General features: G+C 36.7%; 1 long non-coding RNA gene across 1 annotated transcript; it reads left to right on the top strand.

Annotated features, from left to right (window-relative positions):
- The first annotated feature begins 32420 nt into the window (after positions 1–32420).
- LOC108498204 lies at positions 32421–44517 on the top strand. Its single transcript, XR_001875108.1, has 6 exons — positions 32421–32533; positions 33059–33239; positions 37905–38072; positions 39885–39962; positions 42714–42835; positions 44362–44517. It is a non-coding gene; the product is annotated as an uncharacterized LOC108498204 (long non-coding RNA).
- Positions 44518–72089: the final 27572 nt, after the last annotated feature.

The following is a 72089-nucleotide window of genomic DNA, read 5'->3' as shown; positions in this document are numbered from 1 at the left end:
ATTCTTTGATATCTTTTATGTTGCAGTGCTTGAAATATTATATTACCCACTTTTCCACAAGGTAAAGAATATTATTCAAATTGCAATATATAATAAAATGTGATCATTTTAAGTTTGTTATAATTTTGCCTGGCAAGCTATAACTGGTATTTAGTGGTAAAATTGGAAACTGATTTTAGAATCACTCCACAAATGGTTCTAAAACAACTATGCTTATTTCTGTCTCTTACAAGGAACATTATGAATATGCTTACCCACAGGAACATATATAGCATCATAAAGGGAGAAGCAGAATTAGAAAAAAAAAAAATCACAAAAAACCCAAAAACTATCCCCTTACATTTTCTCTGTGGAAGCATTCACAGAATAAGAATTAGATAGACATATTTAGCCCTTAAACTGCTTTTTAAGAACTTAAAGCTATCAAAAACATGTCTATTTGTAAGTACAGCCCTTTATGTGAATAAGGGTCTGAAGTGATGACATTTTTACAGGCTTACAAGTATGTGCTAGCTCAAGGGGAAACCTATTCAAGACCTCCACTTAGCTATTTCTCTGCATATTTCTCCCGTTGACACCTTTTTCAGCAGCAGTCTCATCTCAGGACTTCTTACTGGGCTCCAACTCGAGTATAATCTGGGAGCAAAAAGTGCTGTCCTAAGCATTCACTCTAAGCACCTTAACTGGCACATCATGAGACCAGCAAATACGCAAATATAAGAAGAATGAGTTGAGTTCTGTTCGTTGTTCTAAATTAATACAATTTTCATCATATTCATTAACTAGATTATAAGATATTCAGGCTGAAATCAAAATGGCTCTTACAGGAGATATGGGGATATAAGTCAGTGACAAATTGAATATGAGTCAGCCATGAGCCCTGGGATCTAAAAGGGCCAGCTGTGCTCTGGGGGACATCTAGCAAAACATCACCAGTTGTTTGAGGAGAGTGACTGTCCTGCTCTACTCTGCAATGGTATGGTCTCATTTCAAGTACTGTGTGCAATTTTGGGCATCACAGTATAGGAAGGATATAAAACTATTAGAGTGTGTTTAAAGGTAGGTGACCAAGATGGTGAAAGGCCTAGAGGGTAAGACTTATGAAGAGCAGCTGAGGTCACTTAGTTTATTCAGCTTAGAGAAGAGAAGGCTGAGTGGATACCTTGTAGCAGTCTACAGCTTCCTCACAAGTGGAAGTGAAGGTACTGATCTCCTCTCTCTCGATGAGTGACAGGACTTGAGCAAATGGAATGAAGCTGCATCAGGGAAAGTTCAGATTGGACATTAGGAAAAGTTTCTTCACTGAAAGGGTGGTTGGGCACAGCAATAGGCTCCCAAGAGAAGTAGATATGACACTAAACCTGTCAAAGTTCAGGGAGCATCTGAATGATGCTCCTGGTCATATGGTTTTGTTTTAGATAGTTCTGTGAGGAACAGGGAATTGGAAGTGATGATCACTATAGATATTCTATAACCTGAGATATTCTATGATTCTAAATAATTTCACTTTGAGAAATGGTTAAATATTTTCAGGGAAAATGAGAAAGCAGATTTATCAATTGCAGCTGAAACTATTTTTTGAAGCTTGGCATTCATGGAAGTTTCAATAAGCTAAATAATTTTAGAGGTGGGATTTTTCCAGTAATGTGTGAGCACTTCATAGGGTGTTGCTCAATAAGCAGGCTTTTGTGAAACCCATTTTTAATCATGTAAGATTCATAATTTGTAAAATTTTTAGAATTATATTCAGAGCTGTTACCTGTAATGAAAGGCTTAGCTTTTAGGAAAATTCTTTGCAGAGCTGCTACAGAGCTTGTCCAGATCTCTCTGGGAACAAGTTCCCTCTGGTCTGCTCCACAGCTGCAGTTATGGTGCTCGTGCAAATGATTCCACCCACTCATGATGTTTTCTAAGTATAATATCCATTAAAAAGGATATATTTCTTTTTTTCTATGATTTTCTTAAGTTTTATCTGACTTCCCTTTAAATTTCAGTAGTTTATTAGGCCTATTAATAATGAATTACACATCAAATGATGTCTTTCATTATTAGTCCTTTTAATGCATTAAAATATTATACAGATCATATATCACAAACACCTGGAATGTACATCCTCAGTATTTTCTAAACAAGTTTTAGAATAATGTATGATCACAGAATCTTCAGAGGGGAAAGGCAAAGGCAAATGAGAAAAGCACAAATATAAAAATGACTCTTAAGAACTTTGCATGTAAGGTGTTTGAAAGTGGATATTGCTATTTTCACTACACAGAAATTTCTCAGATATTCAGGATAGGAAAAAATATAAACATTTCAAATAGATTATGTAATCAAAGGTCAGATTTACTTCTGCATTCTGGATGCTTTGTGTTGCCCCAGTGACACAAAGCAGTCACAAACTCACCTTTAGTAGCTATTTCAAAGATGTTTATAGATGATTTGCAGAATGCTCCCAGCATTCATTTTAGCTGCAAAAATTCTTGAGCAACTACTTTTGACATGGCAGTCACCATTAAGTAATTAATATGAATCAGCAGCTGCAATGCAATATGAAATTGCACATGCCTACATTCTCATAATTGATGGTTAAATAACTGCAGTAACTCAGCCACCATGGTACAAACTGTGTTGAATGTGATATTTTTTTTGTGGTGAGCATGAATAGAACTGCTATAGCATCTCAAAGAATTCTTCTGTTTCTGCTTTTTCTTTTATGTGGTAAACACAATGAGCTTTGTGACTGAGTACTTATTTGGAAAACTGAACCTGTCAGATAATCTCTGAGCTGTTTTGCTTGTTTTAATATGTATTTTAATATTGAAATAATAAACTGCAATGTTTCAAATATCTTCCTTTACTGGAAACCAAACCAAACCAAAAAACTTTAATTAGGATGAGTTAATTCCAGTGTCAAGAATGGTGGCAGATAACAAGCTGAGGAAACAGGTAAATAATATGCCATCCAGGACAGAGAAATATGGGTTTTCATTCTCCATAAGAAAAGAAAAATGGAAACCTGAAACAATGCCATTCTGTTTACTACCAAATAGAAAATATTCATTAAAGTAACATGAAAGTCTTATAATTCCAAATTTACAAGGTGTGTGAGACTTAAATCTGACATACTGTTTCAACTCTGCCATTAGTTCATTTTTCTCCATTTATACATGGGCTAAATGAAGCATCTAGCCCAGCTGTGAATTTCATCAGTATTTCTGTTCAGGGACTGAACAATCTTAATTTTATTTAACCTTATTTTTTATTGGATTGACCACAGCCACAGCAGAGAATTGCACTTGCTATTTAACAGAACTTTGAAAGAAGAGTGTTCCTTAACTTACACCCAATTTAAAAATCCAGTCAATAATTCAGACTGGCCAATAGACAAACCAATTGCCTGCAGCTATTGCAGTCATGATTGAACAGGAAAAGCAAGATCCTTGCTTTGAATAACTGCTATCACTGTTTCTAGCAAGTCTGTTACATATGGAATGCATTTTGAAAATTTAATAAACCGTCATCCTTCATGTGTAGCTTGACACTTCTAAATTATGGACTCAGAGACTTAAGGCTTGAAAAAGGAAAGGTGAGGTCTGCAAGCCAAATAAGGTTAATGTAGACAATGCATGTATTCACTCAAATATACATAAAGTGTTTGCAGTAGACTGCCTCTGCATTCTGAAGTAAACAATACTTTTAAACCTGTCTGTTCACTCCAATCATTCAAAAAAGCAAACACCCAAAAGCCTAATAATAAAAAGCAATAGAAATATATAACATCAAAACTTAAGATGCTTACAAATACGGAATGAGAGCCAGTACACTTAATCTGAGACCAAAGAGTTTTTCAAAGATCTTCTTGGTTACTTTTTACTTATTTGGGTAACTGAGGTGGAAGACATCCAGATCTAGGTGTTTACATGTAATGTAGCTCCCATTGGAGCCAACAGAGCAGGCACAGAGATCCAGCTGATGAGTCAGAAGATTTCTGGCAGGATGAACTAAATTTCTCCAAGTAAGTCACATGAATCAAGCAACACTGTTATCTTTCAATTTTTTTCCTTTCTTTCCGGACCTCATGCCAAAATTATGCACCTAAATTACCCTCTCAGACTTCTAAAACATTTAAATGACTTTTTTTTCATATATCATCTCCAGATAAAATGTCATCTTGTTTCAGGGCTCACTTTCCAACATGAAGTATTTCCTTTTGCCTTTTTGAAAGATTATGCTTATCTCACTGGAGAGCTGTTTTAGCCAGCTGGTGTGTGTTTTTATGTCAGTGGGTGAAATTTTTATCTCTCTGAAGGCATCTAGGTTTTTTGCATGTCACAAGCAGAAAGCATAATAGTCAAGTGCTTTGGACTAGTTTACCTATAAGCTTTAAGTTCTTGGTCATATCATGGACTCTGTGGCTCACAGCAAGAAATTCTTGTTTTACTGCAGAAAAGTATGAATGAATGTATAAGCAATGTGCACAATTAGAGTGTCAGCAATGAAGGGAGGGAGTGAGGTGATTAGATAATACTGGTGAACTTGTACCCAAACCAGGATTAGATTTATCCTCATAAATTTAGTCATGTAAGTAAAATGTTTATGACAGGAGTGTCATCATTCCATGCTATGTGGGCATTCAGTGAGGAGAAGCTGACAACTCTCAGAGAGGATTTTGTCCGCTAAAGACTGTCTTACAAGGCTGATCTTTCTCTTCAGATGTGATGCAAGGCTGACAAATCTTCTAACACTGGCATGTCAGTTTACTGCCTAAACTGTTTGTGGTATGAATACCGGTTCTTCCCAGCACTAGGCTCTTTTTTTAAAAATATGTTTCATTAAAAATATTCTCTTTTGTCCACTATTTCTGCATACTTACTCCTGTTTATGTAATTACATTTTGAACACACTGAAGACAAGGCTCAAAATTCTCAGGAATTCATCAGGACCAAAGTTTTGAATTTTATTAACAACATTAAAGCATATTCTGAAGGGTAGTAACATATCATGCCAATAATTTATTCATTGTGATTATGTGATACAGCTTTTTCCACTGATTGCTTAAAATGAATTTGCATAGAAAGAAGAAAATTCTTAAAATATATATAGATGTGTCCCAAATAGAAAATTTCACCTTGGGAGTTTCTACATTTCTGAGCCATAAAAAATAGCTGCTGGTTAATTCTGTCCTTCTGGCATGACTCAGTAATAGAGTAATGATGTGCTTGAGATATCATTAAAAGTCTGAGCAATAGTTCTAGAAGTTATTCTCCTATTTAAATAACCTGGAAAAAGAAGCCTTGAAAATCCTTATTTCTTTTTGTACCTCATTTATAATCTTCTGTAGAAATAGTATCGGAAAAATAAACTGTACCATTTTTTTAATTTTAAAGTAAAGAATTTCACAATATTCAAGAAGTCTTGGGCCATACTGTATACATCACTATTTTGAATCAGAACTGGTATGTCATGACAACATGCCATGAAGTGTGCTTTCTATGAGAATTATACTTCAAAATGGAAAACTAATGGGAAAACAGTTTTGAAATTTCTCCACAAGAAATATGAAAAAATAAGAGTTCTAGAAAGACATCTACAGATGTTTTTATTTTGCATATTTTAAATTTATAGTTTTCTGTAGAACTCTGAGTAAGAAATAATCCCTGGCTTAATGTATTAAGAAATTAAATATAATACAAAAAAATGTATCATCCATTATCTAAAGAACAGGATAGATTCTCTGTTTTATAACTATAAAGAGAAATACTAAAAATTAGATGCACTTTTTGCACGTTTTTACATATCTTCCCACCTTAAGAGGAGTCACAGTCACTATTTGGAATTGGACAAAACAAGGGAAAACCAGTATTTTACCTTTTTATGTTAATTCATTCAGAGGCAAATGGTTTCATCTTCTTTCCCTAAAGAGATACATGAAAGAATGTCACTTTATTCATCAGGTTCTTTGTCAAATCTGGCTGTTAAGCACTAAAAGTCTGTAGTAACCTGAGACCTAGCAGAAAAATGACAACACAGAGTCGAAGAAGACTGCACTATTTTGTTTTCAATATTAGTTCTCTTATTAATTTAAATTATGTAAACATAAGAAAGAACATGAAAAAATAAATAATTATTTTAATGTCAAACATAGAAAGACTAAAAGTCTTTTTCCTTGCTTTTGGGAGGAGAGGATACAATTATACAATTATACAATTGTAGACAACCAATTTTAGCAATGAAAAACACGTTTCTCACAGTGTGAGAGCTGCTATAAAATTGAAATATAGGTTTCAAATGGATTCTAAGTTTAACCTAAGAATTTCACCTATCCTCATTCCTTGAGTGGCCACCAAATATTTTTGATTCTTTCAGATATTGATTCCCTCTCGCCTTCACTGTTTGGAATTAAAATAAATGTGAAAATGTGAGTCTTGGGAAAAAGTAACAGCTGAACACTTCCAGAATATTAGTAGCATTTGTTCAGACTTCACTGAATATAAGATGAGCTCAAGCTGTCATGCTCTGCAGTAGGTTTAGTACCCACAAGACTCTCAGTGTTGTTTGATTTTACTGCAGTTAATAATCAGGGAATTTATTCTAACATTCTTGAGGTTTTGGGTTGTTTGGGGGGTTTCATTCTTTGGGGATTTTTTGTTTGCTTTGTGGGGTTTTTTCCCCTCAAGTATGTACATTAGTTTTGCTCTGAGGTGGGTGGAAAAAAAATAAGAAAGTTTAATACTGCTTAGGTGAAAGTGCATTAGAAGGCAATAGTCAGACATAAAAAATGCAATGAAAGTCTAACCTGAATTACAAGTATATTACTCACTGTTCCCTGGTAATAAATAGTAAATTCCTGAATCTGTCCAGTTTGTAGTGGGCCCAGATTTCTGTTATCAACTTTGCCTTCAGTTCGTCTGACATTTGATCCTCTTTTGAATGAACATCATAACACAAATTTTTGCTTACTCAGTGTCTCTGACTACCCTTAGGACTAAATGGGTTTTGATCACAAAAGAGGAAGCAACCAGTATCTCAAAAGTTAAGCAATGTCCCAGCCCTCCTAGCCAAGTCTGGTAAACCTTATAAATATTATCAGGCTCTTCCTGCCTACTCAGCTCATCATGCCTAAATTGCAGTACAGTCTGGAGGTTTTAGAGCTCATTCCAAGCCATAGTGTCATAACAAAGACACCCGTAGGGTTCTCCACTTGGCAGAATAACTAACTTAGAAGAGGAAAAAGTCTTTGAATATAATTTTCTGCTGTAGCCTCAAGCTACCTGCCAACCTGATAGTTGGTTTCTATGCTCTCTAAGTGAGCAGTTGTGCTACAAATAAAAGTTGAACTATTGATTGATCTGCAAGTAATATTCCACTCCCACTTTTTGTACTTTTGTGATTGAATAAAAATGCAGCTGTATAAGACCATAGGTCACTGAAAATATTTTCATTCCAATAGCACAAGTATGATATTTTCAGAGTTACAGATAAATATCTGCTGTAATATCTACTAAATATCTACATAATCAGATATTTAAATACCTGAATCCATAGCGTAGCTGGACAGATCTCTCATTAAATACAGTATTTACCAAGATATTTTATGAAACATTATTCTCTTTGGTGTCAATGGCATATCAAAACCTTTGAAAAACTATTTACAACCATGCAATTAACCCTAAAGAAATGTTATGGGACAAAGGGGTAAAAAGAAAAAAGCATAGCTTTATTAAGTGATTATGACTAATGCAGGCTCATTACAAATGTGTTCAAGCAACTGAATAGTATAAACATCAAAAAATGATGAGATCCTCGTTAAGTGAATACCAATCACTTTTGGAAAGACTAGTTTTTATAGTAAAAAGTATGCTATTTCACAGTCTAGATGAAAGCTTTTTAAAAGGCTCATTATGCACACTGTGTTGTTGACCTTTGTTCTGATGACTGTCTAACCATTTACATTAGTTAATATATTCTTACATTTGCCTTAGTGGTAATTACGATAAACTAATTATGTTCACTAAGTAACTACTGTTTATTTTCTGATGAGTTTTTTATTGTTGCAGTAGAAGCTCAACATTAAGGAAAGATGAAAATTAAGTAAGATTTAGGCTAAATACAAGGAATCAAAAGAAACTGGCCACAATTGTATAACTCTAGATAGTAGAAGGCTACAGTACCGTACCACATTTTAAATACAAGGAAACTCAACAGTCTGACTTTCAGGTTTGCTTCTGATCTATTAAATTTTTAACAGACAACAGACCTTAAAGATTCTTAACACCTTTCAACATCACTCTGCTTTTACTTGGGTGCCCAGATAAAGATTAAGGAATGCAACTTCAGGCATCCTGCCGTGCCAATTTTCGCTTCTGTCCTTTTTGCTCTCTCCTGTTATGCCTAATGCCAGCAAAAACCTGGAGGAAATATAACAATTTAATAAAGATAAACTACAGAAAAAAGAAATTGCTCAGAATTCCAGCTGGGTTTTCCACTTTGCTGGTAATTATCATAAGTGCCTCCCCACAACTGGAAATTAGAAGAGAAACTGCTGTTATTGTCACTTCCCTGCTCTCTATGTTGCTTTTTTTATCCACAGTAGCCCCATAAACAAGTTATCCAAAACCAACAAGCTGTGAGGTTCAGCTATTGTGCACGCATTTCAAAAGCACTTTGAACACAACAGTACCCACGCTCTCCTTTTCCTCTCAGCTATTAACTTCTCTGCCACTGCATAACATGCCAAAGGAAAAATGGTATTTCACAGAAATGGGGACACCAAAAATAAAATTAAGAAAAAAAGAGACCAAAGAAACAATGAAGCATTGCTGCAAAAGTGTGTGGGACTCTGGCTAGTTGAACATTGCATAGGTTCCTGTTAACACATCAGAGTTTCTTATTGTCCCACATGCTGGAAATCTGTACAAAGTTCACCGTTCTCATATGCCAACTCATTGGCAGTAATGACCTGGACAGACAGAAAGGGATGAACAATGGATCAATTTGCTGACCAGCTCTGGCAATACACAGCTTGTAAAAAAATAAATAGTCTTATAAATGCAAGTATCATCTAGCATTCAGTACTAGAAAGGATGTCTAATGTCTTACAAATTAATTTAAAACCACCAATTTATTTTTAAGCAGATGAATCTCTTTGGTTAGACCAAGAGAAAATGATATTATAAATAATTATTAATCAATTTAAAACTGAATTATAGGCATGCACCTTTTTAGGAAAGCATGAAAAATAGTCAGTATTTTCTAATAAACATTGATTTTTTTACAGGTAAAACTTGAATTGTTTGCGGGGAGATCAAAAAACACAAATGCAGGAAGTGTAGTTCCGCAAACATAACAAATCCACATTTTAGCAAAGCATTTGGTAGAGATTCTTGTGAAATATTACTCTGAAAAATCAAATTTCCTTGGATACGAACCGTATGATACAGCATGAAAAGTAGCTCAATAGCCATAAACAGTTGTTAATGATGAACGACAACTTATCAGATAGGGAGAAATGTCTAGGGGCATACTAGTGTAGAAGATTTCAGCCTCTTTCTTTATCTCACATCTTCATTAATAATTTAAAGGGAGTTCAAATATCACATTAATGAAACTCACAGATGATGTTAAATTGAGATGTGATGCAAACAGAGAGAATGACAAAGAATAAAATAGTAGGGCACTAGTCATGAATCCACATAAATAGTAAGTATCTCACACTTCCTCTGATTTCACCAGGCTAAAGTCTGTTTTGTACTCTAAATTCTACACAAGTTTCTTGAAACTTATTGCCCTACTTCTAAATTGGTCCTAAAAGACTTTTCGTTGTCATCAGAGAATAAGCTACCCATATTAATCGCTAAGAAATACAATGGAATTTTTAGAATAAACAGAAACAAATTTATGGGAAAGAGGATAGGTTTCAGTATAGGTATCTATATAAAGAACATTTTAACAAATAACTTGTTGAGCATTTAATATGTTTAAATATGAAATACAACAAAGAAATAATTGTTGTCATATAATAATACATTTTATGTGAAATATATTCTGTATAATTAGCAGTACAAAAAATGCTGGAATTATAGGGAAGAAAAACCTAACTCATTCACTCCTGTTCTTTGCACATTGGAAGATTAGAAGTAACTTAAATTTATTTACTTATGAATGAAACATTTGATGTGTTACCATCTGATACTACACTTCATATTGTTTCCTCATTTAGGCTGGATTTTTATCTCCTAGTGACACACAGTGATATATTTCTTCTCTGTCTAGAACTGCCTTTACACCCGTGTAGAGATATCACCTTCCGTCAGGTTTGCTGGGGAAGCAAAATCACCTTTTCTTTTTTGCCTCTTTTTTCCTTTCCCATGAGGATCGTATTGCAGGATCAGGTATTGTGATCTTACAATACAAGATCAGTGTTGCTGTTGAAATCAAATGCTATTCTTAACTAACAGAACACAAGTACTGAAGATTATACAAAGAAAACTAAATTCCAACAGAACTATTTTCCTTTGTGAATGTTTAAATTTATTGGTGTTCTCTAAATATAGGTTTGGGGTTTGTTAGATTTATTAAAATTATTTTGCTGTTCGTTTAGTGTATTCTCACACCTTACTCAAGTAAAATGTGTTAAACGCTTTCTGTTTCTACTCTTGAAAATTTTCAGCTCATACAGAATTAAAATTATTTTACTACATGGAACTCTTTCAAATGTTAATCAATCTTTTTGGCTTTAGAATAAAAGGAATAAAGCAATATTTATCTAAAAAGTCCTAGTTATATTCTTCCACTGGTTGTGTTTGGTTTAAATTTTGTGAACTTCAAGGATTCTGAAGGGTGGAAAATTACTAAATGGAAGGAAGATGTCAAGGATTTTGGAAAGGAAATAAGAAAGTCAGTGACAAAATTTTTCTTTTTTAGTTCACATTGTACAGTGCAAACCAGTGCATTGTGTACTGTCTTGTGAACAGGAGACAATTATTTTAATCTTTCATATACTCAGTGAAATACATAAAATGAGGAACTTAATTAGTCTTCATTAATTAGTCTTAAATTCTTGTAAGGCTTTACACTTTTTCAAAACTTCTATAAAGGTCAAACCTCCTGTATCCTTGTTTGCAGAATCAGCAGGGCAGGTGTGTCCTTCATACTCTAGAAGGACTTGTTGTATGGAGGTGGGACCACCACTGTCCTGAAACTGTCACAATAGGAATTATCCTAGCGTTCTACTTGATAATCTTGGACAGCTGATAATAGCTATCATACACTTTTGAAAATCATTTAAATTCACATGTCATCATGGACTGTGTTAGTTCCTCTCTAGACATTAAGAAACATACCACCTTATAAGAGCAGCTCTTCATGCAGTTATAAGCAGGATTCCTACCAAGAATCCCTCTTCAAATGTATGAAGAAGTAAGAAGTATCATAAAATGATGTGTGACTATAAATGTAGATAATAAAAAGTTTTTAAAAGTTCATCCTTTTTTATTATCAGACAATTATAAGTGTAGAGGATTAGTCAGATAGGCCCAGTTATACAATTTGCAAATGTTCTCTTGCAGGAACAGACGTAGCATACACATTAATAAGATATGCTGCATATATAGCTTCTAGTTTACATGCTTTGGTTACAAATAGAATGTCATGTCTTAGGGGACAGCAAGATGGCATTTATGTTACTAGCAATAAAATACAGGAACAGAAAGAATGAACATTTATTGGCTTGTACTTTCACTGTCTCAATGCTTTTTAAAATCTGAATGTTGCCTCAATACCAGCAACTATCAGCTGAAATTAAGGACTGAGAAATCTCTATAGATTATAACATTACTCTGTTACAAAAACAATTTACATCTTAATTCTTAGGCCACTCAGAGTCTCACATCCCTCATTACTAAAAGTTAAAACATGTAAAATGGGACCTTACATTTTAAACTACATGATGGTTTTAAAGTTTGTTAGATTTGTCATTACAGTGATTGACAAGCATAACTGTCATGCAAGGTATATTTTAACATGAATAAAGTACACTTTAAACTGGACTACGTTTCATCAAGAAATAGAAGGAAATATGACAGTTGATCTTGCAAAGATGCAGTTTTAATGTTGTAAGTATCTTTATTTTTTTCTGCATAACGTAAATTGATAGTGACCATAAATAAGAACTAAATACTCTTTTCTAATTGTTGTCAGCACATATTTTAGAACACAAATATAGTTGAACACACTCCTAGTAATAGTAATTGTACTTGTTATTCCTACTGTAGTTCACATTGAAAAGTTTACTTGACCTTGGCTTTGCATTTTGCAGTAATATTCTTATACAAATCACTAGCTCGGAAAATATGACAAGACTGGTACAAACTCTGGAGTTTTATTTTGCTTTTTTTTTATTTCTAAAACATTTTATACTCAGGAATATTAAAAAACACTCCACTAAAAGCAAAATAATACTTTAAATAGAGATTATTAAGATTGCAAAGTCAAATATTAAAAGCTAGGTAATACTCAAGTTAAATTTATCTTAAATTGGTGTTATCAATTCTATATGTTCTGATAAATTTAGCTGCATATAGTAAGCGACTAAGGTAAATTATGTAATATGGGAATGACTACAGTAAATTTGACCAACGACCCATCTATCTTAAACTTATTTATCTGACCATGATCATTTATTAATATCTAAAGAGGAGTGTAAGACTAGTATTTTCCTATAATATTCCTGCAGTTTTGAGCATTTTTTCTTTTTGCTACCACTTCCTCAATTAAAACCAGTATCTCTGTATTTGAAACACAAAAACTTTCCCCATCCAAAATCTTCTATGAAAACTAATCACATATAATCAAAATGTATTGATCCCACAGTTTTAATTCAAATTTTTTACATGTATTATGCCAGGCAAAGTCAAAGAGTGTGAAGCGCAATTCCTGACCGATCAAAAGAAATGAAACAGTTGTCATATCTGTCTGACCTCACTGGTGGGGATTGATGTACTGGGATGATATGAAATAGATGCAGATAGAACTAATGGGAAAAAAAAAAAAACGTATTAGAAGAAAGGCCACATTCCATTTGTAACAATTTATCATAGAATCATAGAATCACAGAATCACAGAATCAGCTGGGTTGGAAGGGACCTCCGAGATCATCAAGTCCAACCCTTGATCCACTACTGCTGCAGTTACTAGACCATGGCCTAGTCTCCAGGGACAGAGAATCCATTACTTCCCTGGGAAGCCCATTCCAATGTCTGACCACTCTCTCTGTAAAGAAATTCTTTCTAATATCTAACCTAAACCTCCCCTGGCACAACTTGAGACCACGCCCTCTTGTCTTGCTGATAGTTGCCTGGGAAAAGAGACCAACCCCCACCTGGCTACAACCTCCTTTCAGGTAGTTGTAGAGAGTGATGAGGTCTCCCCTAAGCCTCCTCTTCTCCAGGCTGAACAGCCCCAGCTCCCTCAGCCTCTCCTCGTAGGACTTGTGCTTGAGTCCCTTCACCAGCCTAGTTTCATTTCAAAATGATTACTTGGGTCTTGATGCTACCATACGTAAAACACCTCATTTAACACCTGAATCAAAAGAATGAAAGATAAGAGATTCTCCTAATCAACAGTAGTCCAAGTTTAATTTGTTCTTACGTTTTAGTCATGAAAACATAGGCTTTGTTTTTAATTTTACTGCATGATCAAGAAAAACACTGAAGTACATACTCAGTTTTTAACATTAAATTGCTCACTACACAACCGTAATATTATAGAAGCACTTAGGGACTTTGCTGGTCCTAACTTTTTTTTGCTTCAATGTTTCCTACGCGCATAATGAATTTTTAACCCCTAGGATCCTTCTATTCTCCACTGAACTGTAAGCTTGGAGTTCAAGTCTACTAGAAGGTCCATTTATTAGCACTTAGACTATCAGTATCATACTGGCATCATGTTGAATTTCTCAGAGTGAACGCTTAGTTTAATAGCTACTGAAATGTTTGGGGATTTCTTGAAAGCTAGAGTTTTTTAGAAATATCACTCTCCCTGTAATGAAGTTCTTTTATTTTAATTTTGTTTCTTTTTTTTTCCATGGTGAAGAAAATATTACTGCAAAAGCTCTTCTAACGAAAATATTCACTTTATTTTTATTGATTTCTTTTCAACAAATGGCTAAGAAGTCACTTTTGATAAAACACTTAGTAAGGTCAAATAAATCAAGTGGTCTTTGGATAGAATGATGGAGGTCACTTCAGATTGCTTTTGAAATAATTAAATCCATGACAGTACCATTGACTTTTATTTATAATTCATATACATATACATATACATAAAGCAACATAATAATATGGTCTAAAGTATCATGAACATATCTTGCTGTAAGACCCCAGGCTTGGCCCACATGCTCATTGAGTAGGTTTTACACAAAAAGACCCCCAAACCCACATGATGGATTTATTAAAAGGGCCTTTAGTTCTTTTATACCTTGAGGCCATGCACAGGAAAAATGCCACAACAATTCTTGGAGGTCAAAATACTTTTACTGAAAAACTTTGGAAAATAAGGGCATTTGGCAGAAGTTTAAAACAAGTATTCAATCAACATAAAGCATTTCACAAAGCACTGACAGCAAATTCCAACCTATCCAGGTTTAAACTACCCAAATATCAAGAAGAGGAAATTAGGAGAAGAGGAAGAAGTAAAGAAGAGATGTAGAGAGAGACGAAGAGAGAATTATAGCTGCTGCCTTAGATCCAGCGTGGATCCAGCTACCACAAATCCAAGAACAGTAGGGTCATGACCATGCAGAAGCTGGGTGGTGCTGATTTCATTTGCTCTGGACTCCTGTGGCCACCCTCACAAAGATGAGGTTTTTGGTCTGCCAGCCATTCTGGACCTGGGTTAGGGGCTCTGGGGGGTGTGGTGTGGGGCAATGTTCTCAGTGTGCCAGTGACTGACAGCTGTACTAGAGGCTCTCAAGCAGGTGGGGTTGGTTACGAGGGGCAGAGCAACATTCCACCTTGGTAGAACTTGATCTTCCTCCCCACACTGAGTTGTTTCAAGCCAGTAATAACATTTTTTCTAGACTCTCACGCTTGCCATGAGACATAGAAAACTCTCCCCGATTTTCCTAAAACTGTTGATGTGTTTCATGGCAATATTTGCCCTGATGAAAAATTTTACAGATTAATATTTTTCTTCAAAAAAACTTCATTTTTTTTAAATTTCATAGTCTGGAAATGGATTGAAAAGAACAATCTCTTTTTTAAAGACAGGTATTAATGTCAATTATACAAGCATATCACATTTAATACACAGTTTCCAAATTTACATTAAATGAACTTAAGAATAAAGTATTTCCATCAAAACTGGGAAAGACTGAGAGATATTTCAGTGTAATAGGTCATTGCCATTCACTACATGAAGGGAGCAACTGCAAACTGGAAATACAGAAGGTCCCTGGAGCATTGTGGTCTTTGTTCAGTAAGGACCAGAGTTTTCCATTTGCTTCCTGCAGCTCTTTTTTTTATGACACTACTGATGGACAGCCAGAAAAACACAGTACTATGAGAAGGTATTTGACACAAAAAGAAACATAAAATCTGTGCAGGATCAATCAGCTATTTGCACCTCAGGTCTAGAGTGTAAATTCTGAAGTGGAATTTCTTGAAAAGATTCCTATTTTTAACAGCTATAGAAGTTTCCCTTTAATGTATTAATCTGAAGGCCAAGAATCCCTTGGAATAATAAATAAAATAAACTCATATAATTAACTGTATCTTCAGAATTGCATGCTTTCTTACTAATACAAACTAGATTAATTACTCTAGAATTTAGAGAATTCAAGTCCAGGTAGTCATGTAATACAAAATGTATATTTTATCTACCTAATAGTCACAATGAAATCTAAATCTCCTTTGGTGTGCTCAAAAGATCCTTTAGGTGTCTGTAGACCTTATATAAAGCCTGGAGACAGTTTTATCCATAGGTGTTTCAACAGGATATATACAGTATCATTCACGGTAGCTGAGCAGTTTTGTAACCTTTACAAGGTGTTTGCCACACAGTTAAACAGGAAATTATGTTTCTTTCCAAATCCCAGCAGCACTCATGGAGTTGAAGAGACTTTTCTTCACTCAGTATTCAGAATCTACCTTCAAAAGAATGACTAAGCAGCTACTAAAGAAAAAGACATTACACCATTTCCTTTTTTTTTTTTAATACTACTTAAAGAATTTTTGCAGGAAAAGAAAGAAGAGAGTTCAGTATATTCCTGAATCTGAAGACTTCCAGACTCTCATCTTTCATTTGGCAGAAGAGTGTCCTAGTAATTGGACACATCTCTTTACCCTACATTTGTTATGACTGACAATTTTAAATGTTGAATTTGGGACAGTCTCAGACAGATAAATTGTTCTTACTCAGACATATCAGAGTTGTTCAGGTACAGGTCAAACACTTCGTAGATGATCAGCAGACTTTGGTATGAGAGATATTACGTTCACATGATTTATTGGTCTGTGCAGAACAATCCTTTTTTGACATTCCAACACTGTGAACATTTAGAAATGCTGCCAGACACAATGGGACTACTGGAAAAACAGGCTTAACTACTTAATCAAATGAAGCTGGGATTTTTAAAGTGCAGACATCTCATAGAGAATACGTGGTAATACCACCTACAGAATACTGGAACACACTGGAAAAAAAAAAAAGACTAACAGCCTACAGGACTGTGACTTTCAGTGATACACAACAGCTTTTTAGGTTAAGCATGACATTCTTCCTTGTTTAAGTAAGCACAGCAGCTTCAGATCATCTGGAATGACTTACTTTAAACACATATAAACCCATTGCTCTCCCTTCTTTTATGAAGCTTGGTATCTCTGTGCTGCACAATTCAGTTTTAAATTAAGGTTCAGGAAAATGTCTAGCAGATTAGCAACCCTCTTTTTAGTGGTTGGGTTTGAATTTTTAGTGTTCTCAGTAGGAACTTGGCATTGGTGAGGCTGCATCTCCAACCCTGTGTTCAGTTTTGGGCCATCCCTTCAACAAAGATATTTATGTGCAACAGCATGTTCAGAGAAGGGCAACAGAGCTGATAAAGGATCTGCAGCACAACTGTGAGGGAGCTGGGAGTGTTTTGTTTGGAGAAAAGGAGGCTTAGTGATGCCTTTTGCTCTCTACAACTACCTGAAAGAAAGCTATAGTGAGGTGGGTGTTGATGTTTTCTCCCAAGTAAACAAGCAACAAGAAAAGAGGAAAGAGATTCAAGTAGTTCCAGGGGAGGTTTAGACTGGATATTAGTAAAATTTTCTTCATTGAAAGTGTGGTAAGGCATTGGAACAGGCTGGCCAGTGAAGTGGTGGAATCACTATCCATGAAGATATTAAAAAATGCATGGATCTGTCACTTGGGGATATGGTTTAGTGACAGTGCCAGGTCAATTGTTGGACTCAATAATCTTAGAGGTCTTCTCCAAACTAAATGATTCTATGATTTCAGAATGCACGATGTATCTAGAAAGAAATTTCAAAACAATTTGAGAATATCTGTCTATGTTTTGGAATAAGTTCACTTGAATTTTGGGTATCTAGACACCTAGATGTATTTTGTCACACATCAGTCTGACTATGGCATTCTACCTGAAGCCTATTTTAGTTCAAGGATTGTAAACAAAGAGGAACAGATTTCTTGCACTTATCACAAAGGCAGGCCAGTCAATCCAAGGTGCACATGCTATCTATCCATTCAGGACTTGTTTAGTTGGAAGAAATTATTTTTCCTTCTCATGAGAGCATTTGACAAACTGTTATGGCTACCTACAGGTTTGTGACACACTGGGAACACATACAAAAAATGAATTTTAAATCTACATATGAAAATAGTCTTTTTGAAACTCCTGTAGACTTATCTTTTCAAAAACTGTGGGAAGGGAGTAAGGGCTAGGAAATTTATTGAGTAAAGCTGTGTATTATAAAATATATGAAGTAGCAAACGTTTAGCTCACACTGTCTGCCCATTATCTAAAATGCTTTTAAAAGGAAGGAAAAATAAAAAGTAAGAAAAAAAAGATGAATAAATGAAAATCTTAGGTTTAAAATAGTCAAAAAGACAGTAAGATATTTTGGCAAAATAAAATAATACAGGAAACAGGTAAGATTAAAAGAGATTAAAATTAAACCCTATTCATTAACACAGAAAAGGAGGATATGCTATAATGTTAATAAACCCTTTTATATTCCTAATTTGATAGCAATGGAAAAAATCTACCCAAAACCCCAAAACCTGACTAAAAGTTAAAGTATGTTGTTAAGGACATTGACCAAATTCCTCTTAAACACTGACAGGCTTGGGGAACCTTTCTAAGAAACCTATTCTACTGTTGGACCACCCTTTCAGTAAGGAAATGCTTTCTAATGTCCCATTTAAACTTCTCTGGCACAGCTCTGGACTACTACTATGTGTCCTATCACTGGGTACCAGAGTGAAGAAATCAGCACCTCCTTCTCCACATCCTCTCCTCAGAAAGCTGTAGAGAGTAGTGAGGTCACCCCTTGGCCTTCTTTTCGCCAAACTAGACAAACCCAAAGTCTTAAACTACTTCTGATACGGCATTGCTTCTAACCCTTTCACCAGCTTCATTCCATTTCTTTGGGCACATTCAAGGACCTTTACATCTTTCATAAATTGTGGGGCCCAGAACTGCACACAGCACTCCAGGTAAGGCTACACCAAAGCCGAAAAAACAGGATAATCACCTCTTTTGACATGGTCATGATGCACTCCAGGATGGGGTTTTTCCTCTTGGGTACACAGCTTTACTCCTATAAAGCTGCTTCCAAACAGCAACCCCAGATCCCTTTTTGCAGGGCTGGTCTCCATCCACTTCTCTCCCAGTTTATACTTTTGCCTTGCATTATTCCATCCTAGGTGCAGAATATAGCATTTCAGTTTGTTCAGTTTCATCCTAGTAATCATTTCCCAATGCTCCATTCTGTCTAGATCCTTCTGCAAGGCCTCCTGTCCCACAAGAGAGTCAACAATACCTCCCATTTTGGTATCATCAGCACTGCTGCTAATGTTCTGTTGGTCTGTTGCATCCAGATTGTTGACAAACATATTGAATGTATATAGCCTTAGAACTGAGCCCTGAGGAACATCCCTGGTGGCCAGTCACCAGCTAGATGTAGCCTTAGTCACTACAAGCCTTTGAGCTCTGCCTGTTAGGCAGTTCTTCTCTCAGTTCAACATGAACTCACTCATTTCACAGCTGGACAACTTTTCCAGAAGGATGCTGTGAGGGACAATATCAAAAATCTGACTAAAATCCAGAGAAACTACATCCACAGACTTCCCTTCATCTACTAGGTGAGTGACCCTGTCATAGAAGAATATCAAATTAACTAAACAGGACTTTTAATTCAGAATATCTGTTTATTCTGAATATAACAAGGAAAAAAAATAAGGTTGTTGAGCTGAAACCCACTATTTCTTCTTTCTTTCTCTAAATTTTTTTTAGTAAAAAATTTAAAAGTGTTTCAAGATGTTAAGTTTCAATAAGCATTTGAAGTCTCTTTGGACCAAACCTTGGTGTCCAACTACCTAACATCAGTGACAGGACCATAATAATATATTTTTGGTGCATGGGATATTGTATTAAAACTCTAATGCTCAAAATCAACTATATATCACTGTCATAATATGAGGTATCATTTTTTTACCATAGTAAAAACCAATATATAATAAATTGGAGGGCCCAAAGCATTAGTGTCAATGTTCCAGCTAAATTAGAACTCTATAAATTTTAAAGGCACTTACTCCTCCATAAACAGAGGAGTTCCTTCGGACTTTATCAGGATCCACCAGTGTCAATGAACTTCACATCCTATATCATTTCACTCCCACATCAAAGATGGTAGCTAACAAAGGCAATCAGTAGGTGCAGCAGTTTACGCAGCAGTTTCTGAGCACAACTTAGGGATCTTTTGAGAATATCTTTTGGGATTATCAGACTCCTGGAGGAATTTCATGAAAGGATACAGCCACAGGAGGCTGAGACTTCTAGAAAATTCCAGTTGCTCTTAAAGAGCTGACAACTGCTCTTGCTGAAAAAGTGCTTTGAGTATTTTTTCCACCTTACACCTGATTAAACAGGGTCAAGCATCTCTTCAGTAGGTACCAGGCAGAGTCTTAGAGCACAGCAAAGAAATGCCTGGCCAGTGCCCTGGTAGCAGATGATGTGATGGGAGCAGCATCCAATAAAGAACCCGAGTGGATGGAGCCTGACCCACATAGCAGCTCCAGGGGAAAGATGAAAGGATAAGTCAGCGGATAAGTCTGTTGTGGGGGGTGGAGGTATGAAGGCTCCCGTCTGCCTTGATCCTGTATCCAAGTCTGGAGTTCCCAGTAAATGAAAGGCATGGATAGGTTAGAGTGAGTAGTGAGTCCAAAAAGGGCCACAAAAATGATCAGAGGGATGGAGCACTTCTATGCAGAAAGGCTGAGAGTGTTGTGTTAAACCTGGAGAATAGAAGGCAACGGAGACCTTGTTGCAGCCTTTCAATCACAGAATCACAGAATATGCTGAGCTGGGTTCATTGAGCCCAACTCCGGCCCTTGCACAGGACCATCCCCAAGAGTCGCACCATGTGCCTGAGAGTGTTGTCCAAACACTTCTTGAACTCTGTCAGGCTTGGTGCTGTGACCACTTCCCTGGGGAACCTGTTCCAGTACCCAGCCACCCTCTGGGTGAAGAATCCCTGACACAACTTCAGGCCATTACCTCTGGTCACCAGACAGAGGATATCAGTGTCTACACCTCCTCTTCCCTTCAGGAGGATGTTGAAGACCTCTGTGTCCTCTTCTCCAGGCCGAATAGACCAAGTGCCCTCAGCCGCTCCTCATACGGCTTCCCCTCCAGGCCCTTCACCATCTTCGTTCCTCCTCTCTAAGAGCTCAATATCTTTCTTATATTGTGGTGCTCAAAACTGCACTGGCTGGTGATGCTTTGCCTGATGCCCCCCAGGACACAGTTGGCCCTCCTGGCTGCCAGGGCACTGCTGACTGATATTCAACTTGCCATTGACCAGGACTCCCAGGTCCTTTTCCAGGGCACTTCTTTCCAGGATCTCATTCCACAGTTTGTATGTACATCCAGGGTTGCACCATCCCAGGTGGAGAATCTGGCACTTTCACTTGTTGAACTTCAATGTGTAACTTGGGATATAAGAAAGATAGAGAGACTTTTCTATCAAGGCTATAGTGAAAGGATATGGGGAAATAGTTTTAAATTGAAAAAAATTAGACATTGGACATAGGGAAGAAACTTTTTATGATGAGGCTGGTGAAACACTGAAAGAGGTTACCCACAAAAGTTTTGCCCCATCCCTGTAAGTGCTCAAGGTCAGGCAGGACAGGACTTTGAGTAGTTTCATCTAATAAAAGATGTCTCTGCACATGGTCACTATCCCCTCAATCCCTGTAAAAGTGATGGAGTAAATAATCCTGGAAACCATTTCCAAACTTCTTAATTACAAGAAAGTGGCTAGGGGAGATGATCATGGATTTATGAAGGGACAATCATGCCTGGCCAACCTCAAAGTCTTCTGTGATAAAAGAACTGCATTTATGAGTGTTAATCAATGTCATCAACACATCTAGTAGTTAGACAAACTTTTTTCACAGATATGTTTATGCAGCATAAACATATCGAAAATGCCTTGTGCTGTGTTTTTTATAATTTCGAATAATAAAATATTTCATGCATTACAATGTGAGGAAATAAATAATTTAATCCACATTGTCACTTTGCCACACATCAAGGTAAGGAAACTCCTTCCTTACCACATTTGGTGCTACTCTTTATAATACAAATGCATCCTTGTACAACATACTGTCATCTTTATTTTACTTCCATAAAGGGAAAAGAAATAGAGAAGCAAATATTTAAGAAGAATGAAATAAACAGTATAAATATAAATTAACATTTCATAATGAGAATTTAAACAGGAGACTATCTGAGAACACTCAAGTTAGCATCACACACTAGAAAAAGCCTCTCTCTTACATTAACATTGTGTTTCTGAAGGGCACCACAGGGTGAGGATGAGCTGTTCTTATTAGGACTAGCTTTAATAAGACATCATTACCCTTATTCCAACATTTCACCCAAGAGGCAAGGTTAAAACCCTTAGAGTGGGCTTTGCAAAAATACTATTGAAGAATGACTGTTAAATCAAGTGCTGATAGAAAATGGAGGAGGCTTAAGAGGAAGTTGAATGACATAAAACCTCCCTTTCAGTAGGGTGCAGAGGATCAAGAAAATAGTAATTGAATCACAGGCATTGCTTGACCAGGATTAATTTGCTGAGTTCAAAAGCAGAGGGAAGTTGGTTAAGGACTCAATTTTTCTCTGTCAATTTTCTCTCACAGCTTTTGTGTTGTTATCATTCTTGGTCAAAAGTAAGATTAATACTGAATTTTCACTGTTATTATTACTATTCTTGAGTTTGCATTCATTTACGAACATTTCCTTTAGTCTAGAAAGCCCTATTGAGTTTTATTGTGCTTTTTATTTTAATGTAAGTAAAATATAAAGTTAACTAGATATTTTATATATATATTTATAGGTGGTAATGAAAATTACATGCACTAACACAAATAAACACATTTTTCTGGGAGTTTGTTCATGATTTTGTAATTTAAATGATTTTTTTCTGATGAAAATAAAAAAAGACAACCACAAAAGTCACAATTAGATGATGCCGAAAAGTCAGAGAAGAAACTCTCCAGACTTTTTTAGAGTATAGAAAGCCAAAAAGTACACACGTTTATTGCAGTGCTGGTTGGATCAGAAAAGATTCCCCAGGATGCACCCTGAATCATAAATTTATACAACTTTGTAATTACAGATTCAAGGATTAGCTTATCTGTCCCACCTCATTTTCCCCCACAGTATGGCCCACTCAAATTGCTTGTTTTTCTCTTGACTCCTTGGTTCTGGCATGGTTTCCTGCCTTCTGGACCTGGTTCAAGGCCTAAACACAGTCTCATCTCATCTGTTTCATGTTCTTTCTCACTTTTATCAGTCTCTTTCCCAGGTGCAAGCCACTGCCTCTGTTTCCATCAAAATCCTTGCCTGTGAAGAATCTTCACAAGAAATGATAAACTATGCACTTTCCCTTGAGATCTTCCAATCTTCCTAAAATACATGAGTCCTAAGTCTAACACTCTCCCTTCAAAATGCTTAGTCCAAAATACAGAAATTCTATGGGTAACAATTTCTAATAAAATACTTAATTTTATGGCTACAAAGAAAGTAAAAAAATAGATAAAAAATAAACAAATAAGCAAGCAAGTCCCTGTTAGTCTATGAGCTCTGGTAAAGGAACTTTCTTAAGGAAAGGGATGATCCAAAGGTTCTTTTCATTTTTGTACTTCGATTCATATGTTTAATGATACCCTTATAATACTTTTAAGACTTTATGGGGTATTCAGATTACATTAGTGTTTAAAGGAATCCCTCTGCATCGTACTAAGGACAGATTAAATTGAAATTAATACTGCTTGAGAATGGTAACATAACTTGCAACATTTGAAATATAGTTGTGCAGTCAGTTTTCCGTTACATAGCTAAGTCAAAAAACTATAAAGAAGTTACCAAATATTGTTAATGAAACAACTTATAAAAATAAGGTAAGAGTTGTACAAAATTTACTGAATTATGAGAACATGGTTTGACTATTGTTAATGAAATTATAACTACATAATGCGTTGTTATTTACTTGTATAATGGCTATATATATAAACATATTTAAAACAATATATATATCTATTCTATAATCTTTAACTAGTAAGAGAATTTTCATCTCAAACAGGAAAAAAATCCATCAACAGATAATATTGGGAGATACTTCAAAATTAATTTGTACTTTATTCCTTCTTTGATACATGAATGATTGATGTGGTGTTATTCCATAATGAAAGATAATTTGCAGACATACAAAATGACATCTATGCTTCTTTAGGCAACCATCAGTTTTCACAAATATTTGATCCCTTGCAAATTATCGTGATTTTTGTGAGTTTTTTAAATGTAGGAAGAACCAAAATTCAAATACAGGTTCAACCAGTCATTAAAAGATAAATTATGATATTTTTTGCTATTTTTAGTTATATCTTCGTTGAACAGGATTTACAGTTATTATCAGAACATACCATATATAAATATTCTTATTTAATACATGTTAGGCAGCTAGAGAAATCAAAGAGAATTTAACAAAAACTTTTTACAAATTTAGTTAATAATATGGTAGACTGAAGACTAAGTGTGCTGGTTTAAGAGTTAACCAGCAGGGGTAATGAACCCAACTCAAAGGAGAGATTATAAAATCAGAATAACAATTTATTAAAATAATACAGTAAGTACAATCATACAAACAAACAATTGGTCTTAACCCACAAAACCCAAATGTATAACCCAGTACCTTGGGGGCATTAACAAAGTGGTGTTCCCTGGGCCCCGCTTAAGTCCAAAGTAAAGGGAGAGGGGAAAAACCTGCTGGTGGGAGAGCTGTTGCAGTCTGGTCAGAAGCGGTGATTGCAGTCCAGCTGAGGTTGAGAGCGACGAGCTGCAGTCTTCCTTCTGGATCCCACGAGTGGTTGAGAAGTTCTGAAAACTCCAGGTTTATATATTCTCCACTTCAGGCAGGAATGGTCAGTTCTTTCCCTCAGGGAGTTCCATAAAAGGTAAGAGCATCCTCCTATCTCACAGGCCTCTTAACACCTAGTTTATAGCCTGAGGAGTCAGGCTCTTATGGGCAGAGGTGCTAATAGTCTATTGACAACAGTTTCTGGGAAATGGCATGGAAGGCTATAGAATACACAGTTTTGGGTTACACCCATACCATGATGAACTCAGCTGTCCTAACTAGGACACTAAGTATCTTTAGGGAGAGTTTTTCTGCAAATTTGGGCAATTTACTTCTGCTTTTCATCTGTATAGTAAAATGACAGTGAAAGCACTGGTGTCTGTCACAGAATTTTGTTGAGAAGAAAAGTTTTGATCATCTTGAGATGTTCAGTATAATAATAGGGGCCATGCAAAGTAAGTATCGCTGTCCCATTTCAAATATAGTCTTCCAAATCCTCTAAGCAGATGCTGAATTCTTAGCATCTACATAAACCCATCACTTCAATAGAAGGCAAGTGAATGTTTTCAGTAATTTAATTCCTACAGGACTAAACCTCAACAGAAGTTACTAGTATAAACAGAAGCTGTAAACAGACGTTTTTAATGAACCTGAATGAAAGCTATACTTTCTTTTGGAATCAAAATCCCCTAAATTCCTGTGATTTAGAATTTGTGATAATCATGTCATAGCTGACATTCTAAAGAGTGATTCTTCTGATATTCCTGAGCTTTCCCTTTCTGATTATCCATCTGTGCTTTAATGTTTCTGAAAAAGAAATTCAGTTACAAGCTAAAACCTGTTAATGGATGTGAACAAATGGGGAAAAAATGTGACAACATGGTAAATCTGAGATCCCACTCATTCCTGAACAATAGTATCTTACTTAAACATGAAGAAAACTTATGATTCTAATGAATGTCACAGGGCAAATTTTGACATTACTTATAAAACCAGTCTCAGAAAGGTGACTCATAGCAGAATCTGACAAAGTATTAGCATACATTATTGCCATTTTTTTTCATGGCTGTGTGTGTAAGGCAAAGGAAAGTTTGATGAAAATGTTAGTCATGACAGTAAGCCCCTTTGAAAATGTACACTATAATTATTTTTCCTTTTGTTCACTGGTTCAACAGTGCTTTCATTAATCATTTCTCCAGTTCTTATTTTCTTTTCATGAAACCATCTCTGTCCTGTATTTATGCCTAAACACACTTTAATGCAATAAAATGAACTAAAAATGTCACTTCTTAAAATAAAAAGCACATGTTGTCACAAGTGCCCACTGATGTCTATATTGCCAAGTGTAGACTGATGACTGCCACTATTGCTGGATCAGAGTTATTTCTGCTCCAAATGGTATATATGGCAGCTAGAATATGATTCCAGTTTGGATTCTTTGTGAGCATGAAGTTATGGAGCCGTCTTTTTTTTTTCCAAAGGAAAACCCAAACTTTTTGTCTGAGATGATTTGCCAAAATAGAAACCTGCTGCAGTAGCAGATGAGTGATTATATAGTGATTTGTAGCATAATTACTTATGAGAGACTGAATGGTTTATGTTGCTGGCTTCATATCAGTAAACTGTTTTACATAGTCTCCTACCCTTTTGCCCATTTTAACAAACTTAAACCTTTTCCAGCCTCCTTAACTGCAAGTCCTAGAGTGTTTACTGTGTATTAAATCATCAGATAAATAGAATGCATTTTCATTATTCAGAAAGGAAATCAGCAGGAGTTACTGTAGTTTCGACTGCAAAGAGGAGCATAAGAATGAATATTTAATAGGATGTCCACTTAGGATACTCTAAACATCGTTACTGGCACTTGTCCAGCTAAGAAAAACAGAAGGGGGAGGAAACTACACACTGCTTATTTTAATTAGGTGAAATTATGTGGTTCAATAAAGCATAACAGCCTGCATAATGAAAGAAGAGACCTATGTTTATGAGAGAATTATTGATGACAAAAATGTTGGCAACATGCATGTTTTACTGAGGCAGTTGAAAGCCATTTTATTATCTTTTCATTCATAATTTCCTGCAACATGCTTCAGTGTGTAAACTGATAACATGACCATGTGGTGAGGGAACCTTTTACTATTTTTTATAATAACGAACAAAGCATTTTTCTTCTTCACTTCAGAACTAAATGTTGTTGACCCTTTCATAGACTGATGTAGAACACGGCAGAAGTAAGCAAAAAGACAAGAGAATATTTATCTTGAAAGGTGTTTATTATGTGAACTGGTATAATACATGTTGTTTGGAGAGGGGGGGAGGGATTGTAAATGTAAGAAGTGAAGGCTGGATTCTGACTGGCACAACAAACTGTAGTTTTTGCCCTTCACAGAGAATAGTTGTCTGACTATAATTTAGAACAGAACTAGAGCGTGTATTCTGCCTGCTGTATTTCACCAAAATTTGATACAAGGATAACAAAATTTTTATGTGGAAAATAGATACCATATTGGAAAAATTAGCACAATTTTTTAGACAAGCAATGTTAGAGGTTCTCTAAAATTTAGGGAAGTAAGTAGCAGTACAGGAAGGAAAGTAAAAGCTAACACATGAACTATGTCATAATATTTCTTTTTAAACATGAAAGAATAAAAGTCCTTTGAAAACACGAGTCAGTAAAAAAAAACAAAGAAGAAAGAGAGAAAGATTAACTTTTTAAAAGAAATATTGTAAAAAACCCCAGTCCAAAATAATATTTTGACTAAAAAAATCCCCTTTGGGTAATATGCCCTTTCACTTAGGAAAAAAGTAGCAGTGTGCCCAGGTGGCCAAGAAGGCCAATGGCATCCTGGCCTAGATCAGGAACAGTGTGGCCAACAGGACCAGGGAAGTGATTCTTCCTGTGTACTCAGCGCTGGGGATGCCACACCTGAAGTACTGTGTCCAGTTCTGGGCCCCTCAGTTCAGGAAGGATATTGAGGGGCTGGAACAGGTCCAGAGAAAAGCAACTTGGCTGGTGAAGGGACTCAAGCACAAATCCTATGAGGAGAGGCTGAGGGAGCTGGGATTGTTTAGCCCGGAGAAGAGAAGGCTCAGGGGAGACCTCCTCACTCTCTACAGCTCCCTGAAAGGAGGTTGTAGCCAGGTGGGCGTCGGTCTCTTCTTCCAGGCAACTGTCAGCAAGACAAGAGGGCATCATCGTAAGCTGTGCCAAGGGAGGTTTAGGTTAGATATTAGGAAGAAATTCTTTACAGAGAGGGTAATCAGGCATTGGAATGGGCTGCCCAGGGAAGTGGTGGATTCTCTGTCCCTGGAGGTTTTTAAGGTGAGACTTAAAAATATGGCACTTAGTGCCATGGCCTAGTAACCATGGCAGTAGTGGATCAAGGGTTGGACTTAATGAGGTCCCTTCCAACCTGGCTTATTCTGATTCTATGATTCTATGATTCTATAACAATATATCTGCAATCAACCTACTTATACTTCTGCTGGAAACAACTGAAATCCCTTAACCAAGGCCACCTCCAACAAAACAATTGGCATCTGTCCACATTCAGTGGACTTGGAATGGATTTTAATATCAGTTATGTCAACATCAGCTTATGGAGCATGATGTAACAGAAAAAATTCTTTTGTTCCTGCAAGAAGACTGAAAAAAAGGTTGTTCTCTTGAAATATTTCAGTGATGGTCCATACACACACACAGGTGTACCAACACTGTATTCTCCATTTAGAAAAACTTCTGCCCAGACTAACCTTTCACAAAACCTTAACTGAAAAATATGAGGGAAGGCAGGCAGAAGAATGAGAGAAGAAGGTGTTTGTGGCATCTGTTTTCTGCTGAGCTCAGAAGGCAAAGGAAATTACATCCTCCAAGGTCTGACACCGGAGTTCAGGGTGTCATTTCTTATTGCGGTCTAAATGCAGGGTCAGTGGGGCAACATTTTGCATTAAAAACCCAACCTAAACCAAAACAAATATCTTGGCCATATGGAGGCAGCTGTAGTGGATGGAAAGACAACTACTTGCTTTGTATCCTAGGCACCATGATATCCAGCTGGTTTGATCCTTACATTCTTGTTTTCCCATTGATTTTTTTTTAATTTTGCTTTAAACTGAATAATAATACATACTTCCAAGCAAATCTTTGTTAAAGTTTATGACATAAGACTGTCTGAAAATATAATCTAGAGGGTAAGGCTGATAAATGAAATTAACGATTCACAACAAAATTTGGTCACACGATCTTTTGAAATAATTGATTACAAATAAACTCTTAGTTATACAAGATAGTGACTGTCATGACCCACTCGTAGGGGATGTGATGTTCATTACAAATCCTCATCAGGCTGAACAAAGACACCAGACTGACGGTTATGAAGGGAAAAGAGGCTCGCACACTTCGTGGGTGAGAACAAAATGGCTCTTTTATTAACACGGCTCCTGCCTTATAAAGGGTGAGCAGAGAACCAACTAGAAAAGGGGTGTAACTAGGGAGGAGCATGGGAGGAGTATGTAAAACAAGGGGTTGGTAAAACCATATAGGGAAAACACTGCAATGCAGTAAAATCTAACCAATCAGGGAACAGGGTTCAAGGGCATAAGGGACAGAAAAGGGATTTTGTAAGAAACTGGGGTACAATGAAAAGGGAATAATACAATAAAACATGAAACACAACATAAAATCCAAAATGCATATTCTCCAATAGTCCATAAAAGTCCATATCCACTTATAAAGTCAGGAAGAATGTTGAATTTGGTGCTTGATTTTCAATCTTCATTTCCTCACCTCCAACATGTCCCCTTGCCTTGTTTACTAAAAAAAAGTAGACTTAGAAAAACTTTTATGAATCTATTTTCAAATATGAAATTAAACAGAGAATGGTTATGGGAATACATTAAAATATAAAATATATTTTTTTAAAAATAATATTAAATGTAAATAAAGAAATAAGGAATTATGTAAATAAAGAGAAAAAGAAAATATTTTGCTACGGACTTGATGGGTCTACAGTCACTATACCTGATAAGTATAGTGCAATAGATGCCATGGCCATTATACCGGAAGGGTATAGTGCAACAGAGACTCAAGATCTCCAGGCTGCAAACCATGGTTGAGACTTTAGGTCTCTGGGTATTGCCCTGAATCCAGAGATTTGGCAACATCCATCCCATGGACTTTTGGAGGCTCTAAGTCTCTGTGATTTGCAGTCTGACAGGAGATTCTACGTCTCCAGGGATTCCGAATTAAAACAAGTAACTTTAATGGAGTCACTCAAGACTCCAGGAATTGCAAATCTGACCTTAAGTATTTCTAGAGCCCACAAGGGAAGAAACCCTCTTGGGAATTCTGTAGAGGGCCTCTCTCTTGAGTGGGAGGCTCCTCACCTGAGAATTCACTCTGGAGCTCACCTGGGGGACTCATCAGATATTCAGTGGAAGGCACCTCACCTGAGAATTCATTCTGGAGTTTACCCAGAGGATTCATCAGAGATTTTTATTTTTTAGGTTCAGGGATTTGCAAATCATGAATATAAGTTTGAAAACAGGTAATTCTGAGCTGTAACAATAAGTAACTTTGAAATATTTTAACTCAATTTGTAAAGAAAGTTTTGTTTACGGTATTAGAAAATATATGAACATAAGACAGTGTATTTGAGGTAGTGTTTGTTGTGACAAGTTCACACACACACACACTTTCACACTGTTATAGGTTAGAAATCTGAGGGGGAGAATTTTTCTTCCCCCTGCCCCCACTGTAGGTAAGACGGAGTTTGAATGGAAAGGGGGGAGGGAGTCAATTAGCTTTACAAAAGATCTAGCCGGCAAAGCCGCATTCCTAACAGATGGCCCATCAGAGGCTAGGGGGAGAGGGGAGGAATTTTGGGGGGGGTGGCTGGCTCTCCTCAGAAGGGAGAAGTCCATTTTTGCTGAGCTCTCGCTCTGGGATGGAGACAGGAGGTCTTGTGTGTGTGCTTTTGGAGAGGAGGCCTGGAGACTGGTCTTTCTGGTTTCCCGCCCTGGTCAGCCCTGACCATTGGCCTCGACTTGCGGGCAGGTTGTTTTTGTCTCCTGCCCGGACCTGCTGTGTTCTCATCGGAGAGTTTTTGTGCTCACCGGGAGAAGAAAGGAGGAGCCTTGGGACAACAAATGAGTTTCGTGGGGGTGGACTGTTTTCCTTTCCCCCTTCTCCCATTGGGGGAAGGGTCCCCATTTTCTTTTCGGCTTCTCCCGCGACCTGAGACCACCCCCAGACCCCCCTTCCCGCACGGTGACCACCAGAGCCCAACAGCGCCCCCTGCCGACCACCACAGAGTACTGCAGTGATCCAACAGCACCCCCTGCCAACCGTGACTAGAACTGCGCTAAAAGACAGAGAAGTATTCAGACTTTTTCTTTTGTTTGAAGGGGACTTTTGGGTACAGGACTATTGTCTAGTTATTTTTGTGTTCTGTTACTGTTCTTGCCAACATACATATATCTTTTAATAAAGGGTTGTTATTTCTTCTGTTTTTTTCCACACTTTCTCGATTAAAGCCTCTTAATTTTGAATTTACAATTGCAGAGAGAGAGGAGTTTGGTCTGTCTCATAACTCATTCTCTTTAGCAAACATTCCAGTCTCTTCAAACTGAGACACACACAAATTTTCACGGTGGTCACCATCATTCATACAAACATACTTTTAAGTTTGTTGTATTGTGTTTTCCGGTTTTAAATTGACGAATTAGCATTTCTGTTCCTTACCCTTTGGATTGATAATATAAGACTATGTGTTATTTTGCTTTGGTAAGCATACTTTCTGTAAAACATAAATTTTCAATTTAAAATTCAAAAACATATTAACTTTTCTATCACTCAAAGATGAAATATCTATTCAAAAATATAAAATTTTGCGTAAAAAACTATTTTTGTTATAAAACAATTTGCAAGGCTATTATTTGGCTTTGTCTTCCTCTACTTCCCCTTTTTTCTTTTTATTAGTAGATATATTGTAGGAGGAGGAAGGGTTGCATATATTGAAATTAAGTTGTGAGGTTAGTTATTACATTGATAAAAAGATATGAACTCAAAAATATACAAATAAGTTACTATTACAATTTGCCAACACAGTTTGAAACTCAGTGTTTTTTGTAAGTAATCAGCTAAAGCTGTTTTTGGGGTCTGAGGTGTTCTCTGTCCATTTCTGGTAGCCAGTTTTTGCTTTTAGGAATAAACTCAACAAATATGTTAACAAAAATGTAAACTTTCGTTTTAAATAAAGTTATGAATTATTTTAATGTTAAATCATTAGATAAGAAGAAAAACAGTTTAATTACTTTTTAAACATACAACATTAAATAAGAAACTATATTAGTATTTAACTTATAATTCATGTTGTGAGGAAAAAGAAAACATGAAAAGAGGTTTTGGTTCTGTTTTGTTTTGATTATGTTGACTTTAATTTTGGTGGTTTATGTAAGGAATAGCTCTGCCCTGTCATTCCTTATTTCGTGTTTGTTGAGGGGTTGTGATGCGCATGGTTCAGTTCCACTTCATTTTCCCTTAGGGCCGTTCATTTTTTTCTGCCGTTGTTCTAGTCGCTTTTATATTTTTTGGACTGCTTTTGTGATGATTTTTAGGTCAGGTGTTGTGTGCTCTTCATTGTTGCTTGGGTTCCAATGACTTTCAGTTGAAGGCGTTAAGGTAGCGGCAGGGTTTTGATGCGTGCCGCCATTTTGTCCTTTGTTTACTTCTGGTGACCCAGAAGTAGATGGAGCTAAGTCGCCATTTTGGGTGTTGTTTACTTTTGGCTGGCTGGTGGATGTTAGTACTCTGCCATTTTGGGTCTGGGCACAGCCATTTTGAAAGTCAAGGTCACAGTCACTTTGAAGGTTACAAGAGCAGCCATTTTGTAAGTTAACAATGGTACCGTTTTGAGATTGTGAGTTAACATTGGTGCCATTTTGAGATTCATTTTGTAAGGGGGCATCTATTATTTTCTCCATTCCCCATGTTAGTTCTTGATCTGACCCTTTTTCCATTAATCGACTGTGAGTCCCCTCTTCATTTACAGTCTTTTTTAAAATGTTGAAAATAGATTTCCAATTGATTAATGCTTTGATTGCTAGTTTATCTCCTTTAAAAGCAGCATCTGCCAGCAAAGCCCTTATTTTCACCTACTCCAAATAATTTAAGTATTCTGGCGCAGTATCATTTTTATAGATCCATTTTGTCAGTGATTTTAAAGAGTTTTTATTCAAGGGATGCTCTCTCTCTCTCTCTTTTATTAATGCCTTCATGCTTTTGTATAGTTCAGCTTTGTTTTTAGTAAATTGGGCTCCCATACTGATGTTAAGTTTTGATGTGAGAAATTTGGGATAGGTATGGGGGATATTAGGAACAGAAATGACTTCACAGCTGCTCACCTCTCTTCTAGATGCAGGTGTTTGGATCTGTCGACTGTCTGGTCTGAATCCCCACTTCAGTTGTGTTTGTGTTGGTACTGCCATGTGGATGGTCCGGAGCTGGGGCAAACAATGACAGAAAAAGAGAGGAAAAAGACAACAAGGGAGCCTGATCTACTCTCTTTTATATTTAACCCAGTGCACATCTCTAAGGTAAATTAGATTTTTTGGGCTGTTTTGTTCGTGCATGCACAGCCAGCCCTTCTCTGGGAAATGAGCTGTGGCGGGAGGGGAGACCGAGCACGAGACTCAAGGTGTGGAGGGAAGTTAGCTCAGAACAGCATTGCCCCACCTCCGCAGGACCCTCTCCTCCCACCATACCTTTCCTGTACCAGTACTCAGAATGTTTGAGACAAATGCTTAGGTTTGGTTCTCTACAGTGACAACTTCACCTGTCTAAGTGTACATGATTAATGTACACAAATACACTTGTTACAGCCACCAAAATCTTCAGACAAGACAGCCTGTTAAATTCATGGTGTTCATTGGTCAGATTTTCACATTGAGCATCCATGTTTGTCTTTGGCTTCTTTGTAGCTAACCCCTTTTTGTATCTCCAGTAGGGATGCCCAATGAGTATTAAGTTGTTAAAAAGGATTCTGCCACTGGAAGCCTTCTCTTAATTTTGTATACAGCCTTAAAATCAAAACAAAAAGTCCTAGCCTAAGATGAGTAGCTAAAAGATGTTCTGCTATCACTAATTTTAATCTTATATTTAGCTACCAAAAACTGTGAGCTTTTGCCAAAGAAAATGGCTAGTATAGCTAATTGGCTTGAGATCTAGAATTATAACAATAATTGTTGTGTACTTCTCATGATTAGTTTAATTACCCCCATTTCCTCTGAAAACCTCAATATTAATTCCCATTGACTGTAATGTTAAAATTACTGGCAGGGGCAGAGATGTTCAAATGCTGGCTCATGCTGCAAAGTGAAATCATTGATAACTTCACCAGATGGTTCTGTGCTTTAAAGAAATCTGATGTTAACCTGTCGTTACTCCCTCTTTTCTTTTTCTTTTTTTTTTAAAGGGAAATTATAAAAAAATCAAGAATAAGAACACAAAGTACTTCTTTTGATACAAGTGAGGAAAGTGTTAAAAATATGTTTTCAAATACTTAGCAGGTCTTTTGGGGGTGGCAGAATTGGGCACGATTAAGGGAAAATAATTGCAGTCCAAATAATTTCATTTTAACTCGCTACTCCATTACATTCCTCATATTCCATCATAGACATTTGTTTCTCATCCTGACCTCAGCACTGACCAGAGTGGCAGAAAGAATCTTGCAGGTTCAGCAGGGCTGCTATTGCTGAATATCCTGCTGTCTCCCAGAGGGAGAGGTGTTCATTTGAGATTTTAGAGAACAAGAGCCTTTTCATAACCTCAATTACCACAAGGTCAATCTGCAACTGAGCGTTCAAGTGGTACTTAGATTGCCTGGTAAGCAGCTGTGGCCCAAGAGCTGTGCTGAAACCAAGTTAAACTGTCATCAATGTCTATCTGTTAATAACAGGAGCGAAAGAGAATCTTTCTGATAATTGGCTTTTTGAGGAACCAGAGAAGGGATTTGATTCTCAGACAAATAAAGTCTTGTCAAGATTAAACATTCATTTGTAATTCTTAAAAAATGTCTGTTTCCCTCCACCATTCAGTCATATAAACATATGTACACACACGTATATGTGTACATACGCATATCTACATGCACCATATACAAAGCATTTTTCTCTAGGTAACAACTTCTATACGTTACAAAATTTCAAAACTATTATGCATGCATTCTGCTAGCCATGAATTTTATTGCATTTTTTGTGATAAATATATTTATGCTCTGACATGAGATTCATGCATAAGAATTGAAAATTACTGGGAAGGTGATGGCAATCTGTCAATTGATTGAGAATCCTTCAATCCCCTCAACTTCCATTCTTTCAGTAAGGTCTCACTATAGGTCAAAATACTGTAGGAAAAACAGAATTACAGTATGAAGAATAAAGCAATTCAACTAGATTAGAAACCAATGTTGAGCATGGCAATGCCTAAATTGGAATGTTCTAAATCAAAACCCCCAAATGAAACCAAATGGCCTAACTTAATGCCTATTACATACCATGGTATGGTATTAAATGTGTTGTAGTCACTGCAATTTGAATGCTTGTGATGTATTAGAAGCATAGACATTTTAAGCAGTATGTCAACTCTCTTTGATCCTCCTTCAGAACTCTAAGCCCTTGTTGACAATTACTTAAGGCTGACAACTTTCTGGGAAAAAACTCCACCCATTATTGCACACAAAAGATTGTATATTATTATTATTAAATTTTACTTTTTTTACCAGTACCTCTTCCAAAAACCTAGCTAAAAGATATATTGCTGAAACCTTTGCTTTTGCCAAGGAATGAACAATAAAAAAGGTAGGCTATGAATCCACTCCATATGCTTCATTTGACCATAGCTTTTACTGAAACTCAACTGAGGCTCTTCTCACCTAACTTTAACCATCCACAGAGTAGAAATCTGCACCTGAGACAGTTGTCTAGAGTTCTTTTGCAGATAGTGGAGAAAAACAGGCACTACTACAAGGTGATTCATCTCATCCTAAAGCTGGCATCCAAACCAGGGCAGATTAATCACATTCCAGAAGTTAGGTGAGATGAATCCCAGCTATGCTGACTTGAACAGTAGTTTTGCTACATAGTGTGACTCAGAGCTCACATTGTCATGAGCTCAAGTGAGAGGTGGGCCTAGCTCGTCTGCAAAAGATAGAATGTGAATTTTATACTGTGGAAGATGAAACAACTGTGATTTTAGCTTCCGGCAATCAAATAAATATCATATACTAACACATAAACCAGCAATGTTCCAGAAAACAGTAAAAGATTTAGTGAAACTAATACAGAGGTAAAGCACTAACAACTGCAGCTATCATCTCCATATTACCTTCAGATTTTCCTAGCTACCTTCTGGTTTTATGTCTGTAAGAGCTTCCCTCATTCAAGAAACTCGGTGATTAGTTCCTACCTGCACAGGCAGCAGACCCAGCTTTCTTCCAAAGCCCAGTCTGGCCTGGAATTCATACTGACAAGTTTTGCCATCTCATAAAGTGTTTAAACAGCAATCTGTTTAGAGCATGGTGAGTGTAGCAAACATTTCCTCCTGTACTGACAAATGTATCAGTACATATTTTTCTACTAATTTCCATACTTCAGCTGGAAGTAAAAGTTTTCTTCACGTTCTCTGTTCCTTCAGGTAGCCCCTGTACCGGTTTTCTGATCAGCCAATTGTATAATTTTTTAATCCACAGTATAGAAGAATGGAAGTCATTCTACCTTCAAACTTACCAAGCATTTGGTTTGATAAAGCAGTTCTATAGGAGATTTCCAACAGTTTCAGGACAGCAGTTAATCCTGATCATCCATTTCTGAATTAAATAGACTTATATAAAACATAAGCACAATTTATCTTTTCACAGAAAAGAGCTTTTTTTTTTTTTTTTCTGAAACAATGTATGCAATTCTTTCTTGGAGGAATGGATCCTGAGTTGTTGTCCTCAGATAAACTGAGGTAAACATCAGACGAAATTCCGATATACAAGAGAAATCAGTTTCAGAGAGAAGCATTTACATCAGCACTGCTAAATTCATCTGTTTGAGACAGTGATCCATGGCAAATTATTTAGATTGGTTTGTATCTACTGTACCAGCTCCCTGTAAGAAGCATCATCTCTGCCCATACAATATAGTGCTTGGATTTGCCTCTTCTCTGGTTTATACGTGTGCCATTCAAATAAGTTTATAATCATAACTGGTTTTTTTGTGTTAATTGTTTCAGTTCAAATTGTCTTTTATATTTTGAAACCTGTACTGCAGCTAACCAGAATGATATTAGTACACCATAAAACACTGTTTATATATTGCATATACTGAAGTATGTCAGCAAACAATCTCAGGATTAAATAGGAAGTCAAACCTTTTGGGATAGAGCTTGAAATTATCTGAGAAAGCACAGAGCTGGATATGATCTAAAAAAGCACATATGGAATAAAATATGGAGACACAACCTCTGTGGGATGCTTTGTGCCCATAATCTTCAGATCCTCAATGAATCTTTTTTATTTATTTACTTGTTTTATACTTTCAATCTTATTTTCACAGTTTAAGGCATCAGCAAAACCAAAACTTCTTGAGACTGTTATTGGCCAATTTATGCATTTCAGTCATTTCTCATTGGAGCAGATACATTTTTCCAGTTTATTATTTTTAACGTTTTAAAATTTTGGGTTTTTTTCTTGGACAGGAATATTGAAAAAGAAAGATTCCGTTTGATTATTTTTCTTGAGAACTACTTTAAAATAGCTTTGAATTGAAATTAGAACAGTAGAATTTCAGGAACAATTTTGCTCAGGTTTTCAGTTTCATTCAAAGCTTTACTAAAAAAGAATGAAGATATTTGGCTAACAAATTTTGTGCCAGAAGGCAAATTACACAGAAGTTTATTATTACACCAGCACCTTGACTTCAAATTTGATAAAATGCTTAGCATAGCCCATCTCTGTGCTGAGTATACTAAAAACAAGTGCAATCCCTGGGCAGTGCAGAAAATACTGCAGGACAACTGATACTCTTCATTGTCATTTATCTTCTTTAGTGTTGAAACTTTGTAAAACCTGGCAAAACACACACACACAAAAAGAAAAGCCAAATAGGGAACTGATAATTGTCAAGGTCAAAAGAACTGTTATTCTTCTTTAAACCTGTCAGCAAAAATAGCAATCGCAAGCTCATTTCTTTTTCTTTGTTTTTTTTTTTTTTCCCCAGCTTTATATTTTGACATTTTAAAAGCCCATGTCTAGGTTTTCAAGTGAGTTCTTTCCCCACTGGAATTAGAGATTTAGCTATCAACGCTGAAGGACAATTATATGTAGAGATGGTCAGTTGGATCAGTTTACTCAAGTTCTGAGTGAGTGTTTTCCCATGTTTCAAAAAGTAAGTCATTGATATCCATCCTTTTTTTTTTTCTTTTCTGGTGAAAGTGTGCTAGTACCTAAGTCTTAGTGTGTTCCAGGAAAGCACTTGGCACATTGTGAGACCTGAAAAATCTCAGAAAAGTTTACGTGGTCTGCCATGAATGCTTATTCTATAACAGATGCCTGGCATCTTCTATCTTAATTAAAGTAATCACCCCTGTAAATCATAAAAGAATACATTGAAAAAAAATCTTCTCACATATATTGGCCTCTTAACAAGCAGTAGGTTTTGAACAGAATTGGCACATATATGCATATATATGCAGATTTTTCATGACTGTTATAGTAAGCAGCAGTCATGGCTCAGAATGGCTAAGAATGGCTAAGCATGACTAAGATTTTTAGAGCGACTCCTGCACTTGTGATGTGTTTTTTCTCCTTTTGACACCCACCCTTGTTTAGTTGGTGGCTAAACATATTGGCTTTGACATTTTCATAACTCTAAAGAAAACATAGTTCATCTGCTCATAATTTGCAGTCTCTCTCTTTCTGTCCTAGATACAAATAAAAAAGCAAAGAAAGAACTTCCTTTTAGACAGTCATAACCAATCACTTAATGGTTTGTAATTAGGAGATTCAAATCTGTTCTTTAATTCTGAAAAATATATTCTGATTTAAGTAAACAGTAGGCAGTGAGATAGCCTCTCTAGCATGTATAATAAGCAGCGGTTTGTAGAGTCGAAACCAATTGCTATCCAGGTAGCTCTTCAGTGCCCTGTGGCAGCTGTGTTGGGCCAGCTTGAGTCTTGTGATTGTGGGGACAAAACACAACAGCAGCATATCCACACTGTCAAGCCAGTCTGTGATCAAGCCTGTTTGCACCCACTCCTGTATTCATGCTCTAACTTGCTACTTTTATTCTTTCTAATTATTCTGTACAAATTAAATTAGATTTGAGAGGACAAAATATCCCATCTGAACCTAGTGTATATTTTATGCTACATGCTATTGCATACTCCAGTGTTCCAGAGGCACTCATTTAAATTCCCCCAGTGAGAAGAGGAAATTAAACATAATTTCTCATGTATGAATGACAGTTTTTCTCTTATTACCTTCTTAGGAGATAGTGATGGCACTACAGCTGGCAGCTGTTTCTCGCACACAATGTGGTTTAGCAGGCTTGTTCTGGGAACATCTACTACAGCAAGTACATGGACGAGACAGGGAGATAAATATTTAGTTTGTAGTTCCTTAGGGACCCTTAGCACAAGGTAATCTATCAAGTTTTTAAGCACTGTCAAGACTTCTGGGCATGTCAAGAAATATACTTTACGGATGCTTGGAAAATTGTAGTTGGACTTAAGGCCCTTAAGTATCCAATGAATAACAAGCTCATATTCTGATCTTCTGAAGTTTGCACTGTGTTTCACAACTAGATACCTGTGATGTATGGTAAATCCACCCATCACATCCTCTGAGTATCAGCTCCTTGGCCATAATGTAGGCATAATAAGAACACTTTATTGTATATGGAATATTCAGTTAACCTTGTTGTGGAGATGGGGAGAAAGCAATCATACAAGTAAATTAATATGTCTAACAGAAAGTCAGAGTCATAAAGGATGTTGGATGTTGCAATTTAGACCATAATATAAGAATTATAATGTTTAAACTTTATTTTTCTAAATATTTTCAAGCTCTTTACAAGCATTTGTACCACATCTATACCACAAACCCTTTCTGATAACATATGTGATTTTTCTTTTCAAAAAATTCACATTTTTATACAAACTAAATAAAGAGAAAACTTTTTTCTTTTTTTCTGGCACAGTTTATTCCACCAAGCTAACTAACATAAGCTATGCAAGCAAATTAAACTTGCTACCCAAGGGATGACATATAAGCTGGAGTAAGTACCATTATAATTGAACAGGCAAATGTTTTTTTTAATTGTCTAGTACCAACTCTTTCCCACCTGAAAAGGTACAAGAGGCAAAGTGTGATTTGTTTATTTTCACGAGGTGGTATAGTACTGATTTGTTCATAATTGCGAAATCCCAGATCTATCTTGTGAGTGTCTATGTGGCCCTTGGTAATTTTTGCAATGGCTTTTGTTTGCCCCATTTTTTTAACTTCAATTGCAATTTTTCCTCCAGGAGTTGTCACCTTTCCAATGGATAGCCTGGACTAAGGTTTTACTTTGTCTGTGTTGGTGGAAGCTTTACAATATGCAAGCAGATTAAGCATTTGGATACAGTACATTGATTAGGTGCTTGCTAACTCTTGTTTTCTGGAGCGGTTGGAATGCAGCCATCTAGGCAGTTTTGCAAAGAATATAAAAAACAGGAAAAAAACTCCAACACTTTATGTACCTAGATATGTAGAGCTGACTTTGGAAACTAAGTAACAAGATTAAAAAAAAATAATAATTAATAATAATAACAACCAAAAAAGTGGTAATTAGAACACTAATGAGAATCCAGATCAAAATATTGTGCAGCAATACAGTATAACTTAAAGATATTTTTCCATCCTTGAACTCTCCCTACATCTTTTTCTTCAGCAAGTATAGAAGTTAAAAAGTAATATTCCTCCATTCTATCTTCCAGATGTCTAACCTCAGGGAAAAAAAGAAAACATTAAGAATTTAACTTACTTAAATAGGGTCTATTTGTGGTTTTGTACACGTATGTGTGAGACAAAGAAGAGTGGGTTTTTTTGTTGTTTCATTGCTTCACTAACAGTAAAACAAAATAGAAGTAAATTTGCTGGTATCCAAACATGCTTCTATTACTACCAGTCTCTAAGGATCAGAAGGTGAAATATGCGTCATAGTACCATTTGAAGCACCAAAGGAAAAGACCTTTCTTTACTTCCTCTTATTTCTCTAAATTCATTCCATTATGAAAGAAATAATAAAGAAGTTCAAAATTTCAGGAATTTATAGCTGATGAATATTTTATTTTGTTTCTTCACATTATATTTATTCTGTGACAAAACAATGTACTATATTCCTAAGAATCAAAGCAGTAGCATTAGACCTCAATTTTGTACCTGTGCAAGTAGTCATACAGGTGATGATAAGTAATCTGTGTTTGTTGTTACACATTTCCTTTGGAACTGACTTTTTTAGTTCGTTTACTTTTTTTTTCTCTACTCTTATTTTCTTTTCCAAATGTAGGTTTGGGGTTTGGTGCACATTTCTTCTTTGGTTTGGAGTACATGGTTACAAGTATCATAAACCAGAATGTGTAGTATGACACACTATTATTCCCATATGGTGTCATGACTGCCATCTCTAAGAAAGGACATTTTCCCCACATGAAGATTAGGAAAGCACCTGTCTACAGTAACATTGCTGTAATTTCTCTGTTGGACTGAGAAGAACAGGAGTTAAATTATCTGTGTAGAAACTGGATGATTTGTTGCTATAAAGTCCTTGGGTCAGGTTCCTCATTGAGGGGAGCTCAAGCAACTTGTCTCATATACAGTAATGACTCTGGAGTAACTATTTTATTGCCTAGAAGAGTGAACAATGAGGCCTCCGGGAGGCAACTCAGCCTGGCCTTAGCTCACTAATAGAGCTGAGAACAGCTTAATTTAGTCTAATCATAATTTGCATGATTTTTCTTCTGCAAATTCCATTATATGAAATTCTCCTATGAAAAAAATAGCCAAAAGCCCAATGGACAGTGCAAGAAGAAAGATAGAGGGCACATCTAATTTTCTTGAAGTTTTAAAAGCAATCCATTTTATATAAAAGAAAATGTAGCTTGTCTTACTTGTTCCTATAGCTGTGGAAATTCTAGATCCCAAACAGAAATGAGATGTTTAATGAAATCTAGGGGTGGCTGAGACAATTTGACAATCCCGTGTAACAATTTTAATTAATATTACAGTCCTTTTCCGCTACCCGTGCTCCTTGAAAACATACAATTTTGGGTTTCCCCACTAGGTCAGTTCTAATACATAGCTCAGATTTGTGTGGTCACCAACGTGAAAAAAGCTGGTTACTTCAGCAGCCTTAGAAAGAAGATGCCATGATACAACAAACCTCAACCTTTCTTACAGTGTTAGGAATAGCACCAAACATTTCACGGAGATAAATGTTATGTAGGAATAGGTGCAATATCAAGGAAAAAGTTTTGCTTATCATGAACAGTGAGTGAATTACCTCTTTTATTAATTGGGCATGTTTCTGTTGTAGTAAATTAATATAAATGAGTTAATAAGCAGCTGTGAGGAGGTCCCAAATTAGTATGAAATATATCAGCTATTTATGAAACTATGCTTTTTCTACTAAGCTAACAACCAGCTAGACCATGTGGCCACATTTCAGATTAATTTATAGAGGTGTAAATCTCAGATAACACTGTTGTAAATCTAGAGTAATTCCAGTGAGCACAATGAAGTTACTCACAGCTTGCATTAGTGTAATTGGAATTGGAATACGGTCTGTATTGTAATAAGGCACCAAGTATGTGGCAAAATTCACTTTGCTGGGGAAAGCCTCTTAAGTTTTTCACTGAAATTTACTTCAGAGGCTAAATAAGAGTAGAGCTGTCTGCCTAATCCCAGAATGGACTAAGTAAATTTATACTGCATTCATTTCACAGAGCTGTTCATTGTTAATGGCAAATTCACTTGTGTGTGCTTCTAGGAGACTGCCTAATTCATACACCGTTTAAAACAGAACCACTGCTGATAGCTGTAATTAGTTCCATAGCAACCCTTCCTCCTGCTGCTGCAAGACTGAGGCTGCTAGTCCAACTCCTATAACAGGTATGTACCAATTAGTAAAGCCTGAACCTAGTCCAGTGATATTGTAATGAAAGGATAACAGTAGAGGAACTGAGTTTATTTTTTTTTTTGTTTGATCTTTGTTTGCAGAGGTCAACTTTAGAAAAATAGTTGCACTTTGTTTAGGTCCTTTTAAATCTTGTTGTAAATACACTTCCAGTTTTGTAACATTGTGGTTATGGGAAAGCAATCAATGACAGAATAATGGTCAAGAAGTCTTGTATAGGAGATTAATTAGGAAACATTTATCAAATCCAATGTCCTGCTTTATTCTTTCTAAACTTCAAAAGATTTATTCTTAAACAGAAGAAAAAATTCTGAGATCTTAGTAGCTAAGTGTTTACAAAATTAGAAATCTAAGCAATGTTGGGTTTTTTTCCTCTTTCTGCATGAATATATGTAGTTTGCTGGTCAATTTGGGAGGGATAAAATGAAGTATTTACATCTTTTCCTCAAGAAGAAAGTCTCTTTTTCGTCAGTAAGAAAACATTTTATTTTCCTGATCCTTTGTGTTGTTTTCTGTTCACTTGTTAAATTTTACTTGGCACTTGCAAGTATTTGACTCATATTTTTGCATCTATCTGTAGTTTAGTGTTCAGACAAACTTAACATTTCCTCTGTCTTTTGTAACCTCAGTTTTCGGTACTTTCTTCAATTCAAAACTAGGAAATGAAATTTATAAATCACAGAAGTAGACTAAAGCTTTTAGGTTACATTTCTGACTTAATCTGCAAGATCTTTTCACATCACTTTTGTTACAAAATCCAGTCAATGCATTTTTGCACATGAATTTCAACTATCTTGAAGAGCCTAGTGAACCAGTCCTTCTAAAGAAAGTTTCTGCATTTTGTATAGTCAAATAGTCTTGCATTTGATCCTAGAGTCAACAAGGGACAGGTGCTTTGAAGGTTATCAGAGGGAGATTATGCACTCATAAGGTGTCTATTTCGAGTTAGATGACTGGCATCTCTCTGTGGTCCTTAACAGTTAGTGAGCATTAAGGTTACACAACCAAACTAGATAATTCTGAAGTAATCCTCCCAGAATCATGTGTAGGATGGGCACTTGATCCTCAGAAAGGCTGCTTTGCTTATTTCCTACTAACAATTAGCAAGTAGCATTATTTTCTACAGTAAACATAATGCAGCTCTATCCCACACTGATTTCAAGCACACTTTAAAAAATCCAAGTCATAGTTGGTACCTTTACAAGTTTCTTTGGGAACAATTAATAGAAATGATGCTATGTATGGACATGAAACTTGTTGTATGTTATTCACCACATATCAAGGTCTGAGAAGAAAGTTTTTACTGAACAGAGACCGTATGTTTGTGGTAAAATGTGAGTCAGCCTGTGACTTTGTGTAACCCCCCCATGGAACTTCCTTGTCACCAGTAAGCTAAAAGAATGAAGTTAGCATGATTTCACTCAATTGGGACATATAGGTTTGGGTTTTTTTCTTTGTTTTGTAAGAATATTCTATACCTGATATACCTCTTATTATTTAGGAGATATAAAACTATATTTGAAAGAATACTACTGAACAGAACCACACATTATATGGGATGTGCACCAAGATATGACGTGGAAAGAACATGAAGAGTCCCTTGTCAATGCAGTTCATAACTGTGCTAGCACAATTCTATGTACTCCTTCTTTGTTAATAACAAAGTAAGTGAACATACTGGTTACACAAACTAGCTCCCCCTTCCTCTGTCTCCATTCTCACCTTCACCCTCTCACCCTCATCACAAAAAAACCAAACCAAACCAAACCACCCACTTTCATGCATTAAAACCTGGAATCCTAAAACTGTCATTACAAAAAGGTAGTATATTTCCTGAATCACAGACAGCTGACATTGGGGTCACTCTCTTTAATCATGGAAAGAGTGGGGAGTGGCTCCCACCTGGAGAGAGAAAGGAAATAGCATTCCTGTCATCCCAGATTGCTTAAGCATGTTGCTGATACAGCAATGCTATTGACAAGCAGCAGCTGTGGAGGGGGCTCTTGTTATTCCTATATCTCCACTAGCAAAGAATTCCTCAAAGACAGTGTTGTGATTTTATGGAACCAAAAATATGATAAAAATTGACTGATCTTGCTTAACATATGAAAGAACTGTCCTTTATATAGCAAGCATCTTCTTTCTAAAATATGTAAATCATCATGTTTTCTCTCTACAGATGTAAAAGAGTAAGAAATTTTCCTACAGAAAGAATCAGATTTTGAAATGTTTTAGCTTCCTGAAAGCACTTTAGGAAAAACAAACAACTCCCCTTGCACTTGCAAAAGCCTGTAACCTGTACAGAGAAATGTGGCAACCACAAAAAAAAATTATATCTTTACAACAGGAAATAGAGAAAAAGAGATTAATAGATACAACTATATAGAATGCATCCTAAAACTGATGAATGAGAGAACATAGCCCATTTTGTAAGATCAGGTACAGAAACTTCTGTTCAATCAATGAAATAAAGTACTTCCCACAGTGATAAGAATGGTAAAAGAATCGGAAGAGAAGAGACTAAAATGGAAGGAAAAACACTGAATTCTCTAAGAGAATCAAAATCTGAGAGAATCAAACATGATAGATGGCAAAGGAGGCACTATCATGACTTGCTGTCAGGGAAATGGCTTTGGGGTTTTTTTATTGTGTTTTCTCCTTTGTGCTTTCCTTTCAAGGGCAGAAAATGAGGGGAAAAAATTAAACTCAGGATAGTTTGGGGAATTTTGTGTCTAATGTTAATGAACTTTGTGTTACTGCTTAACCCTATTTTATCTCTTGGCTAGCTTTTAGAAATTCTACTCTTTCAGAAATTTTATATAATAGCCACTTACAATTTTGAATGCTAGCAGAGATTTTGTTTACATTATTAGATTAGTGGAAAGATGCGAGAAATAGGGACATGCTTAGTGGAGAACTGAGTTGGAGAGTCCAAGAATATTTGGCTGATAAAAATGAGATTCCATGCTCAATCTATGTACCACAAGTAGTTTTTCAAAAGTCCTATCCAAATTGGGTCATTTCCCAGCAGCCTATGCCTTGTGTCCTAAGTTACACAAAAATTCTGATATCCACCTCTTCTTTTCTCTTTTCCCCAAATCTGACTACTCATTTGGACTGTGAAAGGAACTTATTAAGATAAGGATAATACTATTACCCTAGGAGAAGGATGTGTTCGAAAGATTGGAATGTTGATGACTCAGGCAATCCAGGTGCAAGGTGACGATGTGCAAAATAATCACCCAAGTTACTGGGATGCTGAGGGCATGCACGCCTGCCACCTCAGGCTTCAAGCTGGGTGTTGTTTCTTTATCCTTACACAAATGACTCAAATGTGATAACTCTCCTCTGGGGAAGCACTAAGACAATTCACACATAGCCTGAAGATATTAATCTCTGAGCATGGACCATAATGCATCCACCTGTGCTGATGTAACATGCATCTGTAACATCTTGTCAAAGATTCCTGAAATGTCCCGTGATCCGCTATTACATCATCCAGTGTAGAACTCCCTTCCCCGGGGTAGTAGCGGAGTCATTCCCACTTAGCCTAAGCCCAATAAAAGACCACATTTGGACTTCACACAACACTAGATTTTTTTCCCTCACCACATGGGACTTTCCTTACCACCCATGGCTTCCACCACCACCTTGATGGATCTGGACTGTGACCACCACTACGACAGGACTACAACCATCACTTTGACCAACAAACATCAAAATTTCAACAACCAAGTCTCATCACTGGATCCAATGGGTGTCTTGCGGGTTCTCTCGGAGAGTCCGCAGCCCTGCTCTGATTGCCTGTACCAGCACCACAGCCTCACTCCAGCACTGACTGTCCAGCTGTTCCTGTCAGAGTTTCCAGGTGTGGGGGAGGAGAATGACATGGAAGGGTAACCATCTTGTCTCTGTCCTGTGTCCATGTGTGTTCTTTTTCTGAGTGCGGGAGGCCAGGCCACCATCTGGATTTAGTCCAGAGGGCAGGGCTTGGCATGCTTCTCCTCATTGGTTGGTTTAACCCATTATTATAAGTATTTTTATGAGCATTCTTCTTGGTAAAGAGTTATTTTTTCAGTTATGTTTGGGTGTCTTTGGTTTCCCTCTGTATTGGAGAAACTAGGGGTATTAAACTCAAGGGAGGAGACTTCTGTCTGAGGTCTCCACCTCTCCAAATTTTCTCAAACCGAGACACCTTGTCTTCCAAAAAGGTGAAACAGGGGAAAAACAAACCATATTTTTAAATAGTTAAATTAAATTTCCCCAGACAACTTTTTCATTTTAGTGTTCTTGTTTTCCTACACAAGCTGAAAATGTTAGATCATATGTAGACTGAAAATCTCTCATAGGATATTTGGGCAAGGCTTTCCTCTAAAACCACATCATTAAGAAAGTGAGAGGAGACTGACCAGAATGGGTTGAGGAGAGATAAAAAGGAACAGCAAGTAAAACCATTTGTTTAATTAAAAATAAACTCGCAATATCCCTTCACTAAAAAAAACACAAAGTAAACTGGGCATGCATGGTTATATTTGTATGAAGTTACATATAACTAATAAGTGTTTCGAAAAGAAAGTGTCAGCAAATTTAATAACAAATGATGATACAAGTCATGCATAGGATGAAAAATCTGTTATAAATATGAAAAAGGGGCATTGATGGTTTTTCCTTGAGAAATAAAATATTTCCAGAGAAAATATATGGTAAGAACAGCTGGTGGCTTATTTATCAGAGCATTATAAGTATATGTCCTTTTTATATACTGCTTTCTCATTTGCTTCTCCTGACTTTTTTTTGTTGTTTTTTTTTTTTTTTTTTTAAGGCTGCCTCCTATGTGTGGCTTTCTTTTAAAGAAACATAAACAAGATGGTAAACAGATAACCTTATTGTAATAAAAACATCTTGAGTGGGGGTGGGAAGCAACCTCAACCTCCTCTGTGCGCAGTCAGCATGTGTCCATAAGGACAAATGGTTTTATTTATTCACACACTAGTAAAATCCTCCCTGCAGAGCCAGGTTTAGCAGGGTCTAATTTTTGTGTTTTATTTTTGTTTCCCACAGATGTCGAAGATGTTAGAATCAGAAGGGCCTTTTTTAGTATGAATTTTAACCAGGCTTTTCTCTGTAAGCTGTAGTATTAAAACATAAAAGAGAGCAAGATGGTTTTGGGTATTTACAGAAAACAAAAACGGGAGAAAAGCACTTTTTTCTCTAAAAAAGGCCAATTAATTTCTTACTAACAATGATAAATAGTTATATCAGTATTAATACTTTTTCTTCAGTTTCTCCTTTTCATTTATTTGGATAAAATCAGCCACCAACTTGGAGATGTTTTCACGTTCAACTAACTTCAGATTTCTCAAATCCAGCTGCCTGCATCTGAGCCTTTCATGACCTTCTTCCTCTGTAACAAATGGAGAGAAAAGGCTGATGCAGGGTATAATATTTTAGAGTCACTTTAGATATTTGCTTTAGGACAAGAGGAATCTTATTCTACCAGTGTCATGTTTTTTGACATATAACTGTTTGGAGTGCAGGTGATATGCTAAGGCATAGATATTTGCATTGTTACTTCTGCTTTTGTTGAGACAAATCTTGTGCTTGACATTCATCTTCTAGTCACGAAGAATGAGTTGCTTTAATCCATGAAGAAAATTCAGTAGGATGAAAAAAAGACAGTAAATAGAAAGGCAGTACTAAACCAATTCAAAGGAAGGCAATACCAGTCAGAGTAGATATGGTCACAGGTACATCTCTCTGAGTCACAAAATATATCAACTATCTAACATGGAAAAGAAACAGTCAAATCAGTCTTCACAGGAGAACATACACACAGTAGGAGAAATAACTTGAAATAGCAACAGATAATGAAAAGCAGATGCTTTTACAAGAACTGCAAAAACTGCAAATCTATGATCCCATGCTTGTTAGGGCACTAATGAAAAGAGAAAAAAACAGTAAAAAGGAAAAATAGAGGAAAGGGATGAAAAGAAAGGTAAAAAGGGATAAAATAAGAAAAATCACAAATTATATAAATCCTGCAGGCTTCTATGACATAGGAACTGATGAGATACACCCCAGGACCTTGAGGAAGTTGACATATTTTGGTGCCAAGCTGCTCTCCATCATATTTGAAAAGTCGTGGAAGCCAGGTGAACTCCCCAGTTACTGGAGAAAGGGAAATAGCACATTAATTTTTAAAAAGGAGGGTGGGGCCCTGGGAACTACCTACCACTCAGTACACCACCTTCACCTGGTAAGATCATGGAACAGATCTTCCAGAAATTTATGTTGAAACATGTCGAAGACACGGAGGTGATTAGAGACAGACAACGTGGCTTCAAGGGCAAATCATGCCTAACTAGTCTAGTAGCCTTCTCTGAAAGAATGATTGCATCAGTAAATAAGGGAAGATCTATGAATGTCATCTCCCTGCTGTTCTGTAAAACCTTTGATATCGTCCTGCACTACCTTCTTACCTCTAAATAGGAGAGGTATGGGTTTGAGGTACGGATCTTAGAATGAATGAATGAGGTATTGGTCACATGGTCATGTCCAAAGAGTTACAAATAATGACTCAATGACAAAATAGAAACCAGTGATGAGCTGTGTCTCTCAGATGTATATACTGGGACTAATACTGCTTAACATCTTCACCCATGACATAGACAAAGGGACTGAGTTCACCCTCTGTAAAGTTGTGCATGAACCAAGCTCTGTGGTGCAGCCGATCTGCTAGAGGGAAGGAATGCCATCCAGAGGGATCTTGACAGGCCTGAGAAGTGGGTCCATGGGAGCCTCATGAAGTTCAACAAGACCAAGTGCAAGGTGTCCTGGGTCAGGGCAGCCCCAATATCAATACAGATAGGGTGATGGATGAATTGAGAACAATCCTGTGGAGCAGGACTGGGGAAAACTGGTGGACGAAAAATTGGACGTGAGCCATCAAGATGCACTTGTAACCCAGAAAGCCAAATATATTTTGGGCTGCAAAAAAAGAATGGTGGCCAGCAGGTTGAGTGAGGGGATTTTTCTCCTTTACCCTGCTTTTGTGAGAACCCGTCTGTCCAGCTCTGGGGTCCTCAGTACAAGATGGACATGGATCTGTTAGTGTGGACCCAAAGGAGGGCCATGAAAATCACAAGACCTTTCCCACATAGAAAGACTGAGAAAGCTGGGGATTGTTCAGACTAGGGAGGTCGTCAATGTACAAGGGCAGTTGTAAGAAAGCTGGAAAAAGACTTTTCACTAAGTCTGTAGTGGGAGGACAGTGGGCAACGGTTTTAAACTGAAACAGGGTAAGTTTAGATCGGACATATAGAAAATGTTTTTTTACAGTGCAGGTGGCAAAAAAGTAGAAGAGATTGCCCAGAGACATTGTGGATGCTCCAGCAAGGCCAGCAAGGCCAGCAAGGATGGGGCTTTGAACAACCTGGTCCAGTGGAAGGTGTCCCTGCCCATGACAAAGGGTTGGACTAGACGATCTTGAAATGTTCCTTCTGACCCAAACAATTCTATCCTTCTGTGATAACTATTGGGGTTAAAAGTTTCAGGTACAAAGACAAGTACTCCCTAATTCCTATTAATATAACTCCTTTTCTTTAAATTCTCTAAGTTATTGGAAATGAAACTCTTGTTTTCTTTTCTTCACATGCAAAAGTATAATTCTCCAAAATGTTTAGAGCTAAAGCAGGCATTTTTTTTCTTTCAGTCTCCTCTTACTATGATATTGGCTTCAGAATCACTTAATGTTTGTTTCTCCTTTAAGGTCTCTTTAGTTTTATAAGTATTTCGCATCTCTAAAAGATTCAGACAGTATTAACTGTTATAGCAATGGGATTAGGAATAGGCAGGGGAATCAGAATAGGCATAAAAGTCAAGGGAAAGAAATATTAAAATATAAATTTTACATACTCCACTGTTTAAGTGTTTTCACACTAAAATCTAAAAACAATGAGTTCAATTTTCTAGTTTGCTCTGGGAACTTAAGGTCACTTCAACTTTAGAATTGTAAACACAAGAAGATGAGGTTTTATTACTTTTGCAATCTTATAGAAGTGCAAATCAGCTGAAATATATATGTATGTGTTTGGTTCATTATTTTCAAACAAATAAGAACGACAAAATGTGGATTATAAAAGAGAGAGAGAAAGAGAGAGAGAGAGAAAAGGGAATCAAAGATAGGAAAAACACAATACTAACATGAAACAAATATAAACAAAGAGGTCTTGAGCTTTACACTGGAGGGTGTCAAACATAAACTGATTTGAATAAGAGGTACGCATCAAAGAAACAGAGCTTCAGATATAGTTCTGCTTTCCCTGGGTCAAAACCACGCCCTGCAACAAGAGGAAAAATGAAAAGCTGTCTCAGTTTGAATGAACTTTTTTGAAAATTCAAGTTAGATGAGGAAGGACTTGAACTTTCATCAACTTAGAAAACAGCTATAAAAAAAAATACCACCAATGTCTTTTTCTCATTGTGCTTGTTACCACAGCAGATCCTGGGCAACAGAACTTACACTGCAGAACTAAGACATCTGTCCCAGATCAGAGCAGCAGCAATGAAGACAGTTGAGCTAATCAGAAATATCTTAACATTTGAGCAAGAGCAAAGAATTTGCTTTAAGACTGAAGTCCTGAATCTGGTTGGAAGATTCATAGATATATCAGTTACATCCAGACAACAGAACTTGACCATGATCTTAAATTTCTTGAGATTTCTGAGAGTTCTTGGAATTTTCTATTTGGGCAGAGTCACAGTTTCTCATTTGGTCTTTAATGATACTCAAGCAAATGCATCTCATTTGAACTGTTTGTCTCTTGATGCTTCAAGTCACCATATTGGGTGACTCACTGGTTTGGCTAATGAACAAAAAACATTTTTAATATTTATGTTTGAACTATACAAAGTTGCTTATTTTTGTTTCCTTCATTAAAAAGATAAATATTTTCATTAGACAATAATAAAATTTTGTCTTAGGATATTCAATATTATTTCAAATTATTTTAGCCTTTATTTTTCAAATAGAGAATATCTGAAAAAGCATGAAGAATTTTTTCTCAGAAATGGTAATTAGTGCAACAAATTATAATTAACACAATGCATTTTTTCTGAGACAAAAAAAAAATCTCATCTTCCTTTTAGTTATGAAAAAACCCCTTTTTGTACTGGTATGATCGCTTCACCTTCAATAGACTTATGGCTATATACCCTATTGTTCTGTTCCCTACACTTCTTTTGCAGTTGTCTGAGAACAAATACCATGTCTGTGGTACTCCTATTGGCTCTGAAACCACAATGGCTTTCAGGTAGAAGTTTTTCTGCTATAGTGGGTATTAGTCTGTTCAAAAGTATTCTTGCAAGGATTTTACGATCAATGGTAAAAAGATTATGTGACTAATACATCTGTTCTAGAATAGGCAGCAGTTACGAGTATTGAGGCCATGTCGCTGAGAACACAGCTGCGCTGGGTAGGACACGTCTCCAGGATGAAGGACCACTGCCTCCCTAAAATCCTGCTCTATGGTGAACTTGCCACTGGCTGCCGCAAGAAAGGAGCCCTAAAGAGGAGACACATGGATTCCCTGAAACAACATCTCAGCCTTGGCCATATTGATCTTCATCACTGGACTACTCTGGACTCCAATCAGGAGGTCTGGAGATACACAATCCATAACGTTGATGTTCTTTTGAGAACGCACGCAGGATCACTCTTGAGGAGAAAAGACAATGCAGAAAGAATCGTGTCTTGTCGATACCATCCAAGGAGTCTTTCTGCTGTGCCTTTTGCAATCGGACTTGTCTGTCTCACATTGGCCTTTTTAGCCACCAGTGCACTTGTAGTCCTTCCCAAATCTTTGTTTGCGAAGCCCAGCCATGATGATATACCCTATACAGAAACAGTCAGCTTTTTCCTCTTAAAAATCGCCATAGCTGGCTCAAGATCTTTTTTTATTTTTTTTTCTCTTTTATCATACTATATTTTCATTTCTCATTGACATTATATTCAAATTTTCACTCTTCCAAGTACTCATGTTCTTGCAAAGATTCAGTACTCATTTATCATCCTTATTAAGACAGAAATGTCTTTCCCAAAGCATTTCTACTAGTTCAAATTATTTTTATTGGTTGGAGAAGGAAATAAAAAAAGAGGAACTCTCTTTAGCTCAAAAGGGGGACTTCATATGTCAAAGAATCTTACCAGAAGTCAAAAATACAGAGTCACAGTTGCCTGCCTGCCTGCCTGTAGTTTTATTTTCTCATTCTACTGCTCTCCTCTACCCACCCTGCAGTTCCTTCCTCTAGAAATGTTACTGGATCTTTTCCTTATCATGTTTACTTAAAACTTAAATCATGTTTAATTTTTTATCCTATCAAATTTTGAATTAACATAAAATTATTCCAATTAGGTTTAGCATTTGGTACTTGGATATTGGTTAAATACTTACATATATTTCTACTCTTTTGATGATACTGAGTCCAAAGGATCATTCAGAAAGTAATTTCTGGAGAAAATTCTTGGGAAGAAACTAACTTTTTTTTTCTTCTTTTTCAATACCGTATAACCACATTGATGTAGCATAATGTAAAAATATACTAGCAACCTGTCATGAGAATAGCTTACCAACTGATAGCAAGAGAAATATACGTGTAGTATTTAAAAAAAATAAATTGAAGACAATTGAGATACAAAATATATATAGAAGAAATTGAATCCTCCATTTTGTATTTTATTTCTTGAGAAAAGAGCAAGGTTTGAGTCACAGCACAATTAGAGAAACAGAAGGAAACTCTTCACACTGCAAGTGATCACACTTTGCAAAACTGCTTATAATGCATACAAAGCAAAATCCCAATCTTGAGGATAAAACCTGATAAACCACCGGTTCTTGAATGCAGTTGAATATCACCTCATATTCTCCATAAATATGTTTTTATGGGTAGACTAGCTGTTACAGAATTGTGAACACACACATTGGTGTCCTCACATTTCATTTGTGTTGAACCACTACCTAATTTAAATGCAGTTTTTCAAGTTTATATACCTGTGATGATTTATAATTTGAAGATATGACCTGATTTTTATAATTTTGTCTTTAAAAGCATGGGAGTAGTTGCACTCATTGTAGTGGAAAATATTATTCATGGCACTTTTTAATGTATTTGTTGGTGACATGGGCAGTGGGATGGAGCACACCCTCAACAAGTTTGCTGATGGCTCTAAGCTGTGTGGTACACTCTGAAGGGACATGCTGCAGAGAAGGCATGCATCAAGTGAGACCTTGACAGGCTTGAGAGGTGGGCCTGTGAAAACCTCATGAGTTTTTACAAGGCTGAGTGCAAGGTTCTACATGTGGATTGGGGCAATCCCAAGCACAAAAGCAGGCTGAATAGAGAATGGATTGAGAACAGCCCTGGGGAGAAGGATGTGAGGGTATTAATGGACAGGAAGCTCAACGTGACCCAGCAGAGTAAGTTTGCAACCCAAAAGACAGCTGCATCCTAAGCTGCAGAAGTGAGGCCAGGACACTGAAGGAGTTGACTCTCCCCTCCTGAACTCTGCTCTGGTGAGACCCCACCCAGAGCTGCATCCTGCTCTGGGGCCCCCAGCATGAGAAGGACATGAACCTGTTGGTGTGAGTCCAGAGGAGAGCCATGAAGATGATCAGAGGGCTGAAGAACCTCTGCTATGGAGACAGGCTGTGAGAGTCAAGGTTGTTCAATCTGCAGAAAAAGCTCCAGGAAGACCTTATAGCTTCCTTCCAGTATCTAAAGGAGGCCGACAAGAGAGCTGGAGAGGGACTTTTTACAAGGACGTGTAGTGATAGGATAAGGGGGAATGACTTTAAACTGAAAGAAGGTAGGTTTAGATTAGACATTAAGAAGAAATTCTCTAATGTGAGTGTGGTGAGGCACTGGAACAGGTTGCCCAGAGAAGTTGTGGCTGTGCCATCCTTGAAAGTGTTCAAGGCCCGGCTGGATGGGGGTTTTAGCAATCTAGTCTAGTGTAAGGTGGTCCTTGGCCATGCTGAGGGCTGGAACTAAATGACTGTTAAGCTCACTTCCAACCAAAACCATTCGATGATTACTATTTTTTGTACGGTAGTCCCATGTATTACTTATTGCTGGTCACCACAAAAGTTCTACTGGTAATGTATTGTCAGTGAAAGGTGTGCAACTTCCATGTAAATGTAAACAACTCATTTAACTAGAGTGTAACCTCTAGGTGCAACTGGTCAACTAGAAAATACTCACTATGTGGATGAGTTTGGTGAATAAAGGTTGCTAATACAATTTTCATTTCAACCTTGCTCTTCCCAACACAGGATTTACAAGCTCAGAAGTGCTCAGTCACAGGTATTCAGCAGTGGATATTCTTATTTTGCCTTCTGTGTTTTTAAGAAATGTGTGCTCTGTCATGCCCTCTTCAAATACTCTTCTATCTCTCACACACACACATACATATACATATATATATACACATATATAAAATTGCAATGTGTAATTAACTTAAATATAACCTATTTTTCAAAAGTGTAGTAATATTTAAAGTGTCAATATTGAGTCTAATATTGTAAAAACTCATATACATGTATAAATTCATCTACATGAAGAAGAGATAATGAGTATCATGATGAAGAAAATACTTTTATCCTTCTCCCTAATGAGTAGGGGTGTGCTTTCTGGGAAGAGTGGCCTGTGACACTTGAATAAGTGAGGGGCCTATACTTACTACCTGCTACAGAGCATTGTGTCTCCAGTACCCTACATCCAATATGTAAGATCTGGGAGTTAGAAAGAAACCACAGCACTGCCACTGATGATACTGCAACAGGAAAATGGAAGACATGGCAATAATTAAGGAAGAAAGTCTAAGCACTATGCTTAATTCACATCTGCAGAAAAATGGCTGCAATGTTCAATAAACATTTTTGCTCTGTGTGTAGAAAGAAACAGGCTGATATATTTTTATCTCGAAGAATGATGAAGTGCTTTCTAGTCCATTACGAATAGGAAAAAAAACCCCATCCCAAACTGAACATTGTTATTTCTAGTACGATTTCCTAAGAATTGGTACAAGCCAACCATAGTCACTATTCCACTCAGTTCTCTGTAAGTAAAAAAACTCTACTCTTCATAAAATTTGCTGATGACACAAATATTGGCAACATGGTAAATTGATAAACAAGACAAAGCAATCATAGAGAGTTTTTGAAAGTACTTCGTAACTGTGACCCCTTCAAACATATGGCTTTAGGACAGCCAAGGGCTTAAGTAATGTTTTTTAAGGAATGAGTGATGGCTTTTGGAAAAAATTAGTTCCGAAAGCTATCCAGCACACAGAAAAGCATGAGCTCCTACGATAACCTTGTGACAAAAAAGGTCTATTTTGATTTTTTGCTGTATAAGTAAGAAGGATAAGTAAATACTGCTGAAATAGATATTAAGATATGGAAGTCAGTATTATAAGCATATTTTATAAAGGATATTGAAAAGTTCACAAAAGTGAAAAAAAAACCCCAAATTTATGAGAAGAAAATGTCTTTCAGTCAAAGACTTAATAAGCTTAATCCATTTAACTTATCGAAAGAAAGATCTTATCAAAGTAAGGTGATTTAATTACTGAGTACCTATGTCAGCAGAAAATATAGGTGATAGAAACTTAATAACTGAATTTTTAAGTTGTGCAACAAAGTTCTAGCAGTAAAGATGGATTCTTCAGCTCCTGAAATCCTCAGTACAGGACTGAATAATTTCAAAGGCATATTGTAGCCGAATACCTATGACAGGGTTAATTTTTGAAGTAGCCAGGAGAGGACATGGATAAGGTATTGAGGTTATTCTATACCACCTCTTGTCATTACTGGAGTGGGGGGGAAAGAGACTCTCCCTTCTAAAGAGGATATTCCTTTCACTCAAGAAAATGTGGCAGGAAGAGCCATCCAGTATTGTTTTTATCATGAGCTTTTCATACCTTTTACATATTTATATATTGTTTAACATATTTTCTATATATTTTTATATTTTTGTACTTTATGTTTTTATTATTAATATTGTGGTTGCTACTTTCATTTTCTTGTCTCATTGCTGTTTCAAGTAAATTGTTCTTATCTGAGTTTGTGATCTTTGTCCTGCTGGAGGGGGGGAGGGGAAGCAGTGCATGGTTTTAGCAGGAGTACTACATTGGAGAATACCATTCCTAAACCACAGTAGCACGCTACTGAACACTTGGAAGGTTGAGGATATACTAACACCCACTGATCCCCTCCAACTTGAAAGTATGAGTTCTGAACGATCCTAATCCTACTGAGCCCAGCTCAAAATATTTGCTGTAAATTTGATGTAAAAAGCAAAAATATAATGTTCCAGATACCTGCCCCACTAGTTATTTGTATTGAATAGCTTTTATTTTAGGTTGATAAAATGTGCTTTATAAAAAATTAATTACAAGAGCAGAGTGTTCGTCATTGTTAAGTCCATTCTTTTAATGAAATTTTCTTGAAACAAAAAAAAAAATCTATAGAGCTACTCAGCCACTCTTTTATCTTTTCCTCTTGTTTCAGAATCTAGTCTTTTTTTCTTCTCATTTTAGATGTTCTTATTTGAAATTTATTTCATATAGCTTTCTTTTCTTATTTGGCATTTTCTTCCAACTTTGGATCTGCTCCTTCTTCCCTTTTTCAATTAAAATGATTTATTAGTATCTGTAGGCATGTGAAGTTATTTAACAAATATTTATCCTCTGAAACAGCTTCCAGAACGTATCTTTACATTGGAGATGTAAATATTACAAATTACGGTATATTAAGCTTTTATGTTATGGAAAGAAATTACCTAAAATGAATAATGTACAGTGAAGATGTGTATGGCTCCAAATATGGAATTTATATATCATCTTTTAAGTTCTTAAAAGCTGGAACAGGAGATGCAACTGCTCCAGTAATATTCTTAAGGCATACCTGAGCCTGAAATTCCTTTTGAAACACAGAATTATAAATCATCATGTAATATTATCTCATTTTCTTTCAAAAAGGAGTATGCAAAACTCTATTTTTTAGAATGTTTAATAGAATAATGAGCAAGAACTAAGAGACATAAATTGAGTACCAACCTTAGCTTTATTGACCCACAGCTTCACCTACGAATTTCCCTAACACTTTTGTGGAAAAGTATCATCACACAGCTGAAAATATGAGTGATTTGATGAGTAAGCACTTTAATCACAAAGTTGTTAAGAGATAGGTGGCAATGTTTCTTTCTTCACCACATTTTAAGTAGAAATGTTTGCTATGATTTCTGCTATGCTGTGTTCTCAGCAGATACGCAAGGGATCAATTTTCTTGTGATTTCAGATTTGGACATTTTTTTGTTCAGTGTCACCAGACTCAAAGACAGCTGTGGGCATGACACAGATATGGAAACACTCATCCCTGTTGAGATGTTGCCATTTATATGTACACGGCTGAAGGCAGTGAAGAAACTTGACCATGAAAACTTGGGATCTTTAAGGAACTAAACTGTAAACAGTAAGGTTTCAAGCCATATAGCTCAACACAGACACATTTAATGTAAGTTCTTGATTTGGATTTGGATCTTGATTTGCCTTGTATTCTTTTAGGTGCATCAAACCTCCACTTCTACTGGAAAAAGGCTGCACTGGAAAATATGTAGACTTAAAGGAGGTTTAGAGGCAAGCCCCTGGATTACACTGTTAAAATGAAATTTTTCCCAACATACTTTCTAAGAATTTATCTTATAAACATTTTCAGTTATCCATATTTAGCTCTATCCTCTGTTTAACCTCTAATCTTCTTCATGTCTCCAATCACTTAAATGTTGTCTTGCTTCCTCACCCCAAATCTGGACACTAGAAGAGTTCAGTCAGGAAACATAAGAATCATAAGTTTGTAATTCACATAGGAATGAATTATAAATTTGTTCCATACAAAGTTTCTCACTTTCCTTAGTCATGTGGTACTAAAAATCAATTATTCTTATGAAAATGATAGAAAGAAACATTCTTAAATTAAAAGAAAAAAGGTTGTGGATGACGAATAAATATAGTTCTGAACTAAAACAGATTCTTCAGTCACAGCAGATGCATATGTTGACTGGTTTTGGTGGAAGCATGACATGCTGAGACATCCCAACATGAGTGCTTTTCCTCTGTCTTTAACCAGATTTTGTACAAATATGAACCTCAGTCTACCACATAGATTGGGATGTAGAGTATATGACATATAGAAGTATATTAAATTAAGCAGAAATAAGTTTCTCCTGTATTTCTTTGTATTGCCTGTTTAACTCTACGTTTAAACATATATTTTTCTTCTTCTTTTTTATACACTGAGAATAATTGTGCACACAGCTCCCTGCTGGCATAGCAATAACCTGCAGAGAGATATTTATTTAATGCTACACTGAGCAGATGAAAAGCTCTACACAATAATACTTTCTCCTCCTGAATGTAAACAGGAAAAAAAATCTTTTCAGTGGCCTATACTCTTCAGAAACTCTTTTTCTACATTTGGATACACTGTTACCATTTTCTCTTATAAATGATTTAGATTTCATAAGTGGTTCAGCATAGCTCTGCCTATTTTCTTCTTCAAAACAAGAAAGAAAAAATGCCTTCATATATTTCACTCATTTGTTAAATATGAAGAAAAATAACGATGTAAGAAATGAAGTTTGAAGAAATGTACACAATTCCTTTTGTTCCTTCTGGACTTCAGATAAATCTCTTTTTTTAAATTATTTTTTTTACTGTAAGAAGTTCCCAAGTTTTCTGGAGATAAAAGATGAACTTAATGGAGCAATGTTTGACCTTGAGTAAAATTCATAAGTTTATTCAAGATTTTAATTTCAAGAAAACCTAGACAATATTATCTTTAAATTAACATGAAGAGAGGACAATACTAGAAATAAGGAGAGGTTTTTTTTTCTACAGAGAACTACAAAAGGAAAGCAATATAAAATATCAGTGTAAACATAACAGCTATTACCTAAAATAACATTTGGCCATGAGTCGTAAAAAAATCCAGTTCCACTGAAATCAATGGCCAAATTTCCTCTACCTAGAAGGGTACCAAAATTTCACTCTTAATAAATAGAGACATTCTTAATTGGAAGTGTGTCCCAAAAAAATAAAAGATTGTGTAGGCTTGAAGTTATTTGAACCTGTTAAGGAAGATGAATTCAAGATATCTACTCTCTAATTCCCTTATCTGAAAAAATAAAATGTATTCAAACTATAGTTTAGGTCCAATCTTGTATGATATTGAATGTCTTTTTAATGAACATTAAGAAGGCACAGCTTCCATTAAAGTGAGTAAAAATGGAGAGTCCTGGCACCTCTTTTCTTTCTGTCAGAATAAAACATGGTGTCTGGGCATCTTTCCAGAGGTTCTACATATTCCATGTATTCCATGTATTTTGTAATCTATTTATCATACACTATGCATTTTGCACATCATGTTTCTAGGCATTTCATACTCTTACCTATCACAAAAAGAGCATATCAGACTACCTTTCTTGCTACGATAAAAGATTGAGAGTTTTTTTAGATTGGTTATTTTACAATTCATATATATTTTCTTCTTTCAGATTTTAGCATTTTTGTTCCTTACAATATCCTCTCAGTACCAATAGTTTGTTCAGCACATGGTGGAAAATATGTACATATAAACTATGAAAAATTATATCAACTTTAATGCTAAGTTAACAAACTAGCTGTCCCTGATTCCAGAAGTAATTATTTACATAAAAATATGTTGTCATTGAGAAAAAATCTCTGAAACATCTACATCTCCTAGTAATGGCATATTCAGAATATTTACTACTGAAGTTTTAGACACAATTGTCAACTTGTGATCTTTCACAGAATCACAGAATGGTTGAGGTCAGAAGGGACCTCTGGGGGTCATCTGGTCTAACCTCCCACTCAAGCAGAGCCACCTGGACTCAGTTGTCCAGGATCATGTCCAGGCAGCTTTTGAACATCTTCAAGGATGGAGACTCCTCAGCATCTCTTGGTAATCTATATCACTGCTTGGTCACCCTTACAGAAAAAAAGTGTTTCTTGATGTTTAGGTGGAGCCCCTTGTGTTTTATTTCGTGCCTGTTTCCTCTGTCACTTGGCATCACTGAAAAGAATCTGACTGCAACCTCCATGCCCCCTCCCTTCTAACAGTTGATAAGATATCGCCTCAGCCTTCTCTTCTCCAAACTGAAAAGTCACAGCTTTCTCAGCCTTTCCTCATACGAGGATGTTTCAGTCACTGCTGGCAATAATCATCCTAATGCAGCCCTGGATGCCATTAGCCTTCTTTGCCACAAGGGCACATTGCTGGCTCATGGTGGCACATGGTGAGTCATTCCTTGCTTATTTGATGCAGAACTTAATTAGTCTCAAAACTCAGAATCATTCATTTGGATTCAGTTATTTAAAAAATAAAATCAGCTAGTTTTGATCTTTTTATCTTTTCCATAAGTGGAGACTTGCCTACTGAAGATTAAGATGTCTCTACAGCACTGCTCTCTCTACATCATTCTTTACTTTTCTTGTCTCTTTTCTAGTTCTTCAAGCTGAACACCTCCAACTAGACATATTTCTGTCCCTGAGACTGGGAAATAACGTGTCACATACTATAATTTTATATCTGTTTTGTCATCACTGGTCATACAGCAGATAATACTGAGAATACCAGAATTTTTCTAGTCGTTTCTTAACACTGAACAGTATAAAATATCTACATTTGGAAGAGACCAAAATGGATTATCGAGTTCAACTGCCTACTCCTTGCAGGACTACCTAAAACTAAACTATGTGACTATAACTCTCCTTCAACTCTGACAGGTTTGGTGCTGTGACAACTTCCCTGAATAATCCATTCCAACGAACAACCACCCTCTCTGTGAAGAACCTTTTCTTCATGTCCAGTCTGAATTCCCCGACACACCTTCATTCCCTTTCCTCGTGTCCTATTGCTGGTCATCAGATAGTGGAGAACAGCACCTCCTGCTCTGCTACCCACCTTGCAGAGGTTGTAGTCTGGCCTCTCTACCCTCAAAAGAAGTATGCAGCCCCTCCTAGTATAATATCATCAGCAACATACTTAATACGCATTTGATATTGCATCCAGATAATTTGTAAAAATATTAAAGAGCCCTGACCTTAAAACTGAGCAAGTGGTTTTACTTCTTTTGTCTTTACGCTCAGTGTCTGTGGCATGGTTAAACATCTCAGGAAAGAGATTCCTGGGTTTCTGCTACAGAGGACACCTGGTGTATTTGTTGGTAAGTGGAAGGGGGATGAGCTCATTCCTCTTTATTTGAAGAATGTCTTCCCAAATTCTATTTGAAAAAAATAATGGAAATAAGACTTTGCAGAGCAACCACAGGAATAGTTAAATTTTTCATCATAGCAAATTTTTCATGCATTTACTTTCTGAAGCTCAAATCATACTTCAATCTGTGCATATGTAGCTTCTATTAATATCACTGGGAACTGAAAATTCAGTGTAAAGATTCAGTACACCCATCAGTTACATTTTCCAGTTACAAACTCGTCTGAAGGTAGAAAACAAGGAAGAAAAGTCTCTATATGCCTTGATATTAACAGGCTTAAAAGCCCCTTCAGAGGTGGTCTGTGTTGGACATCTGTGAACTGGTCTGCATGTGAACACGGATTAGATATACGAAAGACACATCAGACTAGTTGCCACATGCAGATTTGTTCTACTCACCTTTAGTATTAGACCCATTACAACTTCAGTTGAGTTTTCACTATGTCTAGTTATGGTTTATTAATATAGTAAATAAATAAACCCATACGGACCCAGCTTCTTGGGGGTTCAGCAACCAAATCCTTTTATTCAAATGAGACAACACCTTTTATATGCACCTCAAAACAACATGTGACTCCCTTGACCAACCACCATGGGGTAGCTCACTGCCCATGTGTATTGGAGTACCATTTGGGACTACATTTCCCAGGATGCCTCTCTGGCATCCTTCCTAAAACCCAACTCCTCAATCTAGTCACAACCACTCAGGTCTGCCAATAGAAAGCAGGAGTGCCTCAACGATATTTAAGCCACTTCTACCCCTTGAAATGTCATTCACATGACTTCGGAAACTTCCCATCTATGTTTCCTGTTCCTGTCTCAAGATCTAGCTCCCAGAAAAAAGGCTAATAATTGTTAAAACGAGATAGACATTAAATTGACATCTTCTCCTTCATGATGCAAATATTATTTGGTATTTAGTTGTGCGTCATCAAAAGATAATTTTATCTGGATATTGGTATAAAGATGAACAATTTCAGTTTACAAATCCAGTTCTGAGAATGTTTTATTTTGAGATGCCATGCTAGCTATGTAATTTTTATTATCTACAAGCAATACGGTTCTTTTTCTGGTTCTGAAATTATTTTACATTCCTTTGTCCTAGCAAGCCATGAATCACAGAACAGATGTTACTTATCCACTTTATTACTATTTTCAACCCCAAGACCAGCTTTGTGTGGTTTTACATATTACCCATCAAGATTTCAAAAAGCTCACTTCTAGTCTAACAAACTTACTTTTTAAATCCAACCTGCAATCAAAACCATGAGACAGAGGTTTTTACCTCCTGACATCAGACTTCTCCACTTTCTTCTAAATTAAACTCTGATATAAAAGATGAGAAAGAAGAATTTTATTTAAATAGCATTTATGCTTTATAAACAGCTTACATTTCTCATTTATATATCCAGCTATAAATAAGGGCTACTTAGCCTATCTTAGAGTAAGAAAGTAATTTATTGTTAGAAGGAGAATTGATCTATGTTTAACTGAATTTAAAATTTTAGTAGTCATTGATAAAAAAGATTGGCTATATTGACCTCTAATTAATAAACACACAGAATGGAATTCTATTACTTCCTCATTAATGCTTCACATTTGTAGTCCAGAATATTTAATTGTTTACTACCTTTATTTCATAAAGATGACACACTATCTGTAAAAACAAAAAAACTGTGCAAAGTATAATTGCTCTTTTCTACTTATTACTTTGGAAAAAAAAAAGAGCTATAATAAAAAACATATTCAAGAAAGGAAGAACAGAATGTATAGTACATTTTGTATTTGCAAATCATTTGAAAATAACACTTGAAACTGTCCAAAACTTTCATTTTTAACCGTATACTTTGAGAAAATGTCCCAGGCCACTTTCATAGAACTGTTTGTGTCAGTGAAATTATTCTATTAAAATTTTACTTTCAAATGTGTTTCCTTTTACTTTTAGATCATTTTGCATTTAGTATTGATTTTTTTTTCTAACAAAAATCATTACATTTTAAAATGCAGGTTTACAGGTTTGTGACTCACTTTGATATTACTAAAATTCACACAGTAAATCCCTCTCTTTTACCTTGAAAATTTATACTCTACCATTAATAGAATTTTTATCTTCCATATATGTAATTATGAGGTGTTTAAATGAAGTATCTAGTTCAGGTTTGCAGAGCTATAAAATTTATTGTCCTTGTCTTTGTCAATAGATTAATCAATTAAATAAATAATGTTTTAATGTTTCACCTTCTAAAATGTCTTTATTCATATTGACTATACAGTCTTATAGTAGCCATGTTGAAGTCCATCTAGTAATAGTAACCTTTGTTGTTTTGAGGAAGAAAATTTTCACACTGAAGTCCTAGAACTGTACTAATAAATGGAGAAATACTCTATGTATCTAACAAAAAAGGAGTATTTAATAAATTCAAGATACTAAGATTCTAGTATCTAGAATCTACTCTTTCTTTTGTCATATACAGAGCAAGCTGGTGGCAAATTTCCTGTCTTTGTTCTACTGCAATATTTTTAGTGTGGTATGTGAATGTTGTCATTAAAAGAACAGACACTATTATAAATTACAGTCATTTCATTTTTTGATTTCAAAAGACTGAGAACTTAGTATTTGGTACTTATAATCCATCTTCCAAATGAGTCAGATATTGTAGCTATATTTGTAATGCTGTTGACACATGAATTATAGTCCAAACACAGTCTAATGATAGCCTAAACCCAATACTATAGACACAAGACCTATGAAAAAGCCGGTTTTGAATCTAGGAATATATGTGCAGTTGCCACTGAGCTGTTACTTTGTATGGAGTTTATTGTTAATTTACTCAATATTATATCTATCTTGTGATGATAAGTGAAATATGTGCTGGCAGTCATAATTTAATCTCATTATTCTGCAGAAGCTATGTGTTGTAAATTATTATCTAGGAAATTTTCCTCCCTTGTACATCCCTGGCAAGAAGTTCAAATTCAATTGACTTCAGCTAATTTTTTAATACATCTCTAGTGCACATTGAAAATACAAAACTGAAACACTGATGAAGAAGACACAAAAAGATATTTTGAGGTGATAATCATAGAATCATTTAGGTTGAAAATGACCTCTAAGATCACTGAGTCCAACCATTTAACTAGTGCTGTCAAGTCCACCACTAAACCATGCCCCCGAGTGCCACATCAACACGCGTTTAAAGTACTTGCAGAGATGGTAACTCAACCACTTCCCTGGGCAGCCTATTACAATGTTTGACAGCTCCTTCCATGAAGAAATTTTTCCCAATATCCAATTTAAATGTCCCCTGGTGCAACCTGGGGTCACTTCATCTTATTACGTGGGAGGAGACCAAGCCTCACCTGGCTACAACCTCCTTTCAGGTAGTGGTACAGAGCAATAAGGTCTTCCCTTAGCCTCCTTTTCTCCAGGCTAAACAATTACAGTTCCATCAGCCACCGTCATAAGACTTGTGCTCCAGACTCTTCGTCAACTTTGTTGTACTTCTCTAGGCATGCTCCAGCACTTTAATGTCTTTCTTGCAGTGAGGGACCCAAAACTAAACACTATTTAAGATGCAGCCTTACCAGTGCTGAGTACAGGGGACGATCACTGCCCTATTCCTGCTGTCCACACTATTTATGGGCAGGTTTCCAGTCACTCTTCCCTGAGCCTGTAGTGTTATGTGGTTATTGTGACTCAAGTGCAGGACCTGTTACTTTGCATTGTTGAACCTCATACAACTGCCCTTGGCCCATACGTTTATAAAGCTATTAAACAAACCTGGCCCCAAGTCTTTGTCACTATGTTTCCCCAGCATCCAACAAAGGATGGAGATTTTCCTTAGCCCTCCTTTTTTTTGCTAATGCATTTATGGAAACTTTTTTTTATTGTCTTCTATGGAAATAGTCAGTTAAATTCTAACTGCCTTTGGCCCTTCTGATTACTTCCTGTATAATCTCACACATCCTTGTAGTCTTTCTGAGTTTCCTGCCACTTCTTACAAAGGTCATAAACTCTCTTTTTTTTCCCCCTAAGTTCCAGCCAAAGCTGTCTGTTCAGACAATCTGTTCTTCTTCCCCCTCCAGTTCATCTTTTGACACATGAGAATGGCCTGTTCCCCTGCATTTAACATTTCCTTCTTGAAGAATGTCCAGCCTTCCTAGACCCCTTTGCCCTTCAGAACTGCCTCTCAAAGGAGTCTGTCAACTAGCCTCCTAAACAGGCTAGGTCAGCCCTCTGGAAGTCTAAAGTTTCAGTTTTGCTGACCCCAACTCCTTTCTTCTCTGAGAGTTGAATCATTTTGTGATTGCTGCGGTCAAGACAGCCTCCAAATACCACATCATCCACCAATCCTTTTCTGTTCACAAACAATTGGTCCAGTGGGATGCCTTCCCTAGCTAACTCACCAGCTGTGTCAGGAAGTTGTTTTCCACACACTCCGAGAACCTCCTAGACTATTTCATCTCTGCTGTATTGTATTTCCAGGAGACATCTGGTAAGTTGAAGTCCCCCTATGAGAAAAAGGGCCAGTGATTACGAGACTTCTCTCAGATGCTTATAGAATATTTTGGCTGTCTCTTCATCATGATGGGGTGGTCTATAACAGACTTCCACCAGGATGTCTGCCTTGTTGTCTTCCCTCTGATCCTTAACCATAAACACTTGACCCTATCATAACCGTCATAAAGCTCTAGACAGTCAAACCACTCCCTAACACACAGGACTAGTACACTGCCTCTCCTTTCTTGTGTATCCCTTCTGCAGATTTTATAGCCATCCATTGCTGCAGTCCAGTTGTGTGAATCTTCACATGATTTCCATGATCATAACTGTGTCATCGTTTCCTGCTGCACAATGGCTTCCAGCTCCTCCTGTTTGTTGCCCAAGCTGTGTGCATTGATGTAGATACCCTTCAGTTGCGCTACGGATGCCACCACCTTTCTGAGGAGAGAAGCCCTAATTTCTATGTGACCATACTCAGACAAATCCATAGTTTCCAGGACATCAGTAACCCTTGTATCTTTGCTGCCCCATGGACCTCCATCCAAGGACTGTACCAGGGCAGGAAGCCTTCTTATCACATCTTTAACCTGGACCCCAGGGAGGCAGCAGAGTTCAGTTAATTCCACATTAATAGCCAAAGTCCATGAAAGAACCAAACCAAACCAAACCAAACCAAAAAAAATCCCAGAAAACAAAGAAACATAAAAAAACCCCAACAAAACCCCACAAAAAAACCCAAAAAACACACGAATAACACTAACTTGTTCCAACAAAAAGATTTCCATGACAACATTACACAAGCACCACTTTAAAGATTAATTAACTTTAGATTGGAAGGCAGTATGAAACTTCCTTACCAGAACTCATTTTGGATATTGGTTTATATGGAGAGTAGAAGTTCTTCAGCAGTATTAAATAATTTGTTGCAGTGAAGATCAACTGGCTCACTTAGATCTTGAAGAGACACTTTCTACCATTTCCTCACAATATCTGCCAAGATTTTCTTCAGCTCTTCAAAACATTCAACACTTGAAACTTAACTGTTCTGTTATTTTATCTTCCATAATATAATAACTGTCTTTCTGGTATAATAAGTAAATCAATTTCCTTCTAATTAGACTGGTCACAGGCACATGGATTGTCCATGCTCTGATGAATGGAAGGTTCATCATGCAATGTTCTTTGGTACTCCCAGGTTCAAAAATTATACGGGATAATTTTGATGTTGAAGTTCTACAAATACTATAGTTCTGAACATATTCATTTTAAGTGTCTGTTACTATCACTGAAATTAAACCTTTTGACAAGAAATAAACTTTTCCTGGATGAAAAATCACACCTCTTAATTCACAAGTGACAAAACAATAGTTTAATTCATTTGGAATAATCAATTATTTATGAAAAATAAAAAAAAAATTGAATGTTGTAATTTAACTGTGCCTTATGATAGCTGTTCATATCCTTCTCATTGAAGGATATTGAAGAAGAGGAAACCTTCTCATTGAAGAAGAGGAAACCACTGCATATTAGAGAAAGCTCTGGCAAAGAAAGACAATTTCAACAAAAAGGGCCGAAAGGAGGACCCAGGAAACTACAGGCCCATTAGCCTGACCTCAGTGCCTGGCAAAGTTATGGAGCAGATCATCCTAAATGCAATCACACAGCACTTACAGGATGGACAAGGGATCAGACCCAGTAGGCACAGGTTTAGGAAGGGCAGGTCCTGTCTGACCAACCTGATCTTTTATGATCAGATGACCTGCCTGGTGGATGAGGGGAAGGCTGTGGATGTGGTCTATCTGGATTTCAGCAAAACCTTTGACACTGTCTCCCGTAAAATACTCTTGGAAAAGCTGGCAACCCATGACTTGAACAGGGGCACTCTGTGCTGGGTTAGGAACCCGTTGGAGGGCTGGGCCCAGAGAGTGGTGGTGAACGGTGCTGCATCCAGTTGGTGGCCGGTCACTAGTGGTGTCCCCCAGGCATCAGTGTTGGGCCCAGTTCTGTTTAATATCTTTATTGATGATTTAGATGAGGGGATTGAGTCAACCATCAACAAATTTGCAGATGACACTAAATTGAGAGGGAGTGTCGATCAGCTGGAAGGCAGGAGGGCTCTGCAGAGGGACCTGAACAGGCTGGAGAGTTGGGCTGATTCCAATGGGATGAGGTTCAACGAGGCCAAGTGCTGGGTCCTGCACTTTGGCCACAACAACCCCATGCAGAGCTACAGGCTGCGGACAGAGTGGCTGGAGAGCAGCCAGGCAGAAAGGGACCTGGGAGTTTGGATTGACAGGAAGCTGAACATGAGCCAGCAGTGTGCCCAGGTGGCCAAGAAGGCCAATGGCATCCTGGCCTGGATCAGGAACAGTGTGGTCAACAGGTCCAGGGAAGTGATTCTTCCCCTGTACTCAGCACTGGTGAGGCCACACTTCGAGTACTGTGTTCAGTTCTGGTCCAGAGAAGAGCAACTAGGCTGGTGAAGGGACTCAAGCACAAGTCCTACAAGGAGAGACTGAGGGAGCTGGGATTGTTTAGCCTGGAGAAGAGAAGGCTCGAGGGAGACCTCGTCACTCTCTACAGCTCCCTGAAAGGAGGTTGTAGCCAGGTGGACGTCGGTCTCTTCTCCCAGGCAACTGTCAGCAAGACAAGAGGGCATCGTCTTAAGATGTGCCAGAGGAGGTTTAGGTTAGATATTAGGAAGAAATTCTTTACAGAGAGGGTAATCAGACACTGGAATGAGCTGCCCAGGGAAGTAGTGGATTCTCTGTCCCTGGAGGTTTTTAAGATGAGACTGGATGTGGCACTTAGTGCCATGGTCTAGTAACCATGGTGGTAGTGGATCAAGTGTTGGACTTAATGATCTCAGAGGTCCCTTCCAACCCAGCTGATTCTATGATTTTATGAGGTGCTCCATCCTACTGATCATCTTTGTGGCCCTCCTTTAGATCACTCCAGCAGGGCTGTGTCCTTCCTGTGCTGGGGACCCCAGAGCTGGGTGCAGCACTCCAGGTGGGGTCTCATGAGAGCAAAGTAGAGGGTTAGAATCACCTTCCTCAACCTTTTGGCCACATTGCTTTTGATTCAGCCCACAGTATGACTGGCTTTCTGGGCTGTGAATGCACATCACTGGATCATCTTGAGCTTTTCATCCCGGAACATTATATCACTTCAGTACTTAAAGAGAGCTTACAAGAGACCTGGAGAGAGACTTTTTACCAAGTGGGTAGTGGCAGGACATGGGGCAATGGTTTTTTAAACTGAAAGAGGGTAGATTTAGACTGGACATAAGGAGGACATTTTTTACAACAAGAACACTGGAACAGGTGAGCCAGCGAAGTTGTGGATGTCCCATTGCCAAAAAAGTTCAAGGCCAGGCTGGATGGAGCTTCAAGCACCTTGATCTAATGAAAGATGTCCCTGCTATTACTTGAACCTGGAAAGCAGATTTGGATTTATCAAAACTCTGAAAAATCCTTGATAACTTATGGGGGTGCTAATGCTAGAGTTGATCTCTTCAGTTACATACCTACTTTAGATTGATAGACAGTGAAAGAGAAGAAAGAGCAATCAGACTTTAACCAATAGAATGGAGAAAAAAATCTGATCAGCTTATAAGTAATATTAAGATATAGCAATTTTTCCACTCTTCTGATTAACCTGGGAATAAGATGAATGTAAAAATAATTACTGTAGGATGTCACATGAGGAGGAATAAACAGGTCAGCACTTTCCTAAAAGTTTTCATGTTCAGAATAACATGGTGAAATTGCTTTAATGTTCAGAGATTTGAGCTACTTGAGAAATACTGCACAGGAAAAAGAAATGGATCTGTCAAATTTACCATATCAGAACCCCTATTAGGTCCTGAGAAAGAAGGAAATACATACCTCTTCTAGGTCCATTTTTAGCCACAGTATGTTTTACTCTCACAGTATGCTGGCAAACCACTTTATATCAACAATAAATGTGTGTTAACATATAGGACAAGCTTCCCAGATAAGAAGCATGAATGTATCAGAAGTGACAGTCTGGAATGCTGATTTTTTCTGTTTATGTTCAAAGGACAGAAATAGCCAAATACCAAAGGCATTATTTATCTACATAATGTGCCTAGAATTGGAATTTCTACCATAAAGATTTAGCCTCATTGGATACGTAGCAAGTGGCTGAAGGAGAAAAAAGAAATAACCAAAACTGAAAATAATTATTACTTTTGTTTGAGTGCTTCAGACTTCACCTAAATGTGCAAGAGTTGCTATGTTCATTTTATGACTAGAAAAAGTTCTTTGTTATATGTGGCATGGTATCTACATCTGTAAAAGCACTGTCAAGAAAACATCTGTGAGGCAAGCTTTATTAGTGCAGAGATGGAACTATTTTAATGCAACTTTACTCCTTTTGGGACTAAACAACTACCTTTCTTGCCAATTTGTTCTGCATCAAGTTAAAGCACCTCAGGTCAGCTCTCTGTCTGTGCTACGTTACAGGGTTTAAACATGCCTCAAGTCACTACTGAACCTTCCAAGGTTTTACCTGATGTCATAAAAAAATTTTCCTGTTAGTAATTTATTTAAACTGCTGGGATGCAAGGTTTGTTTTGAAAATCTGTTCGATTAGTTCTAGCTAGTCAAAAATATTGAATGTTTGAATATAGATAGAAGTGCACACATAGTACAAGTCTATTCCTACTATTTGTAACACCCAGTAGAATATTATTATATCTGAAGCTAAGAGACTGAGTACAGACATAATTTTGTTCTTTGCACAAAAAAACCCCAACGCAACACCTCTGAATAAAATATGAGAAAAGTTGAGGCTGAAGCTACTTTTTTTTTCTTTTTGTCACCACTTATCTGTGTCTTATATTTACAGATCAACCAGAATCTCTGTAGCCTTCAGATGACAGGACAGAGCAATATATGAGTCAAATTGCCAAAAGCTTTACACAGTTCTGCAGCAGATCTTTTCTTTCTATTTTAAAGGTTAATCCAGATCACATCTGAAACTGAGCATGTTATATAGAGGGGTTTATGTGTATTTGACTTAGAGTTACTACAGTACTGAGAGTAATGCACATTACAGTAGAATAAGTGTCAGTACTTTGAACAGTCTTTCCTGGGTTGCTCTCCGGGGATGTGTGGAGTAGTGTTGTGAGCTTATGAATATAAAAGCTGTCTGAACATAAATTCAAACTACTTTAAGAAAAAGCAGTTTAATCATGGCACAGTATATAATATAATGATCCTCTTAGTTAGAGTATAATAAGATAAACTTTAATCATAATCAGAGTTGTACTTGTGGGTGCATTTACAGGACATTTTTTTCCTCAATATTATGCAAAGATATGACTTTATTTCTCTCTGTGCATGT

This window comes from Lepidothrix coronata, unplaced genomic scaffold (assembly GCF_001604755.1).
Source record: "Lepidothrix coronata isolate B3197 unplaced genomic scaffold, Lepidothrix_coronata-1.0 Scaffold57, whole genome shotgun sequence".
NCBI lineage: Eukaryota > Metazoa > Chordata > Aves > Passeriformes > Pipridae > Lepidothrix > Lepidothrix coronata.
This window is presented reverse-complemented; position numbering and strand designations above follow the sequence as displayed.